At 34.3% G+C, this 72089-nt stretch overlaps 4 protein-coding genes across 13 annotated transcripts; all 4 read right to left on the reverse strand.

Annotated features, from left to right (window-relative positions):
• Positions 1 to 10805: 10805 nt before the first annotated feature.
• On the reverse strand, positions 10806 to 18945 carry LOC147394044 (uncharacterized). Of its 10 annotated transcripts, none has more exons than XM_086453230.1 (9): positions 17937 to 18945; positions 17502 to 17826; positions 16324 to 16414; positions 16159 to 16194; positions 15850 to 16066; positions 13514 to 15351; positions 11660 to 12436; positions 11414 to 11559; positions 10806 to 11254 (listed from the first exon to the last, which is right to left on the reverse strand). In XM_086453230.1, the coding sequence occupies exons 2-6, from the start codon at positions 17548 to 17550 to the stop codon at positions 14890 to 14892; spliced, it is 855 nt and encodes a 284-aa protein (XP_086309356.1). In that variant the 5' UTR covers positions 17551 to 17826; positions 17937 to 18945; the 3' UTR covers positions 10806 to 11254; positions 11414 to 11559; positions 11660 to 12436; positions 13514 to 14889. The 10 variants fall into 10 exon arrangements, with proteins under 10 accessions (XP_086309356.1, XP_086309357.1, XP_086309355.1 ...); XM_086453231.1 differs by having other exon boundaries at positions 16299 to 16414; XM_086453229.1 differs by having other exon boundaries at positions 16324 to 16429.
• Positions 18946 to 19089: 144 nt separating this feature from the next.
• Positions 19090 to 22009, reverse strand: LOC147394045 (vacuolar protein sorting-associated protein 29-like). The gene is made up of 3 exons (XM_086453232.1): positions 21584 to 22009; positions 19728 to 19865; positions 19090 to 19535 (listed from the first exon to the last, which is right to left on the reverse strand). The coding sequence occupies exons 1-3, from the start codon at positions 21713 to 21715 to the stop codon at positions 19233 to 19235; spliced, it is 573 nt and encodes a 190-aa protein (XP_086309358.1). The 5' UTR covers positions 21716 to 22009; the 3' UTR covers positions 19090 to 19232.
• A 28586-nt stretch (positions 22010 to 50595) lies between these two features.
• Positions 50596 to 53552, reverse strand: LOC147394046 (cell number regulator 2-like). Its single transcript, XM_086453889.1, has 4 exons — positions 53352 to 53552; positions 53203 to 53274; positions 51808 to 52017; positions 50596 to 50896 (listed from the first exon to the last, which is right to left on the reverse strand). The coding sequence occupies exons 1-4, from the start codon at positions 53419 to 53421 to the stop codon at positions 50820 to 50822; spliced, it is 429 nt and encodes a 142-aa protein (XP_086310015.1). The 5' UTR covers positions 53422 to 53552; the 3' UTR covers positions 50596 to 50819.
• A 14247-nt stretch (positions 53553 to 67799) lies between these two features.
• LOC147394047 (cell number regulator 2-like) lies at positions 67800 to 70771 on the reverse strand. Its single transcript, XM_086453909.1, has 4 exons — positions 70550 to 70771; positions 70409 to 70480; positions 69013 to 69222; positions 67800 to 68100 (listed from the first exon to the last, which is right to left on the reverse strand). The coding sequence occupies exons 1-4, from the start codon at positions 70617 to 70619 to the stop codon at positions 68024 to 68026; spliced, it is 429 nt and encodes a 142-aa protein (XP_086310035.1). The 5' UTR covers positions 70620 to 70771; the 3' UTR covers positions 67800 to 68023.
• Between the last annotated feature and the right edge of the window lie 1318 nt (positions 70772 to 72089).

Consider the following 72089-nt stretch of genomic DNA (forward strand, 5'->3'; position numbering starts at 1 on the left):
CGAATTCGTACCCAAGGATTGAGGGCGCTTTCACAACATTCCACATCACATGGCGTTATACAAAGATGATTGACATCAAAGTGTGCCACGTATGACAAAATCCATGTGCTAAAGCATTCAAATATTTGACTCAAGAGGACCACGCTTTGGTAAGCGCCAACATGGCTAGTCGAGTAACTTGTACCACACTAAATACTATTAGAACATTTTGTTGAGCCAATAAGATGAGCACAGTGAGAAGATTATGCTAGTACGATTTGGATAAAAATAGTTATCATCGAATCTTTGGGAAAACGACATGTGCTCACAAGAAGCTTTGAGATAATTGAGAGATTTGTGTAATGGACCCAAGGTTGTTAGGCACTAATGGAGGTCAAGGGATGTTTGATGGAGAACGGCCAGCTAGTGTGTGGTGATTGGTGACAATGACTATAAAAGGAGAAGGACTGGGATGTAGTAGGGAACCTTATCCATTCTTTTTTGAGTCGTCTACAATACCTATTGAACATTACCAAATAGACTCAGTAGATGTGATTGGAGGTGTTAGCGTTACACGAGAAAAGTTTTGTTCAATAGACTCCCACCGAATCGATTTCGTAATATTTAGTAGGAAGTTATGTTAGGTAGGATACTTACTGAATTGGGTAAAACAAGGTTAGTTTGAATATATCTAAAAAAATTTATCAAAAAACTCTGTGTTCTTCGATTAGAAATCGTTGTTTTGAAGGTTTTAATAATGATTTTTCCATATTCTCTGATGATTAAATGCAAAAAAGAAAAATTAATAAAAAATAAGATTTTGAAAGAAAAATCTTAAAACCTAAATTTCTCACAAAATTCAAAAGGAGATGAATATGAAGGAGAAGAATAAGAAGATTGAGGAAAAGAGAGAGGTAAATGGTGGAGAAGAATTAGAGAATGGATAGAGAAGATGATTCGGATTTTTTCGATCAATAGATGGAGAAGATGGTGGGTGCATGGAGAAAGGTAAAAATATAATTTCCTTTAAAAATAAAAATTAAAAAAATAAAATGAACGCGGATAACGTAAATGGTGGGTGGAAATAGCACGACTTTTTAAAAATATTTTTGAAAGGGGTTCTACATACAGTTTGGTATTTATTTTTTTCTTTATCAAACTAGATATCCATTATAGGGTCACATTTGCCATTTTATTTTCAAATAAAAGATCATGTTTGTTTTTATAAAATTAGTGAAAAAACTTAAATTATATTTGTTGTTTAGGAGTTATTTAAGATTGGAAATTTATGTGGAATTGAAAAGGAAAATGGTAAGAAGGTAAATTCAATCAAATACCCAGATAAAGGATGTTGTTTTCGTAAAAAATAAATAAATACTAAAATAAGTATATGATCCTTTTGATAAATATTTTTAAAGGATTAGTAGATTTGAGATTACATGACTTTTTTGTGTGTGTAAAACACTCCAAACAAGTAAGGGGAGTTACCATTTTTTTTTTCATGCAATGTGATGTCTATACTTTTGGGATTCTAGGGCGGCTGTGAGGAAAAAAAGAAATAGGTTAACCCATGATGACCAAGCTTCCTTATATAGTATTATAGTTGATGCACCATGTGTGTTGGGAATTAGGGTTTTTAATGGATCGGGTCTGGATCATGGTTGATATGAGACCAAGCAATCAATCCAATAAGAATTTGATAGGACTCTTGTTGGATCAGATCTCAACATTAGGTTTTGAAATTACTATTACGAATACCTAGAGATGGGAGAATAGGTATTATGTCAAATCAAGTCTATTTAAAATTTTAACCAAGCAATACCAAAAGTAGACAATCAGATTTGTAGAAATAACATATAGTAGTAGAGCTCAGAGAAATTCAAAACACATAAAATGCACAGATTTGTAGTAGTTTGGTAACCACGGTCCCTACTCCACCCTCAGAAAGCTTAGAATCTTAAGTTGATGTAGTTTTATTCAATGCTTTCGGATTACAATCGCTTACATAAAAAAACGATCACACCATCACAATACTATGCTAGGGATTTTCACTCGAGCCGTTCTAGGACTTCACAACGAGAAATTTTAGTGGAGTATAACAATAGAACAACTTTCTCTTTTTCTCTAACTCAGAATATTACTAAGAGAAGCATCAGGGAAAAAAAAAACCAGAAGATATGAAAAACTCATAAGTTTTCTATTAGATCTAATAATATTTACCTTTTTTTTTTCTTGATGAAAATCTTTGAAAGGTCTTTCTTATTTATAAAAGAAAAAGAGGGATATAGTTTGAATGAGAAACTCTAACAAACTAGGATAGACTCTGAAGGAGTCAACCAGTTTGAAGGAACCAAAAAACCAAATCTATCTAAAAAAAAATATGGTGATTTGAAATAGAATTAAAAGAGGCCGCAAGATTGCTTCTTAGCGCTCGGTCGACCAAACAGGTATGGGTTGGCTGAGCGTCCAAACTCAAGAGCTTTGAGACTTTCGAGTTTTTTGAGACTTTCGGGTTTGATCGACCGAACAATCTCGATTGTCCGAGTGAACAAATAAAGAGGTTCTTGGGTTTTTTCGCCCGAGAGAGAAAATAATGAGGTTCATGAGTTTCAGGTTTGGTCAACCAAATATGTTCGGTCGTCCGAGGGAGAAGAAAAAGAAGAAACTCATTTTTGGGTTTGGTTGACTGCACATGGGTTAATGTATTGACCAAGTACACTCATACGCTAACCTTGATTTTATTCAGTCCGTTTTTGACCTGTGTTGAACTTGATTTTGTCGTTCATTCTACTTGATCTTGAATTTGTCCTCATTTCTCTTGACACCTCCTTTAAGCTTAATCTTTAATAAAATTTGACTTGGACGATCTATCTTCCAGTTAAGCAAAGCGATCTTTGATGGTGATCGATTACAATGAAGAATAACACAGGAAAATCAATATGATAAAATCTATCTATAGGTTTTGAATCTAATATGATAAAATTTGGATCGGATTGGATCAAGACCAATTTGACATATAAGATCTTCATAAATTAAGAGAGATGTTATAAACACCTCAACTCTTAATTATTACACTCTAATTAAAAATAAAGAAATAAGTAAATGGTTGAGAATAAGTAAAAGTTGGGGTGCCCATAGGAGCACTCTTTTGGTTTTTTTTGTGTGTGCTAGATTTTTATTTTTGGGGTTTAATGTTTTATATAAGCCTAATCATAACTGTAAACAGCTATTAAATTTTTTGAATGAGTGTTATAATGTTTTAAAATGTTGAGATAATAGTTTGAGCTAAACCTTTGTAATGTTTGAAGAGTGTGTTTTAATCTTAAGAGAGTTACTATTGGCCCACCAACTTTTACTAATGCCACACCATTTGTGAGTAATTCTTTAGTGATTTACATAGGAATTGGTGTGGCATTAGTAAAAGTTGGTGCGACAATTACAGCTCACATCTTTAATTGAGGTGTAATAAAAAAAATTAGGGTATAATAAATAAAAGTTGGGTGCCACTAGCAACTCTCTAAAATTTATCAAAGGAATGAGAGATCAGCTGGCTCTTAAGAAACACATGACCCTAAAAGTGTAAACATGAAATCGAAATGGCCATGATTTGTTAGGCTATGAAATTATTGGATCAAACCGGATTGGATTTCAGATCAATCTCCCACTTCTTTTACTGTGCCTCCGGCACGTGGCTATTGTTGCTAGCCCTACTTTATGTACCAAAAACTTGTTGTATTATAATGACACTCTAGTTTTACCCTGTTTGTATAGGTGAACTTTGTAATTTCAAACTTTCAAGCAATACGAATCGAATCAACGACGGACCATTTATTGGCTTTGCTTTCGTTGTTGATTTAATGTTATTTATTTTTATTTTTATTTTTGAGAGATTTATCATGCAAACCTATTTGTTGCAATTTTATTATAAAAACTCCCTTACTCTATCAAGTTTGTCACCCGAGCAAACCTAACTTTATGAATCTGGCTAGCATGACTAACTTAGTAAGATTTCAAATCTTCCTAAAGATTATTGGGCCGACATGGATTATTAAATTAGAAATCTAACACCACATACTTCTAGATTTCATGTAAAAACTTTGATTCAAAAGAATAAAAAGAAAAAAAAAAAAAAAAAAACATTTTTGAACTTGATTGTAGGTGTTGAAACAAATGACTACTGAACTCCCAAATTTAAAACTAAAATACAATAGTAAAATTTAAAGAGTATTTGGAAGAAAAAAAAATCAAAATTTCACCATTAAATCTGCAAGAAAATGCAATGTTGAAAGAGGATAAACCTTATTTCACCATTTTTAAAAGGGGGTGTTATACTGTTTTGTTAATTTTTGTGTTTCTACCTTCCATACATTACACATATTCCTTATTGGACAGCTAATCTAATGCTCTGTTTGGAAAAGTTCTATGTAAAGTTGCTGATGTTAAATTAAGTTGCTGAAATTAAGAGGAAGTTATTGTTGTTGTTGTTGAAGTAACTTGATGAATTGAGTATACTGTTTGGTAACATTCTATCTAATTGTACTGTCAAGATGTTGAATTGTTTGATAACCTGTTGTCTAGAATTTACTGGATAAAATAAAAAATAATATTAAAAAAAGAGATTATTTATCTCATAAGTAATAATATGTTAATTATAAGTATAAACATAAGATTTAATATTAAAAAATAAAATTTTATTTTATTTTTTCTGTATTAAAGTACTTAATATTTATCAAATAAATAATAAATAATTAAATAATATTTTACATCATCATATATATATATATATATGACACTATAAATTTGTTGAACAATCTCATCTTGTACAATATTCATATCAGGAATCAATTCATCATCAATTTCATTTGGTGTCATATTAGACATGCCCCTCTATCAATGTCAATATTTTCATCATCATATTGTGTAAATCAATTATCAGTATCTGATTGTAGTCAGATAGAATTATGCAAGGCCATGTACACACATATAATGTGTTTAAGTTACAAAAGAGTATGAAATCAGCCATTTTAAAATCGAAAATTATTTCTTCAGTATATCGAAATAATGCTCAATAACATTTCTACACAAAGAGTGATAATAGTTCAACCACTGCTCCTTCGTTTTTTATCCTTTATTTTTTTATTTATGAAAATCATGTGTATGATACCTTGTATTATGATATGATGCAAGATATCCCCGTATATTTCGATAACTTGCATCCATTATGTAATATTTTCTTAAAATAATTTAATTCTATCAAAACAATCAAGTTTGAAAATTAAGAACATGTTCAACACGTTGAGGTCTTCGCATGACTTTTCCAACCCGTCCAAAAGTACTACCACTAGTCTTCTTCTAATCTATATGCTTTTGGAAAAATAGATATGGAAGTCTCTTTCAAATAAAAAAGGAATAAGGGTTATTATGAGAGAAAGAATTTGAGATTCCAATGTTTACTTTTTTTTTTTCTATGTTATTTGATTTCTTTATTGCGAAGAAACCTCTTATCTTATATTCCAAATGTCCCTCATACATATAAATATCCATGAAACTATGAAAAAGAGTAATTAATAAGAGAGAGAGAGAGAGAGAGAAAAGATGGGAAGAAAGAAAGAAAGAAAGGGTTCCTCTAATAAAAAGAAGGGAGAAAGTGAAGTTTTTTAGGTCGCTGGTCGTTTGGTTGATTGACTTGTGGAGTTGACTTGTGGGGTAATAGGGAAATGATACTTTTATGGAAAATTATATAGCCGCCAGCAACGTTGGAGGCTTTATGTCCAACGAATACTTATGTTGTCAAGATTTCCATAAAAAAAAAATGTATCATTTAAGAGAAATATGTATTTCTCTTCTCATCTCAGTTACTTTTAGAATAAGCTTTCCTGAAAATTCACGAGGGCTCCACCATCAATTATGATGATTTTATATTATATTATATTATCGCTTATTTTAACAATTATTTATGGTTGGAATACATGGTTCCACTTGTAGGATGGTGGGTTCAATGTATAGTAAAATTGTATTGCTTTTTTTTTTTTTTTCATGAAAATAATTTATTTAATCATTAGGACTTTTAACATAAAAATTTTACATATTTAATATAAGAATTGTGATAAATTGGTGCTTTTTTTTTTAGTATCCTTTCTAACCTAGTAGTTTATAGAATCATAAATATTTGTCCTTCTGTATTTCAATACAAAGGATTTACGATTCTGTGAAAGGAGCATACAAACAGAGTCTAAAAAAGAACGTCAGATCATCACGACTCTTTTTGTAATATTCAAAACAGTTTCATTTGTTACAGTAACTCAGGTTTTTTGACAAAAACACCCAACTTACAATTTACTTAATAAATCCATTGGAAATGTTTTTGTAAATTAAAAGTTCCCCCTCCCTCTCAACCATTTTCATAAATGAATGAGGGAGAAAACTCTCCATTCTCTCTACCAAACAATCATTGGAGTTCACTATTATAAACAGTTCAATTTATATATAAGGAAATTTGTTGGCCAATTTGTAAATAGGCTCGAAAGTGGCCTGTAGTGGATTTTGAGGTTTGATTAGCACTTCATCGTTTATTTTTCAACCCAACAATTGGTAGTTGTATATATAATTCTATCGTATAGTCCACACCTTAAGATATTTTTGAACATGACGCTTCTTACTATCTGCTCTTGATCTCAACCTTATCATATCTGCACTATTGTCACTAAGGTTGGGCACACCTCATGGTGAGCCAAAACAATAATCAGACTAATTTGTGATTACTGATCCCCTCCATTGGAGAATTAGTCAGTCCAACGCCACACAGGTAATCAGCTAGGCATAACTATATTAACTGTCAGTGTAACGGTAAACATTTTCAGTGTAACTATGAAAATGTGGGTGAAATCTATGAGCCCCAAACTTGTCATGTAATTGCCATATCAAATGTAAGACCAGGGCACATCAAATGTATTATTTCATCAGTATCATAATAAATATCTTTTAGGGGTTGAAAGTTGCCAACTAAGAGAAACTGCTACATCCTTTGTAATTTTGCAAATCTTCATAATTATTTTTTGAGTTACAAGTCTCTACCTATAAGTTGAGAAGTATAACTTCGTAAAAAATGAAGAAATAAAGAGAACAAAGATTGCACAGAAAGATTTACGTGATTCAGTAGTGTGCCTATGACCATGGATCAGATCAAGAACAATCACATTTTCTTTCAAATTTTACAGTCCTAGATATCTCTTTTTATAAATCTTGGAGTAGAGAAAAACATACCTGTTTTCCCAAAAATAAAAACCCCCAACCCTTAAGAAAATATTACATAATTGCCTTTTTCATAATCCTAAAAAATTTGGATTAGGAGGAAAGGAGTGCATCCCCTTGCACCTCGTAACTCGGTATATAACCGACAAAATACAAGACATTTACACAACAAACTTCTTATTTAGTAACAGTGGATAACTCACTCTAGAGCTCAATAAAAGAAAACAAATAATCATCATTCGACTATATCTAGATATACTTATAGAATCCCATATCCGACCTTTGCCAAACATATGTTACTCCCCTTATAATAGAGAAATCATACTAGTGGCCCATGGACACACGAAGCCTAATGAATTATCTACACCCATTTAGTCCAAGCACAATCTAAATTGGTAAAGTATTAGAGTTTGAGTTCTCCACAACTGTAGAGCGAATTCTCATAGTCAGCTAAACACTTGGATTGTAATTAACTCTCACATTCAACTTTCAGAAGTCCCACTACTCAGGAGTACAACTCCGTGAACCAAATAGACCCTTTTGTAAGCAATCCTTGTACAACGGATTCACCACTTATCTGTAGAGAAATAGATCCATGAACAATAAAGAAAGAAAATAAAGTAATATGCAAACACACATAAAACACAAAGATTTCTACATAATTCCCACACGTTTGAGGTATGTCCACAGATCACACTGATTCCATTATGAAGAGAAAATTCGCAGTTCCAGATTACACCCTTTCACCGAAAATAGATATACCCCCCACCTCCAAAAATCTAACTAGGATTTTACATAATACGAGTGAAATTATGGAAATACCCTTTCTTTGCAGGGGGCCTTTTCACCCTAGTAAGGTTAGTGTTGAGCTCAACTGGCAACATGTGTAGCTTGATCAACAATACCTCCCTAATAACCAGTACCATCAGACTCAAAAAACCGTAACATTACCTTCTTTAGCTCTTAATATAATCTCTTTAAGCAATATCTTCTATACAACATTTGACTTTGTGGATGATCACAGCAATACATTATCATAAGGTGCAACAAGAGTAAATAACAATGACGTAATTCGAGGAACTCAATCCACATATTGCTCAAATTTGATGGAGGAAAATAATTTACTAGTATAAACTTAGGATAAACTAATTTTAGTTATATTTTTTTTTTTTTTGGCAGGTTTAGGATAATTGTGACCAATGTTCCTCTCAAGAAATTGTTTGTGCCCCAGGAAGAGATCTAAATGCAGATTTACAATCGTCCGATCTGAATAAGTCACAAATTAATGCAGTCTTAAGCTCTATTGCAACAAGTCGATGCAATCATAAGAATTCGGTCAGACTTATTTGGGGTCCTCCTGGGCCGGGAAAAACAACGACAGTACATTGCTTTGGGGACTACTAAAGATGAAATGTAGAACACTTATGTGTGTCCCCCAACTAACATTGCAGTTGTAGAAGTAACTTCATGTCTTGTTAAGTTGGTTAAGGGGTCTCTTCAACACGAATATTACAGATTGGGTGATATTGTGTTATTTGGAAATGGTGAACGAATGAAGATCGATGATCATTATGACCTTCTTGAAGTATTTCTTGATTATCATGTTGATAGAATTGAAGAATGTTTAGGATGGAGGGATAAATTTGATTCGATGATAAAATTGGTTGGAGATCCTAGTCATCTTTATCATAAATATCTACGAAGAACAAGAAAGCAGAATTGTGTCAAAACTTGAACAAAGATAAAAATGGTGAAGCATTGAAGCAATTTGACAACCAAGTTTTAACAATTGTTGAGTTGGTGAGAAATCAATTCCATTATATCGAGACAAATTTGAGGTTTTGTTTAAGAGGTTTGTGCACCCACCTACCTACATCTCATATATCAGTAGAAGTACAAATCATGGAAAGAACCTTCAATTTACTTAATTCTCTAAGAACTTTGTTACATGGTGAGACTTTAACCGAACAAAGAGCTGAGGAAAATCAAGAAAATTGTTGGCTCTTCCAAGTTGGAGTTATGTCGGAGAAGAGATGAATTACTTCAAATACTTAAATATCTTCATGAAAAAATTAATGTGCCCGATTTTTCTGAAACTATGATCCGAGAATTGTGTTTAGAAAAGGCTTCCCTCCTAATTTGTACTGCTTCGAGCTCCGCTAGCTTACATGAATCGAAACCATTGGACTTGTTGGTTATTGATGAAGCTGCCCAGCTTAAGGAATGTGAATCTGCTATTCTCTTACAACTCCGTAGTGTCCGACATGCTATTCTCATAGGCGATGAGTGTCAATTGCCTGCAATGGTTCAAAGCAAGGTTTGTTCTTTTTCTTTGCTTCTATATTCCTTTGTCTTTGCTTATTATATACCGTAAATTATCATTGCATGAGCTGAATATGATGAAATTTCTGATTCTGGCTAATAGTTCATTTTAATTCCCAAAACATGAAGAGCGAGCTCATAGATATTTCTATGTAACAAGCTCACTAATATTAAGGTAGAGAGAAAGCTGATATTTATTTCAAGGGTTTTGTTAACATGTGCCCTATGAGCCCACGTTTAGGTGCATTAAATACACCTTTGAAATTGAATTTCCTAGTAAGGTGGATTTAATGCACCTTAATCTGGTAGTGAACTTGTGAGAAGTCACTTTTCCAATAAATATCAATGATCTCACTATCTTATATCAGCAAGATCATCATTTTGAAATACCTGTAATCTCGCTCATCATGTTTTCAGGAATTAAAATGAAGAAGAGTGAACAAGAACGGGAATTTCATCAAATTCCAAAATCGTTGCTTTTAAAACAATTAGTTTCATAGCGCTTTCTAAACAATGAAATCAACAATTTCAGTGCTTTGTTGTACAATTTTACAGCTTTTAGACTTCTTTAAATGTTGCAATTTCATTACTTTCTCAGAAAAATGCAGGTTTATCCTACTTTGACACATTTTAAATTGGCGATTTTACTGCGAACTTTAAACCTTAGACTAGTATCTATTAAGCAAATTTTCTTATATTTATGGGGGAAAAAAAAAACGACTATTTGAAAAGTTGAAAATTATCTAAATATTAAAAAAAAAAAAGGATCAACCAGGCTTAATTTTAAGAACATCAACCGAGTTGAAGGATGGTTATGGCTTTAGATTTGAAAAGTGCCCAGACATGATCGAATTAAACCAAGGTCTGCCCAAAGCATGGGTATAACCCACATGAAGTTTCCAAACATCACTCCATTAGTTGTCTGAACAAGCACCAAGCCTTGGAAATTGCAATGAAGCTGAAAGCATACCCAATACAAACTAGAATGCTCATAGAAAGTATCGTCAACCAAATTTGTAAGAAAAATTTATCTATTTATCACTTCTGTTTTCCACCAAAGGATTATCTAAAAAAATTGGGATCAACAATGTAGCATAACGTATGAAGTTTTCTTTATAAACCAAATGAAAATAAGATTGAGAAAGCAAGTTGGCCGAGCTAACCTACCAAGCGCAATCAAGTACAAACTGATGCAAACAAACATCTTCCTCTATTGGTCTTGGGATGGACTATATAGATTAACATATTAAAAATATTAATAATAAAAATAAATATTATTATTCACCCGGACTTTCTTTTTTATCCACAACCACCATAGTCATTAGCTTCGTTAACTGTATAAAACTAGAAAAATTAATCACTCTAGATCCAATACTTTCCTTAAACTTTCAATAGTAAATAAGCAATTCATGTAACAATAGAAATCTATATTTACCAATGTCCATTTTCCATATCAATATAAAAAAAATGCATGAAAGCTACCTCTTCTTGTTTTAGTTCTTTTTCTTATTTTTCTTCGACTTGGAATTCTCCTTATTACTGCTGCTTTGGGCTCTTGTTGTAACACTGGCCTGTGAAGGATCGCCAGTAGTATTTGCATCATCTTTCAAGAACATAGAATCTAACAAAGGTTGTATGGTTGGCCTCCTCGCCCGCAACTTTCCAAGAAGCTGTTTAACTCTCGAAATATTTTTTTTTACCACTGAAAGATAAGAAAAACTCACAAATTTCAGCATATACATATTAACACAAAAATGGATCCAAAGAAATATTAATCTGTTGGGTTGTTCAAAAGCAAAATGGATTCTAAAACATAGACATACCGGCTAAAATGTTTGTAACTTTGTGTATCTAAACTGACCTTGCACTCAAAGCAGTTGAGAGCTGTTTTAATTCATCAAGCATGCTTTTGGTTTCTCTAGATAGGCTCCCATCTTCATTGCCAGAAGGGCTCTTTTGATTCAATTTGGTCATTGTAGCATCAAGAATGCAGATGGATTCAGCCACCTTCATCAGCACACATAACAGAACATCTTTAGATATGTTTCTGATCAAGAAAAGAGGAAAAAAAATGGCAATAGATTGGTATTTAGAAAGTATTTTTTACTTTTGTTTGGATAAAATTAAAGTGAGATAGATTGGTATTTAGTCTCCGTGGGAACGATACTTTCTCATCACTTTATGACTTGTTTCGATACATATACTTGCGTGTGTAAATTAGACAACACTGTCTCATGGTAAGATCATGAACCTCATCAATATAGACAAAGTACATTTCCTCACCCATGTAGCTTCCACGTCTCAGTCGACGATGAAGGTCAATAACTAAATCTGCCAAATCAAAATCACCATTCTCCAGCTTCTTGTTCTCATAATAAAAAAAAGTATCATAAATTATCTTTGTTCTCTCCCTATCCAAATTGGATACCCAACCCTCAGATGGTAAAAGATAATCCTCCCGGATCAATTTCCCATCACAAATCTGACAATCTTTTCACCCACCTTTTATATGAGAAATTATCTAAGTAAAAACTGTAAAAGAATCAAGCTTCTTAGTTTTCTGGTTGTTGAAATGAGGCCAATAAGATGAATCAAACAGGTCATAAGTAACCTCCTTTGTTCTTATGAAAGCTTGTAAGGCAATTGAACACCAAATTCCACTTTTTACAAGAGAAAGGTCTCTTACATCATGAAATCGATCAAAGTACGATTTCTCCATACTTCCATCAAGCATTATCAAGAACTTTTGAAAAGTTATAACAAGTGGATAGAACTTTGGTGGAATATCAATGAAACGATCTGGGATATCCTTGAATTCAATCGTGTCATCAATCATATCAGTTGAACTGTGTTACCCCGAAAAATCACCCCCACAGGTAATATGCTGGTACAAAACAATGAATAAAACAAGAAATTAGTGAATATAAACTGAAAAGATTACTTGAACTCTAAATATAAACTTTCTAGATGATCTAAGACAATCATACACAATGCAAAGCAATACTTTCCATGGAATAGTTAGTTCAAATGAGCCGCCTAAATGCTATGCAATTTGAATATTAAAATAATTGTTACCCAAAAATAATAATAAAAGGAAAAAAAAATAGGAAGAAAATATATTTAAATGATTATTTTAACTAGAACACAATTGATCTAGCCTATGGTGAACCATCCCATTTTCTGGATCCCATTTTAGATCTCAAAAAATAATATTAGTTGACGTAATTGATTAATCAACACAATCCAATGATAGGCTGTTTTTCTTCTAAATGATTCACAATGTTACTTCTAATCATCCAAAAGAATGATTTTTTTTTTATTATAGGTAAGGCAGCTTTTAATACTATCAGTAACTTGGTGATAATCTAATAAATAATCTAAGAGGCCTTGCAAGTACACCAATTGTACACCTACAGCACTAATGCAATCCGCACACATTCTACATGATTCAGTGCTTAGATTTGATGAACTTGGGGTTAAAAGCATTTTCAAAGACCAAATATGAAAGAAATAAGTTGGTTTCCCACTTTATTTGCGAAGCATCGTACTTTGAAAAATCATAAGATAAAGAGGACTACATATTTGGAATGGAATTTTTACATTCTATCATTGTACAAGTCTTGGGTCCACATGAGCTTCTGACCCTAAGGAGGTGTAACCCCAAGCTTGGGATAGAAATTCCCTATTTTTGGAAAAATTGCACAGTGGTTTACGCTTAAGGAGTGCATTATGCTTCTAAGAGAAAGCTTTGGGGAAACCTTGATGGGATATAAACATCACACAATGTATGAGTATTTCTAGCCACCCCAATGTTTTTAGTCATATAACTAATAACACAATTACGATAAGAGAAAACTCTGCAGCAAATTAAAACAAAAACAGAAGCCTAAGTTAACAAATTATAATTTACAAAAAAAAAAAAAAAATTACATAACTTGAAATATTTAAGTAATCTACGAACTTTTCAAGTGAGAAACGTGGTTCTTGACAGCTGAACATAGTTTTGGGCTGACAGTGACAAACATTTGCCATACAACGGTCTGCTTAGTCTCTACATTGCTCTCTACAATCTCATTTCTCTTGAGAAAATCCATACTTGTGTCACTCTTAACTTCGTAGAATCCTTCCGAAGAAAAGACAGTGCAGTTGTTCCTTTTGAATCAATTTATTAGTTAAAACAGTTGTTTTCCCGGTCCCAGACCTTCCAAGGATAAAAGTACTTCTTGGAAAAATAATTATCTCCAATTCCTGGTCTGTTACTTCAAATGGAAGATCGATCTCTCTTCCATCACGTCCAGAGAGTAAGTGGCCCACAAGACCGGATGATAAGGAGTAAAATTTCATCAGTAATAGACACTCATTCACCTTTGAGTTCTCAACGTAACTTCTTCCATCAAATGTATTAGTACTTGAACCATTGACAGCTTTAGTTCTACTAGGGTTTTTAAATTGGATAATAAAGGTCGACCAAGTCATTGGTACTTCCAAGTCTCTGCACACTCCAAAAAGAAAGGAATGGTCCACAGAACAACAACAAAGCCTTATACTGAAGACATTGAATCGAAATAAAAATGAGCAAGCCAATAGATTACTTTCAAGGATTCGAATTTTCAGAGTAAAATCTTATGAAAAACTAAATGATATGTTTTTCATTATAGAAAAGTCTAAAATTATAAAACATCTAGAGTTGAACGATAAACAAATGTTTGAAACATAAAAGTGCAAAACACACAATTAAAAGAGGAAATATCACTTGTATAACAAGTAAAAAAAAAAAATTTACTTGTAAGCAATAATGTGAGGTAAGTTGAAAAACATTGACCCTCCACCCCCCACCACTAAATTGGAATGCACGATGGAGACCACCTATCATGTTTTAAGGTCCGTTGCATTTAAAAATGCTCCGGCAAACATTCAGTTTTTTTGACATAGAAGAACAAAACTTTGAAAATTTTCAAATGTCTCGCAATGTTTTGAAATGTTTCACAAAATATATTAGCACTTACACAAAAACAAAATTTAATGAAAGTCAAATGTTTCATAATATTTCCCGAAACATATCAGATGCAATGTTTTGATTAAGCAAAAAAAATATATTTGTTACTTTTGAGATTCTTTGAATCAAATAAAAAGACTTTTGCAACATTTTATATGCATCATATGCAATGGTTTGAGATTCTTATGTTTATTTCAAAATGTTTCAAAGCATTTCTAATATGCATTAATGTGAAAAAATGTGATTTTTTATTTATTTAAAAAACGTAAAAATTAATTTTATATATTATTTATGGACAAAACCTAAAATTTAATGTATAAAATGAGTTTTTCGATTCTGTTTTAAATTTCAGAAAACTCAAAACAACTGAATGATACGAGATTTAAGATCTTGTCATATATTATTATTATTATTTCATCGGATTGATAATAACAAGGATAATGGGGCATACCTTCAATACGTTTCTCCTTGCAGTGGTTGACAAAATCATTAGTGCACATCCCAAAGATGTTATCCAAACGCTTAATTAGTTTTGGTATTTCCTCCAATGGTAAGATATCCCAAACCTTCAACACTTGAGTATACATTGACTGTTTCGTTATGTCAATTGTACAAATCAGATACAATCCTTCAACCTTGAATTGTTTCACAAGCTGTGAGGAGCCTTTGCACACGGTGTCTACATTCCTCTTCCTTGGGTGCCAGCCACTTGAAAGTCTTAGCAATACATCAATAACTTTCTTCTTTGTCTCAATTGACTTCAAACTTCTAAATGTTTTCCTAAAATCATCACTGAAAAGAACCTGTCGATATGGAAAAAAAGGACAAAACCTCAAAATCTATATAAAAGATAGATCTACCAAATTATGGGCAGAAATTTGAACAAATCTCACTATTGAAACAAATGATAAAGGTTTTACTATAAAGAGCTGTCATTGGCATCCCAACTTTTACTCATTACACACCAATTAAAAATATAAAAAAATAAATGAATGGTTCAGAATTAAGTAAAGTTGGGGTGCCATAAGCTCTCTCATTATTACTTTTTTAGATTTCTATTTTTAGATTTTGGATTTTATATGGACATAATCCTAGTTGTGAACAACTTCTGAAATTGTTTGAATGAATGTTATAATGTTTTTGTAATGTTGAGATAATAAGTTAGAGCCAAATCTTTGTAATGCTTGAATAGTGTGTTTTAATCTTTAATGGGGGTGTGATAAATAATTTAAGAAACTGGAGTGTAATAAGTAAAAGTTGGGGTGCCAATAGTAGCTCTCTAACTATAATATGCAATTTACCTTCCACCTTTCACTTTTGAAAAATATTCTATCTCCCTTAAATAAGTCATCCAATTGATCAAGCTCTCTCTTGACATGCAATATTGCTTTAGCCAAGTCCTTATCTTCATTTGTGTCAAAGAAGCACTTACGATCCTTCGCATCTCTGACCAATTCTGCCCAAACAGACTTTCTGTTTACCAAAGTTGTTTCTTTTCCCAAAATCCAAAGGCATCGTCTACAAAGGAAGCAAACATGTATTTAAGTAACACAGAGTCACCATATTCACCATAAATAAAGGGTGGAAAAGAAGAAGCAAACAATCCGTACTTGGCCCTTGTCAAAGCATCGTTAGTGCGCTGTGGACTGCATAGGAAACCAATTGATCCACCACAATTAGATCTAACAGTGGAAATTATAATAATGTCTTCCTCACCACCCTGGAACCCATCAATGGACTTAACCCTTACAGAGAAGTCATCGAGCTTTTCATACTTTTTTCCAAGTTTCTCTTGAATTGCAGCAACTTGAGCAGCATAAGGAGATACCATGCCAATGCTAAGCTTTGATTTTGAGCCATTCCATTCTGTAACAATAAAAGCTAATTACGCAAAACTGTCATGGATTAATTGAAGAAATCGAGAATCATAACAGAAAACAAAGGCAATTGCACGATAAAAGGTTATTTTAGTTATTTAGAGAACAAACTAACTGGATTATAGGTGTGGATTGTAATTTTATGTCTTGATGAAAATAACCTTGATAACATTAATATTAAATGCAACTGTGGAGGCATTTTGGTCTTCCAAATTTGGTGTCAACAAACACTTATTCGTCATTTTCTCAATTTAATAGCAAAGATTTTAGCGAACTAGAGCAAAATATTCATATGTGAATGAAAAATGCTTCGGTGAGAACATGTTATGGATGTGGGTCAACTCAAAGATGGGCCCAATAAATTAAGCAAACCTATGCAGATTATCTCCTTTACATTAGAAGATTTATAACTAAATACAAAATTAAAAGGTGTGCCACATAAGGTAATAAACTAAGATGACCATGCATATGCAAATACTAATGTAGGTCATTCAACCAAAGGTGCCGGCTTAGCTAAGTTGGTAAGCCATGTACTGTGTTGATCTCACGACCTTGGTTTAAAATCCGTCGAACCCACGTTCACTTTTGCTGACCACTAATCCTTTCTTGCCTTGCCAAAAAAGAGATAAGGTTGATCTACCTTTTTTTTTCCTTTAATAAACTTGTCTACTTATCATAAATAATAATATTTTGCAACAAGATCTGTTAATATATTATTTCCAAACTTTCCTAACAAAACAATTAAGAAAATTTCTCAGAGTTAGTTACTAGTCAATAGTACAATGGCAATTAGACAAATTGTAAGTTTGTTAAAAGTCCGTGAATGTTATTTCCACAACCTGGGTTCAAAACCCACCTTCACCTACTAATTACTGAAACACAAAAAAAAAAAAAGGAAAAAAAAAAAAGAAAAAAGAAAATAGTCATCCTATTTTTGAAAGGATAGTAAGGAGGGAGAGAAGAAAAAAGATGGGGAAAATCAGATGACTTTTATGTTTCCTTAAAACATATAGAACTAGAAAGGATATGGTGATGGTCTATGAATAATACAGCCATTTAAATCACAATAAACATACCTTGAAAAAGGTTCCGCACTATTTTCATTACAACAGCTACTTCCACCATATTTTTTCAGCTATGTCCAACACAATCCAATACCTCTCTTCCATCAGCAATATTTATGATGTAGGGACCATACATAGGCCCAGGAAGCTATTTTCTTTCATAACTTCGACTCCGAACATTAGGTGCATCCAAGATCTTGTTGTGATAAAACTTAGCATTTGGGAATGAACTTTTTTTAGGATGCATTCTATACTGCATATCGAGAAGAAGCTTTTGATGTCCCAGTAAACTCAACCTTTCAAATAGACTTCTTCCAAAGCCAGCTTTATCAGAAATCTAATCAAAGAAAGATAAAGAACATCATCTATTAATATTAAAATGGAGAGAATTTTAACGTGCCCATCAGAAAAAGAAAAAAAAAATCTATTTGGATAGATAATTTATACCTTGCTCGAGACCATCATGGGTAGTTGACACTCATCGCCAAATAGAATGGCATGCCGTATACCCGTATGTTGTAAGGGAATCGCTGATTCACATTCTTTTAATTGGGCAGCTTCATCAATAACCAACAAGTCTAATGGCTCAATTTCCACAGAATGCAGCTTATATGAGCTATAGAAGCGGTACAGAAAATGAGAGAAGCAGCTTGAAAACAAAACTCCCTGACTGAATATATGTTTGTATAATTGGGAAGGTTTAGATCATCAAGAGAACAAGAAAGAGATCTTAGAACATAGAGGCATTCCATTCTGGTCTTGTAAAGTAGAGTTGAAGCACAACATTTAACCGATTCACATTCATTCTCTATTACTTCTTTTAGTGCAAACAGTTCCTCTAGTTCTTTGTTAACCACATCATCTCGAAACAATATACTTTCAAAAGATTCACGCTCACTTAGAAGAGAAACCATGTTTTGTACATTGGGTTTCAAAATGAAGCATACGGGGAGATGGGTGCATAGAATCCTGACATAATTTCTGAGTGATGATAAGAAAGAACTAAACCATTTTCTCCTGAACTCAAGAAATGAAATTTCGGCAATCTCGCTAGTTTCATTTTCCTTTCCAATTTCATTTTAATATGTAATTCCCTTACCCCATTTTAAGTAAATGGTTCACATGATTCGACTTGCTAGACTTCACACCATCTACACTAATTAATAACATAATTTTTTTTTAATAATATTGTAAATAAATTAGTTCCAATGTATTAATAGATTAATCTTAAGGTAAAATATAAAAATTATTTAATGTGAATTTTGATCAACAATATTCATCCTTCTCAATGAAGAATTCATGATGCAACCCTTATTTATCTAGGCCAACAATGTAGTGTAAATGGGATACTAGATGACAGAGTCTGAAGAAGATAGCTTGTCTACAAATAGTGTAAATGTGAGATAGCAGGGTTGTCTTGTTTATCCTCATTCCATGAATCTTATGCAAATATATATGAGATGGCAAGATTGTTCTGCTTACTCTCACCCCATGAACCTTATTTTCCTGTTTTGGATCGATTGCAGCTATCATAGACACATTTTTATGAAAATAACATAAAAACCTACTGGAAACATTCAAGATTTATAACAAGCACGCATCAAGACTGGGTTGACCTTCATCCCCTAGCAATTAAAATATTCATGAATTAAATTGTGAGTGACCACCAAGTCCTCTAAACCACCATTCATCTACATAAAGCTTTGATTAGATTCCAAAGAAGCAATTTAGGCTTTGTTCAGTTCAGTGTGCTGACTGTGTTGTGGCCGTCTTCTTGAAATCAATCTTGTCTACTTTCACCTCTCCATCAATGAGTTCGTAAACATAGACCACAACTCGCAGCGCATCGATGTCCATGAGGACAAAGCTTGGGTTAGCATCATAGGTGATGCTGCTGTAGGCACCTGTGGCAGAACCAGGGTTTATAACAACACCGCCCTCGTGTTTGTACGCCTTGAACTGATGAGTGTGGCCCGTCACTAGAATGTCCACATCCAACTGCCTCTGGAGCATGGCTAGAGAGTCCAGGTCCCCCCATGGGATAACCTTCAGTTTACCAAACCAACCAGGAAAAATGATAAAATTAGTATACCAAGGATTTCCCATCTATAGATCAAAAGTTATTAGAGAAACATTTTTGAAATGCCCATCCATTTGTAATCTTAAGATACAAACCACTTCTGTCGAAGGTAGAACAAACGATAATATTTAGGTAGAGGGAGGTGAAAGGAGAAAAACCTGATGACCATGACATAGTCCAAGCTTGAATTGACCAATGGTGAGAGTCTTGGTCTCAGGATACCGTGCATCTTCATCGTATTCACCTCGAGTAATGTGCATGTCAGGGCAAAGACTCCTCAAGTAATCATGAACTTCCTGTTTGTGACCAACATTATAAAAACAGTTACTAAGTAAAAAAAAAAAAAAATACTACATTTTATTTTTATTTTAATGGATAAAGAAGATAAGAAATCAGAAGACGAATTTTTCTGCAATGATGTTAGAACACGCCATCATGGTTTACTTTAGTTACATGCCGGGATTTGGGTTGTTTGATCAGTATGCCTGGATTGGTCTATGGTGACAAATCATGTGAGAACATAAAGAGAAAAGCTAATTACTTACTAAGGAAATCATGGTAACTCTAAAGATAAGGGATTTCCTGATTTCCTAACCCATACACTCTGGACATATGAGGAGGATCAGAATCACCATTATAGTGGTCCTAGGTACAACCATACAAGAACTAATAGGCTGAAAATCAACGGAATCTATCTGATCAATTTGATTCTTTTAGATGAGCCAAAAGAAATTACAAGCACTTTAGAAAAAAAAGTCCAACGGACAGATGGTCACAATCATCTGATCAGGATGATTTCTGACCACGCAGATCTCAAAGATGAGGACTCATCATATGTGAGCAACAATCCACCTCTTGTATATGCGCATGTTGAAAAAGTGAGAAGAGAGTGCATGACCTTCATCTCCAATGATGGTCAGCCATACTTCTCACATAAAATAGTGCGTCAAATTCCAAAGATGGATGCATTTTTTTTCTTTCTAAATCCTATTTGAACCTCAAAGAAAAATGTTCTGATGATTTCCTAGTCTAGTAAAAGTGTCCAAAAATGTTAATGTATGTCCCAAAACTTGAGTCCTAGCAGAAGTTGGACAACTTTAGATTGCAAGGATAAAAGCCTAGGAGAAGTGAAAAAGAAAAAAATATCTACAAGACTAACCAAAGATAGGAACCTCATCACGAATATTGAGGTTTATCATCATGTGGAGAAAGAAAAATCTGTGATCAGAGGACGTCCAATTGACTTTTAGAGATTCTCCAATTGTCTTTATTTTAAAATGTAAATAGATCCCAGACTTCTCTTATTGACTTGAGAACATATTGGCGATGATGATTCCACATCCTCTGCATGCTTGCTTCTTTTATATCATTAAATTTTAATAGATACACCACCACCAGCACCAATAACAATAAAGCTAGATCCCAGAGATTTGAGGTCGACTAAATGAATTATGTTCGTCCATTCCACTCTGTTCAAGCTCAAGTCTTTTGTTATAGAGACTGAGTTGAACATTTGAATCAAAACAATTTAGTCATTTTTTTTAATGACAGGAGTTATCTTCAGTCAATTGCTACTTGCCTGCAACTTTGAGCAATGTTTCAATTATGCAGCAAGTACAGCTAAAAAACTTACGAACACAACGTGTAATGATTGAGTAGAAAGAAACAATTCCGAAAACAACGAAACAAAAATATCGGATTCCAGTATCCATCCAACCATTGATCATTAAACATAGAAATTACACTCATAATCCATAAGAAAGAATCATGAACTAATATATTACTGTGCTCTACAACAATTTAGTATGAAATCATCATTTGTAACCATTGTGAGACAAAGTTCAATTTTTGAAATTAGATGATCAATCAAACCTAATACTACACAGGAAAATAACAAAATTAAGGCAATCGAGTTCAATTTTTCGACAAAGTAATAGAGAATCCACACAATTAAAAAAGAAGAACAAGAACAAGAGAACGAGAGATAGAGATTGCAATCGCAAAAAGGGCTTACTTTAATGCAGAGATTTCCAGTGCAAATGAGGTGCTGGATCTTACCAGGAACAAGCATGGATTTGAATTTCGCAGGTAGATCAGATGCCCTATGAGGGATGTGAAGATCCCCTAAAGCTAACACCAATACCATTCTTCCAAAATCTCTTTTTTACAACACAACAACCACTTCGATGTTTAAACTTACTTGGTCGAGATCTGAACAAACAAATTAAAACCTTGATTGCTAATGTCACAGAAAGAACTCGAACTACAATCCCAATTTTTCAAACAAGAAGATAAAAAAACCATCTGTGGATCCAATTGGAAGAACAAATAGAGAGAACAGCAGATCAGATGGAACAACGCAAGCGAATGGATCGATGGTGCTTATGTAAATTAGGGGAAAACTGGAATTTTTTTCGATGATTTAGGTGTAGGAGGGTACGCATAATCCACTACACATTTCTTTAGGGAGCTGATATTGGCACCCTAAATTTTACTTATCACACGCCAATTAAAAATGTGAAACACTTTCCTTACTAACATAGTAAGATTTTAAGACTTACTAAGGCACGTTTTGCTGAATGGATATCCGCATCAGCAATCTAACACCACAGCCTACTAGATTTCATCGAAAAATTAAAATTCAAAACATGAAATTCGAAAAACTATTTCTTTTGAGCTTGATCCAAGGTTTTGAAAGTGGTCAGCTTGGTTTTGAAAGTAGTCAATTTGAAATAGACTTGTCAAACGTATCAAAAACTTGTCCGAGACAACTTGGTATCTTGCAAGGACAAGACGAGACACGAAACTGAGTTTTAAAACCATGATGTCAATGGGTGTCGTCTATCCAGACACCATTGAATCTAATGTTGATGAAGTGTAATTTGTCATTTAAAACTAAAGAGTTTGACGAAGGTACTTAGCTAAACGGTGAAGGCTTGAGGAGAGTTGATCCCATGATGTAGGCTCAAAATCCATTGAGCCCACCTTTACCTCCATTAACCACTAACCCTAAATGTCCAAAGAATTAGTGTGGTGGAGGAATAATTTTTATAACAAAAAAAAAACTTTAAATAGGGCATCAACATTGAATGATATCCTTTTTCCTTGTATTTTTGGCCCTTCATATTATTTTTAATTTTTTTTTTATACAAAAAGTTTTCCTTAGTTGTTAGAGCTTAAAATAATTTATTGAACTTCTATTATGATACTCAGTCATATTTCTTATAAAATAGCAGATTTTAATAAAATATTGACAATATCTCTAAAATGTTACTTAGTCATATTTCTTATAAAATAACAGATTTTAATAAAATATTGACAGTATCTCTAAAATGTGACTTGAGTGTAATGACCAAACTTTGATATCATTGAAAATAGGGAAAATTACTTAAAAGACCCTTACAAAAGGGTTTCTTTCTAAATAGTCCCTAAGTCTTGCTCAGTAGCTTGACAATATATTTAGTAAACTTTTCTTTCTAAATGATCCCTTGTATTGTCGAGTTCACAAATTTTACCATCGAACTTGACGCTTTTTTATTTAGTATCAAGTTCACAATTTTTACTCTCGAACTCACCACTATTTGCTATCGAGTTCACCACTTTTTATTTATTGTCTAACTCAATGCTTTTTAATTACTATTGAGTTCACCACTTTTTAAATAAAAGGTGGTGAACTCGACACTGGTAAAACCCACTCATTTTCAATTTTTGAGTTTTTTCGACTAAAATACATGGAAAGATTGACTATAAACTTCATATTAGGGGTGCAAGTTAATTCGGTTCAAATCGAGAATCGAACCAAACCGTGAGATTTGGATTGATTTGGTTTGGTTTAAACTGATACCGGTTCGATTTCGGATTGAAAAAATGGAGAACCGATGGATTCGATTTGGTTCTCGATTCAGACTTTATATATAACCGAACCCATATAAGATTTTTAACAAAAACCCTAAACATCACTTTCGTTTTTTCCCTCTACTCTCTCTCTCTCTCTATCATCTCTTGCAGTGAACCTGTGATTGTGAGTTCAAATCTGGTGGTCGGCGATCGACGGTTCTCCCTCCCCCCCCCCCCCTCTCTCTCTCTCTCGTGAAATTTTATGCGATTATGCGGCGTGCTACAACTAACCTGCGACTGCGGGCTCAAATCTGATGGCCGACGGTTGGAGGTCATCCCTCTCTCTCTCTCTCTCCCAAAACTAACAAAACAAAACAAAAAAGTTGGGCAGCCATGAAGGAATTGTGGAAGTATCGGTCGATCCGAGAGGAAGTATCGATGGTGACGAAGGTGGATCTGATTGGAGATGTTTTCTTGTCCGACAACCGTGGAAGACGATTTGACCGAAGATCAAAAGCGATTTCATCAATTTTTTTGAGAAAGAGAAGAAATTATGGTAAAGAGGGCGGTGATAGCGTTTAGGGTTTGCGATTGTGTTTTGTTTGATTTCGTTTTCGGTCATGGTGGCAAATAAAACACAAGGTTGGGCTGGTGATTCCTTCGATTGATACAAGGAGTACATGTTAGTGTTCTTTAGGGTTTGTTTGTTTGTTTTAATTTTTTAAAATCATTAAAAATCGATTAATTGAAAGTCCATGATGATTGGCAGATACTGTGTATCCATAACTGTAGCATGGCCTATAGAATGGCATGTAGGATGGTCTGTAGAAGATTTATTTTAAAATGTTTTTTTTCTTAATTATAGATGAAATGTTTTTGGCAATCCATGAAACCGAACCGAACGAAACTGAATTAAGTTCGGTTCAGTTTTGGTTTCAATTTAATAGAACCGACCTTGGTCGGTTTGGTTCTGATTTTGCTTGAAATCGAACCAACCCGAACTAAGTTGCACCCTTACTTCAGATAACAACTTGCTTAGATGATTTCAACCCAAAAGAACCATTATTGATTGATTTTTCAATTTTCATCTAAAAACTAAGACAAAAAGTGAAAAAAAAAAAAAAACCTAATTTTTTTACATATATATTCAAAATGTTCCAAAAATTTCTTGACAATAGCTTCTTCTTCTTTCTTAAATCCTTTCTGATGGAATGAAGTCTTCAAAACTTGATTGAGATGTCAAAAATCTAATTTTTGGATGAAAACGATGAGTTCGAATGGTTATAGCACTCAATCATGAGAAATGTGAGAGATGAGGTCCATGGACCATTTAGAAATAAAAAGTTTACCAAATGTCCTTCCAAGCAACCTTTGAAAACTTGGTGATTATTTAGAAAGAAGTCCCTCTGCGAGGGTCCTTAAAGTAATTTTCTTTTGAAATTAATGGCATTCTAATAGATTTATTGTAACCAACAAATGGGAGTCTCAATCTGGAGACCTAGAGTCTATTCTTTACAGAAGCCAACTCCAGCTCTAGAAGCCGATTTCTGGAAGATACAGAAGCCCAGAGCTTGAAAAGTCAAATCCAACAAAAGCTTGTTTGATATAGAAGCACGTATGCCAGAAATTGATGTACATTTGACAATTTTTTATTTTTGATTCTGGTAAAATGAACAAAATACCCTTAATGTTGATAATGCACTTAGAATGCACAAAAAATGAGCAGAATATCTTAATAAATATATAATTACACTAAATATATGTATATATATATATATATATATATTAAAAATTATAAAAATAATTATTTTCAATTTATAAATTTTATAATTCTATCAAAATTTCGGTAGCATCTCCTCTTAAAAATGAACATATGATAAAGAAAATACCTGCATAATACATAATCCAATATCTACATAAAAATGAAGAGTGTTTTGATAATAAATTAGTAATGATGAATTACTTTTGATCTTAGTAGTAAAGATGAAGGGTATTTCGATAATTCCTTTTTATTTTTAAGGTTAAGTTTGATTGGAAATTTGATTAAAGATGAAGGGTATTTTAGTAATTTCATTTTATTTTTTAAGATTAAGTTTGGTTGGAAATTTGATTAAAGATGAAGGATATTTTGAAAGATGAATAGTATTTTGGTAATTAAGATGAAGGGTATTTTAGTTATTTTATTTTATTTTTAAGGTTAAGTTTGATTGGAAATTTGATTAAAGATGAAAGGTATTTTAGTAATTGGAAAAGATGAATGGTATTTTGATAATTTCTTTTTATTTTTTAAGATTAAGTTTAATTAAAAATTTGATTAAAGATGAAGGGTATTTTGATAATTGATAAAGATGAAATGTATTTTGAAAAAGATGAAGGGTATTTTGATATCGTTTTGTCTTTTACGGTTAAGTTCGGTTGAAATTTTGATTAAAGATAAATAGTATTTAAGTAAAGATGAAAGGTATTTTGGTAATTCTCTTTTATTTTTTAAGGTTATGTTTGGTTGAAAATCTGATTAAAGATGAAGGGTATTTTGATAAAAATGAAGGGTATTTTGGAAGATGAAGAGTATTTTGATAAAGATGAAAGGTATTTTAATAATCTCATTTCATTTTTTAAGGTTAAGTTTGATTGGAAATTTGATTAAAGATGAAGGGTATTTTGGTAACTACACTTGAACCGTTTTACATTTTTAGCTTCTCACAAAAGTCATTTGAAGAAATCCCTTTTGAGCGACTTCTTTTAAGAGCTACTTTTAGGCTTCAATTGAAATCCACTAGAGCTAAAAAAGTCTAAACGAATATTATTTATCTGACTTTTTTGGCTTAAAAGCAAAAAAAGCTAGCTCCTAAAACTAAAAAGAACAGGGCCTTAATGTCTCCATGCTTTTTTTTTTTCTAGGTCCCGTTCGGCACCCAACCATTTACCCAACAATTTGCCCAACATGTTTTGTCCTACATGAGTTAGAAGTTTTGAAATAGGCTGGTTTTTGGTGAGGATGATCTCTGTGGTAAGGAGATTATCCTCACTAAAAATCAGCCCATTCCAAAACTTCTAACCCCATCACAAATGGTTTACAAAAATGGAGAGTCCACGATTTTTCAACTTGTAAGTATAGGGTTAGAAATTTTGGAATGGGCTGATTTTTGGTGAGGATGATCTCTACGGACAAACATGTTGGACAAATTGTTGGTAAATAGTTGTGTACTGAACATTTCCTTTTTTTCTATAGGCCTCGCTGTAGACACCCGAATTTGAGCGAGCCCTCGACGCAAAATACCCCAAAAATCGAAAAAACTGGGAATGGGCTCCAAAGCCCAAACATACAAAAACCCAATGCATTTTCAATTAATAAATGTTCGAGGCCACGTGCTCATCCCTAAATCCAACCCTATATAAGCCCCAAAACCCATCTTTATTCTACAACCCAACCCAAATCCATCACCTAAGCCCATTGGATCTCTATCCCAATCCACTACTAAAGCCCAAAGCCCAATTCAATACCCAAACCCAATCCAACCTATCAATCTTATCAAACCAATCACCAACTCAATACAAAAAATGACACATGTCATCACACCCTTCCACCTCCCTCATCTAATCAACCAACTCCATCACTTCTCTCCAAAAATCAACTCAACCCATAACCCTACCCTAACCTAACCTATTCCTCCTTTCTCTAACACCATCAACCACCCACATCACTTTCCCTTAAAACACTCCCACAAAAATCACCTCAACCCAAACCTCCCACCATCACCCCCATACCCTTCTCTCTAATCAACCAACCACCATCACCAATCAACCAATCTCATCATTTCCCCATTTGCCACATGTCATCATCCCTTCACCTCTCCCAAAATCCAACCAATCAACCTCTTACACTACCCATCATCTCAAATCTAACACCTTACCTCTTCAACCATCTCTACACTCATTCTCCAAACAACTCTCTTACACCCATCAACCATCACTCATCTCATCCCACCAAACACTTTACCCAAATGGATTTGGGTAAGATCCAAACCATTTGGGTTAAAACACAACCAATTTCCCTCATTACAAAATTACCCTTATTTCCCTCTCAAATTTCATACCCTTCTTCTTTCAAACCCATGCCATTATCCCTTATTCTAATTCCTTACCCTATTATACCCTTAAAATACCTCTCCAACCTCTATAAAAATCCCTCCATTCTCAACTCTCAATCACTAATGAAAAATCCCACATCCAACCCTCCAAAAGATAAAAAAGAAATCACTCTCTCAACCTTTCCCCCTCAACCCTCAACTCACCTTACTACTCTCAACACCCAACTCTCAATCCTCAACTTCCATCTTCTACAACCTCAAGCAAGTCAAAGTCAACTCAAAGGAGTACATCCTTGAAGATCAAGATTGGGACAAGGTGGGTTTGACAAAAGGAACACCCCCCTCAACTCCCCTCTTCTACTCTCCCTTTCTCTACACATTTGCACACACCACTATGGTCTAAATCACCTAAGGGCCCCTTCTTCATAAGGGTGCTCTCAATGATTTAAACCGATATCGAAAGCCCCTCACACTTGAGGGCACACATCAAATGTTTTTTTTTTCTTTTCAATTTCATTTTCTTTATTTCAAAAGGCCGAATCCGAGGTTACTACATCACGTGGATGGAGTAGGGTGCCTAACACCTTCCCTACTCCATAAATGGACCCCCTTACCTTTGAATCAAAGGTTGGACCATGCACCTTATCCTACGAGAGTCAACAAAAAAATGTCAAAATGACATGTTCTTTTAAAGAAATATGACTTCGGGTGACCATTCACACCCATCTCAAAAAATGAATGGTGGCGACTCCAAAACACCCCCAAAGTGGAGGGATGTTTTAAAATATCGAAAATCCCATGTCCACACTCTCTATATTAATTGTGTAGAGACCTTGACTAAACCTCTCTCTTTAAGCCAAAAGAATAATGCTAAAGTAACCTCAAGGTTGGACCTCAAAACGCGCACACCCTGGCGTGAAAGTGTATGGGAACCATAAATGATTTTCCTCTAGATACGAGTGAAAAACATCTGTGGTTCATATCCGCTTTCACGTCAAGATGTGCGATATGAGGTCCAATATTAAGGTCACTCTAGCATGACTCAAGGCAAAAATTGAAAACCATATTCGTGGTTCTTACTATTACTCACTTGATTTTTGTAGATGATATTATTTTTCATTTCCTTCATAAGTCGCAGAGATTAAAAAACAAATGTCATTTTCCTTATTAAAACAGTGAGATCCGCTAGTTGACTTGAATTCATGATCTAACATATGGCATAAGTGCACTATGCTTCAAGGTGTTCAAATGTGTCTGACATGGCATGGCCATACAAATGTTAGCTTGTAGGACCTTCAGTAACTTTGTGACACCACAGAAATGAAACTAGAGTTGGATAGCAATGCAAGTTACTTGAATGAATTATCCACTCTTAAATCTTAATTGATTTGAGAGAAGAAAAAAAGATTTTATCTTGATACTTGAGTTTCAGTGTGCTAAGAATAAGGGTCATTTTAGGACTGTTGCGCTTTGACTTCTGATATGTTAGGATCGGTAGCGTTCATTTGATGCTACTAGATAACGAGGTTAACAAAACTAACCATTTTTTGGTTTGCAATGAATTGATATTTTTTGTTCAAGTATTCTAGCTGCTTTACCAATCCAAGATATGATTCCCCTTAATTAATCTATTGAAACTAAATTGCTTTTAGGCTATAGGTGTAACTAAAAATTATAACCAACAAGTACATATGATTCTTGTCCAAATCTAGGTTCGATTCCATTTATTTTAAAATCAAAATCAAAATCAACAAAAACCAAAAGCAAAATAATATTATGAACCCCGAATCTAGATGCCCAGAACTAAAATTGACCAATTCACATCACCACTACAATGGCACATGCTTAAGCCTGTCATGGCAACACATGAAATCGACCATGGACTATATTGAAAGGTCGTAGAAAAATCAAAACCAAAGGCGGAAAGAAAGTAATTACATGGAAAATACTCGATTGGATGGAAATGCATTCTCCTGATTAGCAAACACGTGGTGACTGTGGAAGATCCAACTCAGATTCCAACTCAAAATCTAGAATATTCACAAGCAAGACGTGTATAGAAGACTCCTTGATTATGTGGAGACAAAACCTTCTCCTCAATCTCCTCCACTCAATATTTAAATAGTTTCCTTTATTATTAATCTGTAAATATTTATTTCCAATCATAGGAAGTTGATATAGCTAAATAGGAAATTACTCCAACAACTCTTTTATTGCATTCCAACGGATCTATTCTACTTTAATACATGTTTTATTATAAATAAAGCAATTGTCTCTTCTTGCTATCATCTTGAGAGAGACCTTTATCCTTCTTACAACTCTCAAAGTCTTTATGGTATTAGAGCATCTCACAAAAACCCTTACCAAGGTCAAAACTATGAGCTAAATCCATCAAAAAAATTCTACAACAATGGCCACTAAAATCTCTTCAAAGTATCATTATCCATCAACATTGAATGTTGGAAACTTTGTGACAGTCAAATTATCCCACTCAAAATTTCTTTTGTGGAAAATACGAATACTAGGACTCATAGAGAGTCAAGATAAGATGGGATTTATTGGTAGAGAGTTCTCCATACCAAATTGTCATATCATTATCCTAGATACTGAAGCTGTGGATGGGAAACATGTGATTGTTAACCTGGATTATACCACATGGAGAAGGTTGGGTCGTCTTCCACGTGGGTGGATCACAGGAACATTATCAGAGGAAGTCCTCTATATGGTCGTCGGACTTAAGACTACTTCTGAGGTATGAAACACACTGTTGAATTCTTTTGCTCAAGATCATTTTCATAACTCTCAAAGTCTTTAGTGACTGTCGATGGGACACCAATGGACAGCCATGAGGTGTTCGGTTCATAGGTGAAGGATGGATTCTCATTGGTGATTTGCGCAAGGAATTGGAAACTGTTTTTATTTCTGATTGGGAATGGTTAGTTGTGTTGTTCGGGGCTTGGAATTGCTCTAGTATTGATAAGACCTTGGACATCTGTGGCCGAGATTTGGCCTCAGTACTGAGGCACTGTAAGGCAAGGGTGGCAGCCATATAGACTCCTTTCTAAGGATATTGGCCCTCCAACTTGGTGTCCATGATCTGAAATAACTTGCATTTGTCTCCCAAATAAAGCTTTGCTCAATCCACTAGTTTGTGCTCTACACCAATATTTGTCCCATCTAATGCACGACACCTAAACAAAAGTTCTAATAACACAACCTTGAAGTTGTAAACATCACTCTTTGCAGATAGCCGACCTGCTCATTATTGGATGCTTTAGTATAGGAAAGGATATATGTATATAAAGAGAGGAAAAGAGAACACTTTTATCTGGAACTTGTTTTGAAAATAGAATAATTTATCAAAACGGAGAATTTTTCAAACTTATTTACCAAAATGGAGTACTATACATCTTATTTTCTAAAATGGTAATTTTTTCATACATTTTAAAGATGTATGTAATAACTAGGGTTTCTTTTTCCATCTTGTTTCTTCGTTCTTGGATGAAAATCGAACAAAAATGGTTCTTTTGGTTTAAAATCATCTAAACAAGTCGTTATCTCAAGTTCTTAGTCGATCTTTCCACATATTTTAATAGGAAAAACTTAAAACTTAAAAATTAAAAATTAGTGGGTTTTATGAGTATCAAGTTCACCACTTTTTATTGTCAAATGCAGCAATAGAAAAAAAGTGATGAGTTCGACAATAAAAGTTGTGAACTTGACAATAAATAAAAAGTGGTGGCCTCTGACAATAAAAAATGGTGATTCGACAATAATAAGGGACTATTAAGAAATAAAAAGTTTATTAAATGGACTATCAAGCTACCACTCAAAACTTAGGGACTATTTTGAAAGAAATCCCTCCTCTAGGGTCCTTTAAGTAATTTTCCCTTAAAAAAGTTATTTTTACTGGTCAATTCCTAATTTAGGGCTATGTAGTAAATTTACTAAAGCACATGATGTTCCAAATATTGACCAAATTTCAGAGGGCAAGTGTAAAATAATAAAATCTATAAAAGAGAATCAATCAAATCCTAAGCTTCAATCCATTATGTATATATGAGGCAAGTGACCAGGGTCTAGAAAGTCGTTTTTAGAACCCTAATTACATAGACTTTATCAGTAAATTATATACTAAATCTTTTAATTGCATATAGTTCATGGTTAGTCCACAATAATTCTTGTTTTTAATTTAATTATCTAATTCAAAACTAATTAATGATATTTACGTGTAATTGGAATTATTTGTGAAGTTTCAAGGCGAATCAAGAAAATTCGAAGTTACCACTATGATCTAGAATCGAAAACAAGACCGTGGACCAAAATTCAAGTAAATTGACCAAAACTTTACCCCGGTGCCATAGTCAATGTCAGCGGCGCGATCAACGAAGAAGGTCAAGCTTCGAATTTCATACTAAAACTTAACGGTTGAACACCATTCGTAATAAACTATTTTTAGAATTTTTTGTAAACACAAAATGTTTCCGAAACCCTAATTTCCATATGAAATCCTAATCTGATCTCTCTATAAATAGAAGACCATACCAAAAGTTAAACTATCTAGATTTTAGAGAATTAGTTTTAGTTTTTATTTTTTTTCTATCTTAATTTTATGAAAGTTGTAAGAAGGTTCTGCCAGTTTCAAATAAAAAACTAATAAAGAAAATTTATTTCTCTCATCTATTTTCCTTGTCATGCTTTCTTTATTTTATTTTTGCTTTATTGTTCTTGCGATAACTATTGGCTAAACCTCTGGTAGATCAGTTTAGAAAGTTTGAGTAAGATTTGTTAGTGTTTTACTATTCTCGTAATGACTTAATAGTTTTATTATGATAGCGTATGTATTTATTATTAAGTTAAATATTAAATGTTTCAAAGTTTTGATGGTATCTTTCTTTGCTAAGTTCAAGAAGAACCATGCTCTACAGAGAGTAGTTAATGTTTACTTAATAATCTTGGCCTAAATTATTGCATACTTTTGAACTCGTTTATATTTTAATTGCTTGATTTTTTTATTACAAACATTAACTTTGTTTAGTGGATCGAAATAAATAAAGAACCAGAATTCACTGATAAAGCTTGTGATGGTGGATCTAATTGATCTACACTTTTATCTCATATTCTTAAATTTTTATTTTAGTAGTTTATTTTGGATAAATCATCTTTTGCAAACTGTTTTTAAATCACTTGTTAAAATTGAATTGGATTGGAAGTAAAAAAATTTCTTTGGATTAACGTTGTCTTTGTGATTCGACCTTTGCTTGCCAAGATTTTCTTTTGTTCTTTATTTTATCATCATCTATAGCTCGAACAAATTGGTGTAGCTACCGGGGTAACGTTGTAATCCATTATTATTTTATTTGAAAATCTGATTCGATTTTTTGTCGATCAAAATTTTTATTTTAGAAAAATTTGAAAAAAATACTACTGAATTTTTGAAGTCAGCACGAACAAAATCCTAAAATTTGAGTCAAATTCATCAAAAAATTTCTGTGCTACTTAAGTCAATTGTGGCACTACGATGAAACCTCGAGATTCACACTTTAAATTTTTGTAAAATATTTTTTCAGACTTTTGGATTTCAATGAACATATAATTTTTCTGAAATTTTAACTTTGATTTGTCTTCTGTTTTTAGTCAAAAGATTCGACAAGGAGCAACGTGGTTGGAAAATTTTATTTTACCACTAGGATTCGATTATTTGACGAAGAACCATAAATTTATTTTTGTTTAAAGTAGAACTACAGTAGGATTTTATTTTAGAAGTTTTTAATTTATTTTCAGAATTTAATTTTAATTATTCTGAGAATGCTCATATTATAATAGAATTAAGGGACGACGACTGTTAGACGTAACTGTCTCAACTCCTTAGGTTTGTACACCGAGTTTGGTATCGGTGGCCCGAGTTGACTCAACTCAATCAACGCCTGTCTAGAATGGGAGGTAAAACTCAAAATCCCACGCATCCCTTGCAAATGGATTTCTGTATTGAATTTGAGTGAATTAACTACACACTTCCGATTGCACATTAGTAAAAAAGGACACCCTTATGAGGATGACACAAATAACATAAGAATCAGATTTTATCATCTCATTCTTGTCCTATTAGGAAATTAATTCACACAAGTCCAAATTTAATTAAAATCTTATTAGACTCGATCATAGGTCTCATCGAGCTCAATAGGCAAAGCTAACCTAAGTTGTACCAATTATACTTTTTAATCGAAGTCAGTGCCTAAGCGTAATCTTGCCCCTATGTACCCTACTGTACTAGGGGGATAGACTACGTCTATTCTAGACAAAGAGGTGATTTAAGATTGTCTTTGCTCAGCATCGTGCACCACTTCTTATCTAGGGATTAAACTGGCTGATTTCGATTTCAAAGAATTGGGTTTGAGGCTCAAGTTATCCCTTTGAAATAGTTATGAGTTGTCTAGTCTAATAGGAACCCATCAAGCACATGTAAAATTCCTCCCTACTATCTGTGTTCATCATTAGTGCATGTTAGGTAGGAGATCTCAAAAAAATCCACTTGAACCATTCGATCCTGATATCACAAGATTTTATCCACTTCAAGGGATTAAAAAAGAATTTGATTCCTCACTTATCTCTCAGCCAACCGAAATGGCTCAACAATTGTCCAACCTCAAATGATCTAAGAAGAATAACGAACTCTTAATGAGTTATTCGCACTAACTACAACCACTCCCCCTTTATGTATTATCTTGCCAGCAATCAATGTGGCACAATTCGAAATTAGGGTAGCTACCATCAATATGCTCCCTAAGCTTCATGGTTTCGAGAGTGAATAACCCTATAACCATTTGAACAAATTTCTGACCATATGTCAAACCTTTCGAAATGGTTACTTCAATATGAAAATGTCAAGTTGAGGTTGTTCCCTCTATCTCTAGAAGATCATGCAACAGCATGGTTGAACTCGATGCCCTCTAATTTGATTACCACTTGGGACGAGTTATCCCGTAAATTCATGGCCAAGTTCTTTCCAATGGAAAAAATTGAACAAATAAAAAATGACATTAGGAATTTTAAAGGCAAACCCAATAAAGAATTTTTCCAAACCTATAAAAGATTTAATGGCTTACTTGTAAAATGCCCACATCATGCGATTGATAAAGCCTAACTGGTCAATTTCTTCTATCGTGGTCCTACGACAGTCCAACGTATCCTTTTGGAGTCTATGCACAAAGGAAAATTCATGAATTATACTTCAAATCAAGCTTATGAGTTTCTCGTAAAACTCGTTGAAAATGCTCGAAACTGGAGTATCAATTTAGGAGACTCTGATAGGAGTGACTTTAGAACCAATAAACTAGGAATATATGAGATCAAAAGTGATCCGAATCTCAAAAACGTAATGACTATTTTGGTTAGCACTATGCAAAATTTGAATAAGAAATTTGATGCTTTCAGCATCAAAACTAACCAACAAGAGGTACATCCTGTACTCCAAGTAAATTCAGAGATACCTTTCGCATGTAACATATGCGAAACTTTTGACCACCTCATAGAAAATTATCCTATGGCCACTACAGAGCAAACCAATGCCATTGAGTCATATAACACTTTTAGGAAACCCACTCCAAACTCGTATAATCAGACTTACCACCCTAACAACAGGTTTCACCCCAACTTCTTCTATCATCAGAACGAACCTATCAAACAGGGTGGTGCTCCTAATTTTCAAAAAGACTATAATAAGCAATCTCAATCCAATGCGAACCTCTATTTGGTTTCGCAAGCATCATACTCTTCACCTTATACGTCTGATCAAATATCGATTATTGTCGATCTTATGACTCAATATTTTCCCTCAGTTGCACAAACAAACTCTGCATTAGAAATAATGATGGAAAATATGTTAAAACAACAACAACAAATGCATCAATTCATGTAGGGCTAAGTACAGTTGACTCAAAATAATACATAATCAATTAACAATCTTGAGGTTCAACTAAGCCAATTAACCCTCTTTTTAGGGGAAAGAAATAAAAGAGAATTCCGAAGCCAAACTGTGCCTAACCCAAAAGGAACTGCCTCAAAAGGACAATATGAAATAGCAAGTCAACCTGGTTCCTCTAATGACTATGTTCAAGCAGTCCACACATTACGTTCTAGTAAGTTAATGAATAACCAAGTGCACATGCCTAATGAGGTCCCAACACAAAAGGATATTCAAAGTACACCATCAACAGAGGAAGATAACCAATAAAAAGAGACTCATCCACAAATGAAAAAAGAAATTACTATTCCCAAGGTCCCATTTTCACATAGATTAACAGACAATGAAAAGGGAAAGCAGTTAGAAGGTATTCTTGAAGTCTTCAAGAATGTTCAGATTAACATCCCCTTTCTAGACGCTATCCGTCAAATCCCTTCATATGCTAAGTTCTTTAAAGATCTCACTATAGTGGAAAGAAAAAACCATTGTACCTAGAGAGGCTACAATGACGGCCCAATCATTTTGTCTGATTCAACAAACAATTGCACTTAAATTCAATGATCTAAGTTGTCCAACAATCTTTGTGCATATAGGAAAAATAATGATTGAGAAATTTTTACTAGATCTAGGGGCCAATATGAATCTTCTGTCCTTTCTTGTCTACAAACAATTAGGTTTGGGGGAACTCAAACCTACAGATATCACTCTCAACTTAGCAGACAGATCATTTAAGATTTTCAAAGGGATAGTGGAGGATGTAATAATCAAGGTTAAAGACTTTTATTTTCCCGTTGATTTTTTGGTACTTGACACTGAACCTGTCTGAACCCAGACAATCATGTTTCGGTTATCTTGGGCCAACCATTCCTAGCCACATCTGATATTGTTATCAGATGTAGAAATAGAATCATGACCTTAGCTTTTGGAGATATGAAAATAAAATTGAATGTCTTCCACAACAAATGTCAATCCACTAACATGGATGATATGAAGGAGGTCAATATGATTGATACATTGGCTAGTAGAACATTCTATGAAACAGAGAACATTGACTTGCTTCAAGAGTACTTAGGTCAATTTGACTTCGAGTTGATGAAGAACAGTCCATCAAGGAAGTAAATGCCCTCATAGAATCTGTCCTTAAGATGGATTTTACAAATTGACAACCTAAAATAGAGTTTTCCCAAATCTTCATCCCTGCATTCTGTGGACATGGGATTTTCATCTCTTTTGAAACATCCCTCTACTTTGGGGTGTTTTGGAGTCGTCACCATTCAAATTTGATAAAAGGGTGTGAATGGTCACCCGATGTCACATTTTTTGAAAATCATATCATTTTTAATGTTTGACGACTCTCGTAGGATAATACAAGTGGTCCAACCTTTGATTCAAGGTAAGGGGATCCATTTATGGAGTAGGGAAGGTGTTAGGCATCCTACTCCATCCACCATAGGTGGTAACCTCGAATTTTGTCTTTTAAAATAAAAAAAGAAGAAATCGAAAAGAGTCAATGTGTGCCCTCAAGTGTGAGGGGCTTTCGATATTGGTTCAAATCATTAAGGGCACCCTTATTGAAGAAGGGGCCCTTTGGTGATTTAAGTCATTGTGGTATGTGCAAATGTGTAGAAAATGGGGTGAGTAGAAAGGGGGTGAGTTGAGGGGTATTCTTTTATCAAACCCGCTTGATCCAATCTTGATCTACTTTTGGCTTTCTTTGATGTACCCCTTTGATGAGTCTTCCTTTTCCTTTCTTGATTTGTTTGAGAGAAAGTTGAGGATTGAAGGTTGAGATGAGTTGAGAGTTGATAGTGGTTAGAGAGTAGAGTAGGAGTAGAGAGTTGAGGTGAGTTTTGATTTTTTTTTAGGTGTGTTTCTTTTTAATTTTTCATTAGATTGTCAAGGGAGAATGATGGAGTTTTTATAAAGATTGGGGGGTTATTTTAAAGGTATAATGGGATGAAGGATTGAAATAATGGATAATGACATGAGTTTTAGAGAAGAAGGGTATGAAATTTGAAATGGGCGTGGAGGTAATTTTGTAATGAGGAAAATGAGTTGTGTTTTAACCCAAATGATTTTGATCTTACCCAAATCCATTTGGGTAGAGTGTTTGGTGGGGTAAGATGAGTGATGGTTGATGAGAGAATGGGGGTGTAAGGTGTTAGGTGTTTGATGGAGTGTTGGGTTGATGGAAGAGATAAGGTGTTAGATTTGGGGGGATGGGTAGTATAAGAGGTTGATTGGTTGGATTTTGAGAGAATTGGATGGATGATGACATGTGGCAAATGGGGAGATGATGAGATTGGTTGATTGGTGATGGTGGTTGGTTGATTAGAGAGAAGGGTATGGATGGTGATGGTGGAAAGTATGGGTTGAGGTGATTTTGTAGGAGTGTTTTAAGGGAAAATGATGGGTTAAGGTGTGGGAGATATCGGTTGTGATGTGGGTGGTTGATGGTGTTAGAGAATGGGGATAGGTTAGGTTAGGGTAGGGTATGGGTTGTTGTATTGGTGGTTGATGGTGTTAGAGAATGAGGATAGGTTAGGTTAGGGTAGGATATGGGTTGAGGTGATTTTTGGAGAGAAGTGATGTAGTTGATTGATTAGATGAGGGAGGTGGAAGGGGGTGATGACATGTGTCATTTTTTGGTGTTGAATTGGTGATTAGTTTGATATAGATGATGGGTTAAATTGGGTTTGGGTAGTGAATTGGGCTTAGGTTGGGTTGGGTTTATGTTGGATTAGGTTTAGGAATATAGAATAAGGTAGTTTTGGGTTTTATGTGATGGGCTTAGCTTAGGTTAGGTTTGGGTGTGGACTTGGACTATTTATGGAGAGGGGAATAGGATTTTTGAAAGTATGGGCTTTGCAGGCCCAATATGATTTATTATTTTTGGGCCTTTTTACGTCGAGGACCCACTCAAATTTCGGTGTTTACATCTTCAGTTGAAGCAATTCTTAAACCTAAACTCAAATAGTTGCCTAACACGTTGAAATATGCATTCTTAGGGAAGGCCAAAACCTTCCTTATAATCATATCACCTGACTTAAAAAAGTCTTAAGAAAAGTAATTATTAGAGGCCATACATGAACATAAGGAAGCTATTAGTTAGACCATAGCTGATATCAAGGGCATCAGTCCTTTTGTAGTCATGCACCGAATACACCTCGAGGACAATTACAAACCATCGAGAGAACCGCAAAAGAGACTGAATTTGGTCTTACAAGTGGTTGTTCGAGGAGAAGTCCTCAAAATGCTAGATGCGGATATTATATACCACATTTTTGATAGTAAATGGGTAAGTCCCGTTCAAGTGGTCCCAAAGAAATTCGGTATCACTGTTGTGACCAACAAAGACAATGAATTAGTACCAACTCGTATCCAAACTAGGTGGCAAGTTTGTATAGACTACATGAAGTTGAACTCTATGACACGAAAATATCACTTCCTTCTTTCATTCATAGATCAAATGCTCGAACGCCTGGCTGGACATGCCTACTACTACTTTTTTGATGGATACTTGGGGTATAATTAGATCTCGATCTCTCCTGAATATCAAGAAAAAATAACTTTCACGTGTTTCTTCGAGACTTTTGCCTATCGACGCATGCTCTTTGGGTTTTGCAATGCTCCAACAACTTTTTAACGATGCATGTTGAGCATTTTCTCTGATATGGTAGAAAATTTTCTTGAAGTCTTCATGGATGATTTTTCAGTCTTCGGATCTAACTTTGACAATTGCTTACATCACTTAAAGTTAGTCTTAGCTAGATGTCGCAAAAAGAATCTGGGGTTAAATTGGGAAAAATGCCATTTCATGGCCACTTCCGGGATTGTGTTGGAACACATCATCTCCCACAAGGGGATTGAGGTAGATAAGGCAAAAACTGACCTTGTCGTTAATCTACCTCCCCCTAAAATTATGAAGGAAGACCGTTCTTTTCCAGGGCATGTAGACTTTTATAGGCATTTCATTAAGGATTTTGGAAAGATTTCCAAATCTCTATGCGACTTATTATCTAAAGACGCAAACTTTAATTTCTCTATTGCTTGTTTAAACACATTTGACAAACTCAAAACTGAGTTGATGACAACACCTATCATCTAACCACAAAATTGGAATTTGTCTTTTGAGGTGATGTGTGATGCTTCAAACTACACAATAGGTGTTGTATTGGGGCAACGAGTTGAAAAACTTTCCCATGTCATCCAATACTCGAGTAAAACGTTAAAGGATGCCTAACTCAACTACTCCACAATTGAAAAATAGCTATTAGCAATGATTTTTTCTTTGAAAAAATTTCGCTCCTACTTAATAAGATCTAAGGTTATAATCTTTATTGACCATGCAGTGCTGAAATACCTTCTCTCAAAGAAGGATGCCAAAGTAAGGTTAATCCGATGGATTCTTTTATTGTAAGAATTTGATCTTGAAATCCAATATAAGAAAGGGTGCAAGAATGTGGTTGTTGACCACTTATCCAAATTGATAGTTGAAACAAGTACTAACTCCTTCTCAATCTTCGAGAATTTTTCAGATGAACAACTAATGTCTATTTCCAATCTGGATACACATTGGTACACTGACATTGTCAATTACCTGGTGACTAGGCAAATACCTACCTTATGGAAGAAACAAGAGCGACTGAGATTTCTCGTCCAAGTTAAGTGATTATTCTAGGATGATCTGTACTTATTTAAGTACTGTCCAAATTAAATAATCTGTTGATGTATTTTTGACCATGATTAGAAATATATACACGATTTCTACCACAACCATGCCTGTAGTGGATACTTTGGAGGTAAGAAAACATCAGCAAAAGTGTTGCAATGCGATTTTTACTGGCCAACATTTTTCGTGATGCCCATATCTTCGCTAAATCTTGTGATCGATGCCAACGTTTAGAAAAGATTAGCTGAAGGAATGAAATGCTTCAACAACCCATTTTGATCATCGAAATTTTTGATTTTTGGGGCATTGATTTCATGGGATCCTTCCCCATTTCACATGGATTCCAATTTATTCTAGTCAAAGTCGACTATGTATCTAAATGGGTAGAAGCAACAATGTGTTAGATCAATGACCACAAAGTCATTGTGAACTTTCTTAAAAATATGGTATTTACTTGCTTCAGTACTCCAAAGACGATCATTAATAACGGAGGTACATACTTCTGCAATCGAATTTTTGAAAGCATCATGTGTAAATACGCTATTACTCATAAGGTCATCACTTCATATCACCCTCAAATGAGTGAACAGATTGAAATATCTAATCGCGAAGTTAAGACCATTTTTGAAAAAATAGTAAATCCTTCACGAAAGGATTGGGCTTTGTGATTGAATGACGCCTTGTGGGCATATCGTACTCCTTTCAAAACTTCGATTGGCATGTCCCCCTATTGTTTCATCTTTGAAAAAGTCTGTCACCTCCCGGTAGAACTTGAACACCACGCGTATTGGGCTATAAAAATCTCAACTTCAATCTTGTCAAAGCAGGAAAGTACAAAAAACTTCAACTCTCTAAGTTGGAAGAATTGCGTAACGATGCATATAATAGTGCTTGACTGTATAAGAATTGTACAAAGGCCTGACATGATAAATACATTCAAAGAAAATCCTTCCATATAGGTTAGCAAGTATTACTTCATAATTCTCACTAGGACCCTTTGTGGTCCATAAAATTAACTCCCATGGTAACATCGAGATACTCAATACAACGAACGATAGTATTTTTCAAGTCAATGGTTAACGACTCAAGCCATTTCTCACACTTTCACCCCAAGAAAAAGATTCTTATTTGAGGAATCCGGTGTATCAGGATTAGCGTCATGTCGTTGTCTAGCTGAAGACAATAACCTTAGTGCTTGTCGAGAGGCAACCCTTGATTAGAAGGTGTGCAACATACTTTTGAGTTTAAATTCTAGAATAGGATATTTTTAATTTCTTAGTTAAGTTGTTTTTTAATTCTTAGGTAAGATTTTATTTTTTTTTCATCCTATTTCGAAAATTATCATTGTTATAACTCCAACTCTTTTCAGATCAGTTGTAACAAAGTTTGCAAATTAATGTCCAATCTGCTTCAGATGTGATCTAACTTTTTTCTCTTTCCTTACTACTTGTATATTGATGACTATATGTCATTTAGGTTTGGTGTATTAGGGTTAGCTCACAATTGCATTGCATTTTATTGCTAGGTTAGTTTCACGTTTTCATAAAAAAAAATTTAACATTTGCAAAATATTTTCTTCAAACTCTTTCTATGTACTGTTTACATATAAATTTCAAATTTCAAATTTCAGGCTTATGACCTAATTTTTTTTATCATTAGTTCTTGTTAGTATTCCTCATCAAAAAAATCAAAAGAATACTTTAAAATTTCACAACACTTCTGATTAAGTAAAAATAAGATTTTATGGAACACTTGTTGACCCTTTTCTCTGTTTAGAGTGTTAGGGGAAACCGAATCTAATGAACTATGACTTCATTGTCCTTTGGTTGACTGGTTAGAAGAAAAACATAACTGGAGTTAATATCACTTGGACATCAACCATTGGATTAGACTGGGTACCTTGAAAAGGGCTACCTATTTTTGTAAAAAGAACAAAAAAATGGTGAAATATGAAAAAGTTGAGAAAATAAAAAATAGAAATATGTGAAAAAGACCAAATCAAAATAAAAATGCTTGAGTTGAGAAAGAACAAAAAAAAAATCCAATGAGACCAAATAGTTCAGTAGGGTGAAAGTCGTCAATAGTAAAAATGTGAGTAAGTTGAAATATCACAGATAAAGCCTCTTAGAGGTATTAAAGTGAACATCCACACCTCTCACAATCCCATACATGATGCTTAGTTTTAAGTTAGAGCTGATCATTTTTAGCAGTTAGGAGGTGGAATCTTGTTCCTAAAAAAATGTTACTTTTAAAAGAAAAATCAAAAAAATTGTACAAGCACTCAAGTTACTCTTGAAAATTTTTAAAGCGATGAATGAAAACTAAAACTTTGTTCAAACGTATGGACCTTTGACTGATTTATGAAATGTCGTTATGTTCGCTTTACATACTTTGACTTTGATATTTTTATATAGTGTTAGAATTTTATGGGTATATTCACTACAAACACTTACAAGTCAAACTCGTCCACTAGGGGTTTAAGGACTTGCTACATCCACTAAATGCAGTCGTGTAACCTACGAAAGTGGTTTGTACATTAGTTTTATTTTATTTTTTACTGTGATCAGGTCTAAAAAGTCATTTTTAAAATCATAATTACATAGACTTTATTAGTAAATCATACACTAAACATTCTAATTACATATAGTTCATAGTTAGTCAAGAATAATTTTTATTTTCAATTTAATTATGTAATTCGAAATTATTATTATTATTTACGTGTAATAGGAATTATTTGTGAAGTTCAAGACGAATCAGGAAAATCTGAAGTTACCACTATGATCCAAGATTCAAAATAAGACCGTTGACCAAAATTCAAGTCAGTTGACTAAAACTTTACGTGACACCATGGTCAACGGTGGCGGTGCGGTCAACGAAGAAGGTCAAGTCTCAAATTTTGTACTGAAATTTAAAGGCTGAACACCATTCGTAATAGACTATTTTTAATATTTTTTCTAAACACAAAATGTGTTCAAAACCCTAATTTTCATAGAAAACCCTAATTTGATTTATTTATAAATAGAAGATCAAACCAAGAGTTAAACTATCTAAATTTTAGAGAATTAGTTTAGTTTTTATTTTTTTTCTTTCTTAGTCTTATCAAAATTGTAAGGAGACTCTACTGGTTTCAAGTCAAAAAGTAATAAAGATAATTTCTTTCTCTCATCTCTTTTCTTTATCATGCTTTATTTATTTTATTTTTTATTTTATTGTTCTTGCAATGACTATTGACTAAACCTCTGGTAGATCGGTTGAAGAAGCTAGAGTAAGATTTGTTAGTGTTTTATTGTTCTCGTAATGACTTAATAGTTTTATTGTGATAACGTAAGTATTTATTATTAGATTAAAAATTAAATATTTTCAAAATTTTGATGGCATCTTTCTTTGATAAGTTCAAGAAGAACCATGCTCTAGAGAGAGTAGTTAATGTTTACCTAATAATCTCGTCATTAACTATTGCATACTTTTGATCTCGTTTATATTTTAACTACTTGATTTTCTGATTTATAAGCATTAATTTTGTTTAGTGGATCGAGATAAATAGATAATCAAAATTTTCTGATAAAGTTTGTTAAGGTGGATCTAATTGATCTAAACTTCTCTTTCATATTCTTAAATTTTTATTTTAGTAGTTTATTTTGGATAAATCCTCTTTTGCAAATTATTTTTAAATTACTTGTTAAAATTGAATTGGATTAGAAATTTAAAAAAAATGTACTTTGGATTAACGTTGTCTCTGTGGTTCAACCCTTGCTTGCCAAGGTTTTCTTTTGTTCTTTATTTTATCATAATCTACACCTCAAACAGTAAGCATCTCTCTCTCTCTCTCTCTCTCTCTCTCTCTCTCTCTCTCTCTCTCAAACACGTACAATGGCAACAACTAGAGTCTAGTAGAAGAAGAAGAACTCAACTCAAAGGTCTATATCTATTTTCCTCTAAAATTATATAAATCCCCCAAAAAAAAGTTTAGATCTGTTAATGGAGGACCTCAAACCTCGTTTTAGATTAGAAAAGTCTATCTGGTCAACAGATTTGGACATAATATTTCAATATTTACTATCATTGTTTTTTCAATTAATATATGTTAAAAGAAATGTAAAACAAGCATGTTGATATATGTTGAAAAACATTATATTTTTTATTTATGTTGTTCATTATGGACAAAAAAATAATATTTATTTTGCATACATATTTAGCTTTTTATTTTTATTTTTATTTTTTTAATATCGATACAGATCATTAATAGGGAGGACAATATGCACGAAACGGGTAGGAATACTGATGGGTAACGAAATGAACATGGGTTTGTCTTGATAATATTGTTTCGATGGAATCCTTGAACCAATGTATTAAATAGATATAATTTGGATTAAAATACTTTATTTCATTTCCATGAACAAATCTTCAATTTCTTTTAGTCCGTCTTCCTTTAAATTTTTTCAATTATTAAATTATATGTATTATAGGTTGTAAATCGCTCATAGAAATGTGACAAAATAATTCATTTGCAATCTTTAGACTTTAGATTCCTAGCTTTGCACGTAATGAATTGTTTTGCCAAAGATTTGAAATCTAAAACATATAATTTAATGATTAAGGGATTTTTTAAATAAAGAATGTTAAACAAAGAAAAAAAAAATTCAATGGAAGGAAGGAGAAGAGGCGCCTCTAAATGATACTATATTTATCCCTTGGTTTAAGGATTTCTTCAAAATATTGTTATTCTTGAGGCTATACGACTTATCAATGGAAAGGGTTTTCTCATCGAATGTAGAAACCTCATCCATGGATCATGTCTTGAACATATTATAATGCTTAATAAGTTTGTCCTTGAGGATGAGGCAAAGGTAACATTCTTAAGGTTTACTTGAATATATTTTTTTTATATGGTTGGTAGGATTTCCCATCCCACACCCTTTTGGGATGGGACTAGTCCTTGAGGTCGCCTGTCCTGACACAAAAGTTTTGTTTACTTGAATAGTTGAATCATGAATTTCTATAATAGAATGAAAAATAATCTTAGGGTGTGTTGGGTAACACTTCTGAAGTTTGAATGAAAGTGTCCACTTTTAAAATTCAAACCTTAGAAGTTTTATTTCCGTTTGTTTTATTTCAGATTTCAGACTTCGAAACCAAAATTCAGAAGTTTTGAACCAGTCATGGGGGGACGTTGAATGAAACTTCTTACGTCTGATTTCTTGTTTCTAGACTTCAAAAGTGTTATCAAACATAGCCTTAGTTAATACTATGTTTTTATTATTCACATCCAATAAATAGTAGGGGTACCATGTATAACCATAATATCAGGGATGTATGTGAGAAATTAAAAGAGCTTTTTTAGAAGTCAATGTAATTGTATTTACATTGTAATTCATTTGTGTTATACATTACTCACTACTTGTATGAGAGAATCTATTTAATTTTTCATTATTTAGAAAGGTTTGACCTTGATTATCGCAAGAAGGGTTGTTCAAACTAATAGTGAACATGATGTAGCAAAGTCAGAGTGTTGTAGCAATTCTCTAAGAAAATAAAAAATATCTACTTAGGGAGCTGAGGCCGAGCACAAGGGCTTTAAGTCAACACTTATATAATAACTAGTCATCAATTGGAAATGGGCAAGATGGTGATGAATTGCGATTGTTAAGACTAATAGTGAACACGATGTGTCGACTTGATTCGAGTGAAAGACTAGACCAACAAGAATACAGGAATGTTACCTTATCATTTAATAAGAAATCCAAGACAACTCAGGAAATAGTCAGTGTTCCAATTAATTAACCTTTTGCCATGTTTCAATTGGTGTTGGAGATGTAAATTGAACATGTGAAAATGTTTAGGTTTAAAAGTTGGTTCAATCCAATAAACATATCCAACATAACCGGTACTATTGATTTCTTCAAAAGGAAATCGAGGTCAAGGGGGGTCTTTTATCAATTTCAAAACATGTGATTTTCTCAAATATTAATAAAAGATCTTGATGGTTTCTTTAAAATTGTCTCTTTTGAAGATATTAAATTAGAGATATGCTATTGGCAACGCAATTTTTTACTTATTACACCTTAATTGCTTAAATTATTTATCACCCCTAATCAAAGATTAATACGCACTCTTCAAACATAATATTATGAAGGTTTCATTCATATTATAATCTTAGCTCAGATAATACTTTGTTTAAATTATGATTAAGCTTATATAAACCTTAAACCCCAAAAAAAATATTCTAAAAAAAATAATAAAAAATAGAGAGATTTATGAAAACATGCACGACTTTTGTTCTAATTACGATTTCGGTACATTGTTCATTTTATCTACGAAAACATACATACATGTCGGTACACTAAAACATACATGCATGGCGGTACACTATTCACTTTTATGCTTTTACGAACTCGTAAGTTTAAAAGTTACAATGTTCCCAAGTTAATTCCCCTTGGTTGACATCTATGTATACTATCGGCGACCTTTACATGACAATCATTCGTGATCAGCCACAATTTGCAGTGATGTTTAGGTAGTTAGTCCTCCTTTTGTTGAGCATCTGCTTCTTTGCCGAGGACCGTGCTATGACAGATACTGCCTTCTTAACCGCCATGTATGACATAGAGTGCATTGGGCAATATGATTGAGGGAGTCTCATATTTGGGATGATATTGAGGGGGGGGGGGTGGATGATCTGTAAAGTTCAGGGCATCATGTACCAATTTGGAGAATGGATGTATGCCTAGTTTTTCTGGCCCTTCTCGAGGGTATATTGTACTTTCGTTATTTTCTGATTGTTGCCTTTTTCTCTTCTCCGCTATATGCTAATTGTATCCTCCTTTCTTTTACAGTTGTTCAGTCACCATTATTTCTCGTTTTACTAGCCACAAATGCCTTCTTGGAGGGCAAATTATGCCATGGCCGTAAGCTAGCCACCCACCCTAAGAGAACATAGAAGAATCAAGGTTTGCTTGCTTAGGCTCACCTTGACTAGTGCATTCAAAGAGACGTGAGTATTTTCTTCTTTGTAGCTCGTTCATTACTTTTCTTTTATGTTCTTAACCTCTACCATCTCACTTCTAGATCCTGAATCCCCATCCCCATGAGCTTTCGTGCACTGTTTCTCAAAATCCTGATTATATCTGAGCTCGACATTTGAATTTTTAGAGGCTGATCCTCTTATATTACATCAGGGGACCATCATACGAGAGCATATCTCTTTTGAGTGTTGAGGGGAGCTATGTGTCCCTCGTAATCCTACTGAGTGGACGTGGTTGAGGATTGATGATGATGAGGTGTGAGTCGTAATTGAGGAGGTACCTTGAAAGCGATTAGTCTTCTCGGGCAATTATGATGAGTGGTTGAGTCAAGCATCAATTGGGTGCATCATTCCTCATTTTGCCATGCATCGAGGGAGTCTAGGAGTTGGGGGGGGGGTATATGTACTACACTATGAGGATCGTTGACCCCTTCCTATCCTTGGTTTCGTTGTTACTTCTGATGGTAATTCTCATTCCGTGTTTGTCAAACATTTTCCAGGATGTTGCGTCATGGGAACGGGAAGAACAGAGAGAGATGAGATTGGACATGTAGGCTTCCCGAATTGTTTTTTTTTTATAGCAAAAGCAAGTATGAATTGTCTCATCATCCAAAGATTTATGTTTTGTGATCTTCGTTGTTGTCTTGACCTATTATTGATGGTTCTTTGGAGATGCCGATTCTTCATCTCAACCACCTTTTACACCACAATGGGTAATTAAAAAATAACACAATTGTTAGTTACACATTTTATTGGGCTAATCATTTGCTACTAGCTACCATTATTCATTATTTTTTTTTCGTTTTCAATGAGCTTTTAGGAGTGATGCTTCCTACTCTCAGAGGGTCCAAACCCCTTACATCCCTAAGCCTCCCGTCGAATCGCTTCGTGTTATCGATTTTTGGCCTAGAAGACATTAGTATTTTGGTGGTGGGACCACTTGGGAGGTGTCTTGATCCACTAACCTTGGGTGTGTTGACAATTGGTTCCCGGGGTTTGACATATCCCAATTTACTTTCGTTCAAGAGGAATGATTGTTTGAGCCTCACCTAGAGCTCGAGCTTAAGCCAAAGCCCGAGCGTAGGGCTAAGCCAACAGCCCTATGGGAAAAGCTGCTTACTTCCTCGGATGATTATTTTCAAACTTCCCTATACCAATGAGACCGTCATCTACCAACGTGGGATCAACAAGGGTCTGTGTTGGGAGAAGGAATGATTTTTCGCCCCTTATATACTGTCAACAATAAATTTTATAAATATACCTCGAGATTTGTGAAATAAGATTGCCAATAATTTTATTGATTTTGATGAAAACGAGAGTACAAATCTCAATATTTTCCTCTGATTAACAGTTAAATATAAAAATAATGACATATGTAGCTTTTTTTCTTTTTAAGCTTCGCGCTTTATCGACTGAGAAAGTTGCTTTCATGGTGGTTTTGTTTGTTTTTGATCTTCTGTAAAGGTTTTTGTAGATTTTTTTTTCTCTGGATTTCGCGCTTTATCGACTGAGAATGTTTTCTTGAATTTCGAAGAAGGACTTTAAGCTTGATCTTCTCTTTAATCGGAGTCCGGATCTCTAGAAGAACTTTGCTTTGTTTCTATAGGAGGGCTTGAGAGCTTCTTCTTCTTTAGAATGGTCTTCTGAGAGAAAGCGATCCAGATCTCCTATACATGAGGGGGGCTTTGATATGTATAGACTTAAAAGATAATTTAACTTTCCAATTATGTCCTGACTTAGAGAACTTTGATTTGTTAATCTAAAGAATAAATTCGTCCAAATCCAATTTAAAAGATTCTATAGATTATTGTTGGGTTAAACTCATTTATTTGGGTGTAAGGCCAAAGATTTAATATGTGGATTACTTGAATTTGTTAGATCATGAATTTTATTTACGAAAATCCAAATCCAAATCATATGAAACTCGTCCCAATCAATGAGCCCCAAATTATACTTGTGATTCCAATTTTAATTTAAGGGACTTTTGTTAATCTAGAAAACAATGTGGACCCATTTAAATTTTGATGCCTACAAATGCCCCCTCATGGATGAATTGATGGTGGCGTAGTTGGTGACGAGGCATCCTTGATCAAGTCATATACGACTATCTTCTTCAAGTTTGGAAGGATTGGTCACGTGTCTTCACTTGCAATCCTGCGACAAGAGTAAACGAATTCATTTTTTTAATTAAAATAGTTTATATATATATATATATATATATATATATATATATATATATATTATTTTCAAAAACTTTATGAAAATATTCTTTTAAATTGAAAACATTAAATATATTCTTCTTTTAAGAAAAAGTTTTTTTTAAACTATATTTTTTTTTCCAAAAAAATATTTTCAAAATTTATATTAGAGAGATTTACCGAAATGGCGAGGCTCAAGTGTCGCACCTGTATACAACAACTCGGAAAATTGTTTGCTCACAAAAATCTGCGATTCACTCATCAAATATACTCAAGTGTATTGAATGGCATTCCTCATTTACAAAAATACCCATTCTTAGATACAAAACTACCCTTCTATGCTTGACGTGGTAAGCACTAAGGCGTCTGTGAGCATTGTGAGGAAAAGAATGACTCGCTACAACTACCTTTAAAAAAATTTGTTACTTAAACAAACTTTCTACTTTATGGACAAAGCTAGCATGACTAACTTAGTAAGATTTCAAATCTTACTAAGGGGCATCGTCATGCTCACATACATTATCAAATTGGAAATCCAACTCACAGTCCTCTACATTTTATGTATAGGAACTCATGTCCAAGACATAGAGTATAACGATTTATTTTAGGTCTGATCCAAGGTTTTGGAGGTGGATGACTACTCACTTCCATTAAACTCAAAATTTAAAATTAAAATTCTATAGTCAATTTTTTTTTTTTTTCAAAGTTTACAAAATTTTGTCCTCTACAACACTGAAGCATCAGATCATCATGTGTTTGGATACCACAAAATTGAAAATCAATGTAACGACGTTGGTCGACATTGAGAAGCAACAAACAAATGGGTTGATAACAACTTGTGAGAGTTCCTCTTCTTTAACATCAAGACCTTTTCCTCTGTTTGATGACCCGAATATGAGTCCGAGTAGTGGTCAAAGCATTCGATCGGGTTATATACATTTATAATCGGATTGGTGCTAATTTAGTACCCCTACATTAACAAGGTTAATTTGTTAATTAAAGTTTTTTCAAGTCTCTTAACACTATACAAAAAAATTCTTTCGTGGATCCCATATATAAACGTTCAACTTGATTGGTAATTTCTAGCATTAGTTGTGATACTTTTTCATGGTTTTCAATCATACTTTCTTATTCAACTCTAATTTATAAATGGATCTGTCCTTTAATTTATATTTAGGTTTAGAAGAGCAAAATGCTTTGCACAAATTTTCTTATGAGACGATCTTGCGTTGAACTCTTATATATTATGCTAACCAAACATAATTTCCAACATATTTATTACTCAATCAGACACACGAGTTCAGAAATAAATACATTTTATGTCACTCATACAGATCAGAGATCCCAACCTAGGAATATATAATGTAACCATCATATACTGTACCTACACAATCAACAACATAAATCGATCCTTTATTCTTGACCGCTCATACCATCATGGACATTAATCGGAGCTATATCGCCACTCCTACCTGTTCATACCTTGGTGGACAGTCGGAGCCATCGTCACTCCACGATTTTGTTTTTCCATATTTGCATGCCATCCTACACATTTAAATCATCAATATAAAAAATCCATTCGACACAAATGCATATCTTGATTGTAGATTGCAATAATAAATTATATGGCTCTAGATCAAAATTTAATGTAGGAAAAAAAAAAAGTTCAGCCAACCTTTATATAAGATTTCAATGATAATTAAATAAATTATTTCAGGATTGACCTAACCTCAAGCTTCCCCAAACATAATACATGCGTATATATAATCACGTTTGATCGGGTTAGATGTTTCAGATTGGGCTGATTTTTTTGAGGATGATTTTCTAATCATAAAGATCATCCTCACAAAAAATCAAGTCAATCCGAAACTTCTAACACATATTTTTAAAAATGATTGTTATTATATTGTTTTTACTTATATCCCATGATCCACCTCCATCTATATATACGATTAGGAGCGTTTAAGGGACATAAGTAAAAACAATTATGTTTTAAAATATGGGTTAGAAGTTTCAGATTGAGCTACTTTTTTGTGAGGATGATGTCTTTGACGAGAAGATCACCCTCACAAAAAATCAGCCTAATTTGAACCTTCTAACCCCATCAAAAGTGATTTAGAATCTGGATTGTCGATTTTTACTAATAATTTGTAAATCATCTTGAATGAGAAAATCATCCTCTCAAAAACTCAGTCTAATCTGAAACTTCTAACTCATAGTTTGAAAAATGGTTGTTTTTTTTACATATGTCCCTTGAAACACCCCCCCCCCCCTCTATATATATTGCTTTGGCGGGCCTCACGTACTATCCTACCCAGCATATGTACAACATTAAATAATCACTTTTTGGTGGAGGGGCATATAGAGATTCAAAGTCATAATTTGTTGAGTAAACCCAGTCACTCTTGCCATCTCAACTAACCCCTAGTGGGTGTAATAAATGCATATATAAATACCTATGGACATGTCGAATCCGTGGCCTTTGAGCTCTCTATACTCTTGACATAAGGCACACTGCTCGCAACAACAATGAATGACGCAATCACCGCACGTGTTCTTCTTCAAGTGATATTGCCCGCTTAGTTTTGATCGATAGAACCACGAGTATATGCAAGAGCAACCCGCAAAGCAGATTATTGCGTAAAGGGCTCCGCTTACACCACAGGCTACACCCATGTATAAAAAAATTAGTCTTGAACTAATAATTATATTATTTTAATTTGCACAAAAGTAGGAAATGTTCTATTACCATGCAAAATTTATTATAACACACTTAAATAAAGATTTGGAAACTTCAATTAATCCAAGGCATGGTTCTTTCAAATAACCCCAAAGCAAATAAAGAAATGGAACAATTGAATGGAAATGGAACTCTTGAAGTAGGGGGAATTTTGACGACCATAGAAAGATTATTGTCAAAAAGCATTGAATATTGGATGATTTACCAAAACAGGCACTGAAAATTGAAATATCCTTTTTGAAATTAGAAATATTTCTTTAAAGTGGGAAACAATTCACTGTTTTATAAAACAGACCTTTTTAAATTGTTTTACTGGAACTAAAATAGGGAAAGTATTTACGGTTCATAAAAGAGAAAAAAGGTTTTACTATTCAATTAAAAAATTTACCCTTTTGATGATAATAAAAATACTTTTCGAAAAAAGTAATTTAACATTTTCGGAATTAAAATGATTAGTGTGCAGTTTTGGTAATTTTTTAATTTTACTTTGATTGCTGATTTTGTAACTCTACCTGACAGGGTGACTTAAAAACTCACCCACCTGACATGGGCAAAGAACCGTAGATTCTTTCCTACGGGATACACAACTGACCTAACCAACCTGCCATATGCAGTTGTGTATCTACAATTCTTTGCGCATGACATGTCTGTGAGATTTTGAGTGACGCTGTCAGGTTGAGTTACAAAATCATTAGTCTTTTACTTTTGATAATTCTCTCTTAAATATTTTCATATTCACAAAGAGTCATGATAATCTGATTACCCCACGTGGCAAACTCAATCGATTACCTGACCCGAGAAGTTTGAGAACCGTAGATTTGCATTCCTCGGGATATGAAGTTCCCTTGAGATACACTTTTTTTAATGGGGAAGTGTAGCCGTGTATCTCAAGGAGGGCAGATCTACGATTCCGAACTTGTCCCGTTAGGGTAGTTGATTGAGTTTAACACGTGGGATAGTCATCAGATTATCACGATTGATTCGCAAAACGTGAAATAGGATGTGGAAATTATAAGATTTGACAGGTTATCTGCCACCCAACATCCATGCTTGGTGTGTAATAAATTTTTTTTGGTGTGGCAATATAAATATTTCTTTGTTCAATGCTTACAAGTTGATCCTTTATCGACAATCTCTGCAATCTGACCAAAAGTAATGCATGGGCAACAGCATGTTACAAGACCTGCAAAGTAGTTGACACATTAGAGAGAGAGAGAGAGAGAGAGAGAGAGAGAGAGAGAGAGAGAGAGGGATAGATACAGTTGGGAACATCGTCGAAACAATCGCAGAGGCCAGTGGACCAAGGTTGAATTTGATCTGTGGAGCTCATTGGGATGCCTGTTGTAGGATATGGTGCTATAGGTGGAGTTGATGTCGAGGGCTTCTGAGTTTTGAGAGAGAGAGAGAGAGAGATGTGACGATGAGTGTTGTGGCACTCTGCAGAGAAGAAATGTGAGTCAAGTTGGAATTAAATAGAAGAAGAATAAAAGGATAATGTTTCAAATCTTTATCAAAAAAAAAAAATAATGTTTCAAATCTTTATCAAAAAAAAAAATAATGTTTCAAATCTCAACAGCCAAACGCGTCTCATCTTTAGTACGCTTGCCTAGTTGCCTCTTACTGATTCCGAGTTGACTCATCCAAGTCATCTCGATCGTCTTGTACAAATCACGAGTTTTAAGTTTTTAAGGGCTTCACAATTGCATGATTTTTATACCTTTGTTCAAGTTGTGTTAGAATTAGTTATTAAGATAACCACAATCAGATCGGATTGGATATTTATCGAATCTCAATAGTAGGATTCAAATTTAATGTGAGGGATAAGATGAAAGCCCATTTGATAAACAAAATCCAAATATAGTCGTTCCCTAATACTTGAAAAAGAAAAACTCAAATTTTACTCGAACTTTACCTAGACCTTGAAACTCTTGTACACCTCTCTCCTTCTCTCTCTAAAAGAAATTATGAAAAAAATATCTCAAAAGACATTTTTCTTTTATATAGATAAATCTATTTTTAATGAGTTCATTTAACTCGTTATTGATAAGATTTGATGCCATGTGTACAATAAAATTCTATGCTAAGCTGATTGGCCAACGGCATGATGCCATGTGTACAAACATCAAGTAAAATCCAGGCCTTAATAATAATGATAACATGTGACATGTGTTACAATCGTCGATCTGCACTTTATATATCTTCATAAAAATACAGTTGTGTATACCAAGGAATGTAAATTTCTAGCACATATCACGCAGAGGAATCGATTGAGTTTGCCACGTGGAAAGTCATTTATTCACGATTCTTCAAAATAAAAAAAATAAAAATTTCTCCAGCAATTTTTCGTTGACTTAGTAATCACTCATTCTATCTTTAATACACTTGGCATCATGCCAGTTTAGAAATTTAAGTGAAAGGTATGAATTTCGACTGGACTAAATCTGGTAGTTGTACGTCTTTATTGGGAGACCGGGAATCCGACTTTGACGTTTACCTACGTTGTGGAGGACATTCTTATTGACTAGAAATTACTGATAAAAAACAATACATATCCTCTGATAAAAAGAATATTTTCTTCCCACAGAAAGGGTAATGTTAAAGAGACTCTCAACTATTATCAAGGACAACCAATCATATTCAAATATATTTTTTTTTGTATTATATAGGTTAAAAGTTTCAGAATGATCTTTATGTCAAAGAGATTACCCTTATCAAAAATCAATCTTTTCTAAAATTTCTAATCCCATGAAAATTAGTTTATAAAAAAAAATGAACAATTTATGATTCTTGAAATTATTTTTGATGGGATTAGAAATTTATAATGGGCTGATATTTTATAACGATGATCTCTTCTCACCATAGATACCATCCTCACCAAAATTAACTCATTCAGAAACTTTTAACTCATATAAGACAAAACTATTTGATCATGGTGGGGTGCCTTTAACATTACTCATCTTTATGACCTCTCACTTTTGGACAAGCTTGTTCCATAGAAAAAATCTAGGTGAAGGGCCCATAGTCTAAAGAATTGTTGAGATGTAATGGGATTCTCAAGAAAAATGTATTAATTTCAAGAAAAAAAACTATATTAATCCCTAAAAACTTGTATGAGGTAAAATATAACTTGGCATCTAGGTCGTACACGTGTCCAAAGGGTATACAAGTGCAAAGCACACCCTTTCGTCCAACCTAGACTATGTAGGACGAAGGAAGTAGTCACAAACACGACACATGATAATCTAATCTCGCTCAAGAGTTTGGTAGAATCCTAAGGGAGCTCTAGCCAATTTTAAGGGAAGTAAGCCGCCTAGTATGTAGTGGAAGATATTTTTCATACAACATCAAATAGACACGTGGCACACAAGGGACATGTTCATCGATCCCTGAAAGGTAAAGAGAATCCAACCTATCAGTATTCACTTCTTGACAAGGTCAAAAGAAGGAAAGTTGGACGCCCAAGCAGTTTGACTTCGAAACTCGGAATAATGTGTCAGAGAACGGAGGAATGATTCAGCCAAATCGAATCCCTGAGAATCAGGAATTCGATCATGTTCGTGAGAATCAGAGGAAATTCCTAATTAAAAGGGATAATTAAATATGAAATAAGGGACAATTACATTCCTAATAAAGAGGAATCACTATAATGGAAAGGAAAAAAATTAGGGAAGATTAGAGGATAGAGATCCCTATAAATACAAAGCGTAGGAGCACGAAAAAGGTACATAATTCTTCCTGCATAACCCCTTGAATAATTTTTTGTACTAAGATTTTGATTTGGGCGCCGGAGATGGTCAATCATCCAGTAGAAATCTTAAGACAGTGCAAGTTTTTACATCTACAATTTGACATTGCCCTTGAAAATCGTTACAAGGAGAAATGACCAACATGGTAAAAACAAGACGTGAAGGAATTGGAAAGACAACAAATCCTGCACCAGCAAACCCTCCACCCGATCGATAAAACCTAATGTAAGAAATGCACCACTTGTTGACTGAGATAAGGATAAAGATGTGACAAGGGCTTGAATGGAAAAACAAGAAAATCTTGGCAATGAGAAGAGAAAATGAAGCGTTGCCACAAATGTTGGGTGAAGGTACCGAGATAGAGGAATAACCCAGGGGTGGGGAAGGCAGGTAGAGACCTCTACCTCCTACAATGGAGCGAACCAAAGTTGAGCGTATTGTTAACTCGTTAGGCATAAGGAAGTTCCGAAGATCGAAATCCCATGATAAGGAAATAGGTAGAGGAGTTGCAAAGAATAGACGAGGAAAGAATTCAGAGTGTCAGACTTGAAGTGTAATTGGGGAGAACTTAAGAGGTCATCATTTTCGCCTATGATAATGGCAACTAACATTCTAAAGGCATTCCATCCTCCAAAGTTCAAAACATTTGATGGAACAAAGCATCCGATATAGCACGTTCTCCACTACATGAATCAAATGTTAGACAAAGAGAAACAAAATCCTAGACAAAGAGAAAGGAAACCTGGTTTTATGACAAAGAGTTATTGAACAACAAAGAATTTGATAATCAAATAAATTTTTTTTTGTTGAGTATTTTCATATCAAGTTGTATATGATTGTCATGTGCTCCCAAACCACAGATGTTATTAAAAGAAGAAGAAGTGGAAGAGAAAAGGAAGAGGGGATAGGGGAGAGGGGATAGGGGAAAGAGAGATTACTCATGCCTAGTAGAAGAGAAGACGAATGTGTGTTGGCTATGCTTACCAATTTTTAAGGAAGGAGGAAATGCAGGCATGTTGGCTTCCACAAATTTTTGGGGAGATTTTTTACCTACAAAACATTTTGGTACTTTCGAGGTTTGTTTATGATTTTTTACGAGTGAGCCCTATATCATATGCAATTTTTTGGGGTTCTATGGAAGAAACAAGCAAGGCCTACATTAAAAATATATACATCCTTTAGTCCGTACACTGTTACAGACCATCACATTTTAAATTTTGTGTGCCAACGTATCACTCTTCTCTTTTGTTTCATTTCCTCTAGTTTTTATTTCCTATTTCCTTCTATTTTTATTGTGATTTTGGGGCTATCGAGTTGATTCTTGATCGAGTGAGGTTTGAGCGTGTAGATTTGTCAGCTATGGTGAGTCTGAACTTTGATTGCTTGAGGAGTGCTTTTTATGCTCTTTGGTTTTTCTTCTCCAATAAAGGTTGTTCATCTTCTCCTTTTTAGATGCATTTTTTTGAAAAACTTCTATCGCAAGCCCACTTGTCTTCTTTCTTTTGAACATGATATTTTGAACAAGAATTTTGCCTTTTCATACGTATTGTTGTTTCATTCTTGCTCTTTGGAAACCTTTATCGCATGTTCATAGGCTATGTCGATCTTTGTTCTTTATTTGACTTAGGACACTTGCTATGTCGATCTTTACTTTTTATTTGAACTTAGAACACATAAGGGCTACTTTGAATAGTGGGACTTGTTCCATGGGTATAGGCGCAATCAGGTTGAAATGGATTTTAGGTGTAATTGAGTAGAAGTAGTTATGTCGACTGTAGAATGTGTTTTAGGTTCTTGGATTGGTTTTTATCATCGAAAAAAAATGGGTTGGGAAATACTTTGGTGGGTTTTTATTGGGTATTCGGATAAGTTGGGTCGAGTTGAGGTAAGCCTTTGTAGACTTTTGGGAGAATGATAGCTAGATGAATTCGTTAATGTATGGTCATTGGAAGAGATGGGTCTTTTGGTTTCAACTGAGTTCTTAGATTGGTTTATCGGGTTTGGAATGCGTCAAGATTGGGTTGATAAGATTTTGAATGGATCTTTTTGGTTTGAGTTGGTTCTGGGGTAAGGTAAGTTGAACTAGGGGTTTGGTTAGGTTGGTTAGGGAAAATATTGAGTTCTTGACATGGTTTTGGGTTGGGTCTTGATTTTTGGTTATTGTAGGGTTGACCCGGGTGTTGGATTTAGTTTAGGCATTCAATTAATATTTATTGAATGGTCGGGTGTCTATGTATATGGTGTGTACTCGAGGGAGTAAAGTGGTTCTTATTTGCAAGGCTGGGAGTAAACCATCTGTGAGAGCACAGTATGAGCGCGAGGTTCGGGCACCACCTATGGAGGAGATGATCCATTTTGATGATTCTTTAGCAAGTAGTTCATCATCCAGGAGTGAAGCTAAGGTTAGTACTTCACAGCATGAACCCACTGCTTGATATGCATCTCAAGGTAGCAGAGGTGGTGGAGTTGAGAGTGTTGTTGGCAGAGGCAGTAAAATTGATAGATGTCAAAGCAAAGGAGTAGAGAGAGTGTTGGATACCACTCTTTTGACCTGGTTGAGTGGTCATATTTCTATGTATGTGCGGGTGGATATGCCTATTGTCACGAGGACAATGTTACAGGTTAAAATTTTTCTTATTTTAATTACTATTCTTACCCGTGATGGCACTAGAACCACTCTAGTCTCAGTATTTTCACAATCACACACACAACAGGTTAAGGCAACAGCCCAATTTCTTTACTGCACAGATTAAGGGAGTATACAAACTCAGCCCATTATCTTCCTCATGACAATGGAGGTTATTTTTACAACAACTCTATCAAAATTGCTCAGTGACATCACATGACACCTGTCCAAATCTAGGAAGTAAGCTTACAACAGCTCACATGTGTCCTCTCAAGGGAGAGGCCACATGGCTAACTAACCAACTCCTCGAGCCACAAGCTTGACACCTGTTTTTCTTAGGCCTGTCAATGGATAGCCGAAATCCGAATTCGAATTCGAAAAATCAGATATTATCCGAAATTTTCGGATATCGAATTCGGATTCGGATAGTTTTCAATATCAGATAGCATTTCGGAGACGAATTCGGATATATGTGAATTCGAATTCGATAATATCCGATTCGAAAATACTAATATTAATAAATAAATTTTATTTTAATTTTTATTTTAGGTTAGAACTTAGAAGAAGAATCGAAGAAGTTCTGTAGAACAGAACTCAGCTCTCAGCCCGACAGCAGCCGACCGCCCTCATCATCGTCTTCGACCCTCAGGCCTCATCGTCGTCTTCGACCTTCATCGTCATCTTCAACCCCTTCAACCCTCATCGTCTTCACAGGTCTCATTGTCTTCAACCCTCATCGTCGTCTTCGACCCTCATAATCATCGTCTTCGACCCGTTTAAGCCTTTAACCCTCATCGTCTTCAACCCCTTCAACCCTCATCGTCTTCACAGCCCTCATTACCTTCAACCTAGGGCTGTTAACGGATACATATCCGATCGTCTTCAACCCCTTCAACCCTCATTCTCTTCAGCCGATAACAGTAGTCACCGTCGAAATCTTTCTCAGCGGCTCACCTTCTTCATCGGCGTCCATTGACAGGCCGAATCAGCGTCAGAGTCTCTTTGCCTCTATTTCTCTCTCACCGATAATGCCTTCTAATGACAGAGTCTGTAGACTAGCCTATTCAAGCATCGGATCCGAAGTTCCTGCTGGAGACCGGTATTCTTCTTATTATGATCAGACTAGATCTAATGTGCATCATCAATAATTCCTAGAGATAGGTGGTCGGTGGGCTATTTGTGTCTGTGGTCTCTCTCTAAGAAGGTTTTGTGAGCTGATTAGGTATGCAAAAAGGTTTCTTCTGGTTATGATTCTTGAGTTGTGTCTGGATACAACCATGTTTACATTGCTCCCTTTTAACTCATTATTCTTATATATGCTCCTCTGGGTTTTCACTGAATATTTCATCTGGAGGCCACTTTCTGTTCTGCAGACACAAGTTGAAAACCTTTCCTTGGAAGAGCACAGATTAGATGATCGAATAAGGTTCTATAATTCATTTCGGATAATTTCGGATATAAATTTCGGACAATTTCGGATAGTAAACAAGTTTCAGATAATTTCGGAGTTTCGGATAATTACGGTTAGTAAATAAGTTTCGGATATAAGTTTCGGATAATTTTCGAATATTAAATTTTGGATTCGAATCGGATAATATCGGATATCCGACAATTTATTCGGATACGAATTCGAATATTCATTAGTCATATCCGATCGGATTCGGATTCGAATTCGGATATACCAGTATCCGATCGGATATGTATCCGTTGACAGCCCTAGTTTTTCTCTAGGGAAACTTCCCTAACCTCCCTGCTAGGTGTCCTCCTCGCATACAACCACCTTTGTTAGGTGTCCTCTTTACATAAGAATGCCTCTGCCAAGTGTCCTTCTTGCATGAGATCACCTCTGCCAGGTGTCTCATAGGTATCTGTCCACATGTTTGCACCACATGTGATATGTGCATGAGACTCCAACAGCCAACCACCCACATAACTACCCAACTGCCACACTACTCAGCTACAGCTACACTTTCCTGCATAGCTTGCTCCGTGGCTACAGCTATGTCTCTCGGGTCATCTCGTGGATATCACCTATCTCCTCGTCGAGTGCCTAAGTTGTACGTCTATGCACGCCCCTCGTTGTCTGTCTCGTCTCTAGGGCACACATGCAATATGCACCCTCTCACAAGCTATGCCTCAGCCGATAGTCCGTGTGCCGATAGTCTGTGGCTACAGCCGATAGTCCATTTTTTGTGTTTCAAGTTGGATTTCGATGTTCCGGGATGTTTTAAAATCAATTTTTCGTAAGGAATTTAATGGGATTATGGATTTGTGTCACTTATGAAATTTTTTGAAGTGAAATGATTGAAAACCCTTATGAGGGGCATTTTCATAAATTTATCGAATTTGATGAAAATTGGTGAAATAGTTTATTTGATTTCATTTTATTATTTTATGTGTTCGAATGAGTTTTCCTAAGCGTAAGGGGGCTCTAAGGATGTTTTGATGTTAGGGGTATTTTGGTAATTTAGTCATTTTTAGTGATTTTTATCGTAAAACTTCTTTTTGTCTGTAAAATGATGATTTCTATGTTTTTGGGATTATATTTTCCTAACGTAGCGTAGTTTCTACAGTTTTATTAGTTTGAGATACCTCATCCAAATTTTTGAAACATATTTAGTAACAAAATAGAGCATTGGAATAATCATCCATCATTGGGAATCATCGCGATCGGGTTGACGAGTTGATTAATCAGGCAAGTGCAAAAATGGTGTGTCTATAGATGCCCCTCTTTGGCAGAGGATTGAAGCAAACTAGATAGCAAATCTATTTTGGTAGATAGTACGATATCTGAATGTCAAAGCTAATGACAATCCATTTTACAGCCTGATTTAGTAATTCGTCGAGGCATTCAGATCCTTGAGGGTAAAAATCTCACCGAACTAAAAGAAGGTCAGGTCCTAGAGATCTCCTCTTACTGACAATGATGATTCAAATTGAAATGCACATACGCACTGAAGACAATCACACAATATTAAATTATGGTAAGTATAGATACGTGATTTCGTGATTACGATGGTCACATCTACTAAGAATTGAAGTCGCCACCATTCATTTTGTAAGTGGGTGTGAATGGTCACCCGATGCACATTTTTTGAAAAATGACATTTTTGGCACGTAGTGACTCACGATGGACAAAAACTAATCAAACCTTGAGATTCAGGGTAAACGGCTCGATTAGAAAAAATGGAAGATGTTAGGCACCCTTTTCTCCCCGTCAAGTGGCGGTACCTCAAAGAACTCGATCATTTTTTAATAAAATTACAAAAAAAATAAAATGCCACATGTCGGTGACTTGTACCTAAGTAGGGATTTAATGTTGGCTTAAATTATAGGGAACATATCATCAAAGGAGGTGGCCCACATAGAAATTTAGCATTCACATGACATACTTTCGAAAAGTGTTGGCTAATGGATAGGGGTCCATTCTCATGGATAGAAAAAAATCTGAATTCCAATTGCCTTAAAACGATTTAGGGATTAAAATCGATTTTATTTTTAAAAATTATTACAACTCTTATACTTTCAATCGGACCAAAGTCCAATCTACCGGAGATAAGGGAGGGTAGCATCACATCTTAGAGGCATTCTAAAACAAAAATAAATAGAGGAAGGGGATAGTAGAAGAGGGGAATGGAGATGGTAGAGAAGAAGAGGGGGGAAAACGATTCTTTTGACCCACCTTGTAGCTTCAACCTTGCTTCTATTTCTTTTCTTCTTCTTCTTCTTCAATATCTTCTAAGGTCCTTAATGATTTATGAGAGTGAAATTATTTTTTAGAAGATAATATGAGAGAGTAGTGGAGATGAGTAGAGAAAATAGATTTTTTTTCTTAGTGAGACTTGGTAAGTTTTTTTTTAATGAAGTTTGAATGAAAGTGTCCACTTTTAAAATTCAAACCTTAGAAGTTTTATTTCCGTTTGTTTTATTTCAGATTTCAGACTTCGGAACCAAAATTCAGAAGTTTTGAACCAGTCATGGGGGGACGTTGAATGAAACTTCTTACGTCTGATTTCTTGTTTCTAGACTTCAAAAGTGTTATCAAACATAGCCTTAGTTAATACTATGTTTTTATTATTCACATCCAATAAATAGTAGGGGTACCATGTATAACCATAATATCAGGGATGTATGTGAGAAATTAGAAGAGCTTTGTTAGAAGTCAATGTAATTGTATTTACATTGTAATTCATTTGTGTTATACATTACTCACTACTTGTATGAGAGAATCTATTTAATTTTTCATTATTTAGAAAGGTTTGACCTTGATTATCGCAAGAAGGTTGTTCAAACTAATAGTGAACATGATGTAGCAAAGTCAGAGTGCTGTAGCAATTCTCTAAGAAAATAAAAAAATATCTACTTAGGGAGCTGAGGCCGAGCACAAGGGCTTTAAGTCAACACTTATATAATAACTAGTCATCAATTGGAAATGGGCAAGATGGTGATGAATTGCGATTGTTAAGACTAATAGTGAACACGATGTGTCAACTTGATTCGAGTGAAAGACTAGACCAACAAGAATACAGGAATGTTACCTTATCATTTAATAAGAAATCCAAGACAACTCAGGAAATAGTCAGTGTTCCAATTAATTAACCTTTTGGCATGTTTCAATTGGTGTTGGAGATGTAAATTGAACATGTGAAAATGTTTAGGTTTAAAAGTTGGTTCAATCCAATAAACATATCCAACATAACCGGTACTATTGATTTCTTCAAAAGGAAATCGAGGTCAAGGGGGGTCTTTTATCAATTTCAAAACATGTGATTTTCTCAAATATTAATAAAAGATCTTGATGGTTTCTTTAAAATTGTCTCTTTTGAAGATATTAAATTAGAGATATGCTATTGGCAACGCAATTTTTTTACTTATTACACCTTAATTGCTTAAATTATTTATCACCCCTAATCAAAGATTAATACGCACTCTTCAAACATAATATTATGAAGGTTTCATTCATATTATAATCTTAGCTCAGATAATACTTTGTTTAAATTATGATTAAGCTTATATAAACCTTAAACCCCAAAAAAAATATTCTAAAAAAAATAATAAAAAATAGAGAGATTTATGAAAACATGCACGAATTTTGTTCTAATTACGATTTCGGTACATTGTTCATTTTATCTACGAAAACATACATACATGTCGGTACACTAAAACATACATGCATGGCGGTACACTATTCACTTTTATGCTTTTACGAACTCGTAAGTTTAAAAGTTACAATGTTCCCAAGTTAATTCCCCTTGGTTGACATCTATGTATACTATCGGCGACCTTTACATGACCATCATCCGTGATCAGCCACAATTTGCAGTGATGTTTAGGCAGTTAGTCCTCCTTTTGTTGAGCATCTGCTTCTTTGCCGAGGACCGTGCTATGACAGATACTGCCTTCTTAACCGCCATGTATGACATAGAGTGCATTGGGCAATATGATTGAGGGAGTCTCATATTTGGGATGATATTGAGGGGGGGGGGGTGGATGATCTGTAAAGTTCAGGGCATCATGTACCAATTTGGAGAATGGATGTATGCCTAGTTTTTCTGGCCCTTCTCGAGGGTATATTGTACTTTCGTTATTTTCTGATTGTTGCCTTTTTCTCTTCTCCGCTATATGCTAATTGTATCCTCCTTTCTTTTACAGTTGTTCAGTCACCATTATTTCTCGTTTTACTAGCCACAAATGCCTTCTTGGAGGGCAAATTATGCCATGGCCGTAAGCTAGCCACCCACCCTAAGAGAACGTAGAAGAATCAAGGTTTGCTTGCCTAGGCTCACCTTGACTAGTGCTTTCAAAGAGACGTGAGTATTTTCTTCTTTGTAGCTCGTTCATTACTTTTCTTTTATGTTCTTAACCTCTACCATCTCACTTCTAGATCCTGAATCCCCATCCCCATGAGCTTTCGTGCACTGTTTCTCAGAATCCTGATTATATCTGAGCTCGACATTTGAATTTTTAGAGGCTGATCCTCTTATATTACATCAGGGGACCATCATACGAGAGCATATCTCTTTTGAGTGTTGAGGGGAGCTATGTGTCCCTCGTAATCCTACTGAGTGGACGTGGTTGAGGATTGATGATGATGAGGTGTGAGTCGTAATTGAGGAGGTACCTTGAAAGCGATTAGTCTTCTCGGGCAATTATGATGAGTGGTTGAGTCAAGCATCAATTGGGTGCATCATTCCTCATTTTGCCATGCATCGAGGGAGTCTAGGAGTTGGGGGGAGGGGTATATGTACTACGCTATGAGGATCGTTGACCCCTTCCTATCCTTGGTTTCGTTGTTATTTCTGATGGTAATTCTCATTCCGTGTTTGTCAAACATTTTCCAGGATGTTGCGTCATGGGAACGGGAAGAACAGAGAGAGATGAGATTGGACATGTAGGCTTCCCGAATTGTTTTTTTTTTAGCAAAAGCAAGTATGAATTGTCTCATCATCCAAAGATTTATGTTTTGCGATCTTCGTTGTTGTCTTGACCTATTATTGATGGTTCTTTGGAGATGCCGATTCTTCATCTCAACCACCTTTTACACCACAATGGGTAATTAAAAAATAACACAATTGTTAGTTACACATTTTATTGGGCTAATCATTAGCTACTAGCTACCATTATTCATTATTTTTTTTTTCGTTTTCAATGAGCTTTTAGGAGTGATGCTTCCTATTCTCAAAGGGTCCAAACCCCTTACATCCCTAAGCCTCCCGTCGAATCGCTTCGTGTTATCGATTTTTGGCCTAGAAGACATTAGTATTTTGGTGGTGGGACCACTTGGGAGGTGTCTTGATCCACTAACCTTGGGTGTGTTGACAATTGGTTCCCGGGGTTTGACATATCCCAATTTACTTTCGTTCAAGAGGAATGAGTGTTTGAGCCTCACCTAGAGCTCGAGCTTGAGCCAAAGCCCGAGCGTAGGGCTAAGCCAACAGCCCTATGGGAAAAGCTGCTTACTTCCTCGGATGATTATTTTCAAACTTCCCTATACCAATGAGACCGTCATCTACCAACGTGGGATCAACAAGGGTCTGTGTTGGGAGAAGGAATGATTTTTCGCCCCTTATATACTGTCAACAATAAATTTTATAAATATACCTCAAGATTTGTAAAATAAGATTGCCAATAATTTTATTGATTTTGATGAAAACGAGAGTACAAATCTCAATATTTTCCTCTGATTAACAGTTAAATATAAAAATAATGACATATGTGGCTTTTTTTCTCTTTAAGCTTCGCGCTTTATCGACTGAGAAAGTTGCTTTCATGGTGGTTTTGTTTGTGTTTGATCTTCTGTAAAGGTTTTTGTAGATTTTCTTTTCTCTGGATTTCGCGCTTTATCGACTGAGAATGTTTTCTTGAATTTCGAAGAAGGACTTTAGGCTTGATCTTCTCTTTAATCGGAGTCCGGATCTCTAGAAGAACTTTGCTTTGTTTCTATAGGAGGGCTTGAGAGCTTCTTCTTCTCTAGAATGGTCTTCTGAGAGAAAGTGATCCAGATCTCCTATACATGAGGGGGGGCTTTGATATGTATAGACTTAAAAGATAATTTAACTTTCCAATTATGTCCTGACTTAGAGAACTTTGATTTGTTAATCTAAAGAATAAATTCGTCCAAATCCAATTTAAAAGATTCTATAGATTATTGTTGGGTTAAACTCATTTATTTGGGTGTAAGGCCAAAGATTTAATATGTGGATTACTTGAATTTGTTAGATCATGAATTTTATTTACGAAAATCCAAATCCAAATCATATGAAACTCGTCCCAATCAATGAGCCCCAAATTATACTTGTGATTCCAATTTTAATTTAAGGGACTTTTGTTAATCTAGAAAACAATGTGGACCCATTTAAATTTTGATGCCTACAAATGCCCCCTCATGGATGAATTGATGGTGGCGTAGTTGGTGACGAGGCATCCTTGATCATGTCGATATACGACTGTCTTCTTCAAGTTTGGAAGGATTGGTCACGTGTCTTCACTTGCAATCCTGCGACAAGAGTAAACAAATTCATTTTTTTAAATAAAAATAGTTTATATATATATATATATATATATATATATATATATATATATATATATATATATATATATATATATATATATATATATATATATATATATATATTATTATTTTCAAAAACTTTATGAAAATATTCTTTTAAATTGAAAACATTAAATATATTCTTCTTTTAAGAAAAAGTTTTTTTTAAACTATATTTTTTTTTCCAAAAAAATATTTTCAAAATTTATTAGAGAGATTTACCGAAATGGCGAGGCTCAAGTGTCGCACCTGTATACAACAACTCGGAAAATTGTTTGCTCACAAAAATCTGCGATTCACTCATCAAATATACTCAAGTGTATTGAATGGCATTCCTCATTTACAAAAATACCCATTCTTAGATACAAAACTACCCTTCTATGCTTGACGTGGTAAGCACTAAGGCGTCTGTGAGCATTGTGAGGAAAAGAATGACTCGCTACAACTACCTTTAAAAAAATTTGTTACTTAAACAAACTTTCTACTTTATGGACAAAGCTAGCATGACTAACTTAGTAAGATTTCAAATCTTACTAAGGGGCATCGTCATGCTCACATACATTATCAAATTGGAAATCCAACTCACAGTCCTCTACATTTTATGTATAGGAACTCATGTCCAAGACATAGAGTATAACGATTTATTTTAGGTCTGATCCAAGGTTTTGGAGGTGGATGACTACTCACTTCCATTAAACTCAAAATTTAAAATTAAAATTCTATAGTCAAATTTTTTTTTTTTTTTCAAAGTTTACAACATTTTGTCCTCTACAACACTGAAACATCAGATCATCATGTGTTTGGATACCACAAAATTGAAAATCAATGTAACGACGTTGGTCGACATTGAGAAGCAACAAACAAATGGGTTGATAACAACTTGTGAGAGTTCCTCTTCTTTAACATCAAGACCTTTTCCTCTGTTTGATGACCCGAATATGAGTCCGAGTAGTGGTCAAAGCATTCGATCGGGTTATATACATTTATAATCGGATTGGTGCTAATTTAGTACCCCTACATTAACAAGGTTAATTTGTTAATTAAAGTTTTTTCAAGTCTCTTAACACTATACAAAAAATTCTTTCGTGGATCCATATATAAACGTTCAACTTGATTGGTAATTTCTAGCATTAGTTGTGATACTTTTTCATGGTTTTCAATCATACTTTCTTATTCAACTCTAATTTATAAATGGATCTGTCCTTTAATTTATATTTAGGTTTAGAAGAGCAAAATGCTTTGCACAAATTTTCTTATGAGACGATCTTGCGTTGAACTCTTATATATTATGCTAACCAAACATAATTTCCAACATATTTATTACTCAATCAGACACACGAGTTCAGAAATAAATACATTTTATGTCACTCATACAGATCAGAGATCCCAACCTAGGAATATATAATGTAACCATCATATACTGTACCTACACAATCAACAACATAAATCGATCCTTTATTCTTGACCGCTCATACCATCATGGACATTAATCGGAGCTATATCGCCACTCCTACCTGTTCATACCTTGGTGGACAGTCGGAGCCATCGTCACTCCACGATTTTGTTTTTCCATATTTGCATGCCATCCTACACATTTAAATCATCAATATAAAAAATCCATTCGACACAAATGCATATCTTGATTGTAGATTGCAATAATAAATTATATGGCTCTAGATCAAAATTTAATGTAGGAAAAAAAAAATAGTTCAGCCAACCTTTATATAAGATTTCAATGATAATTAAATAAATTATTTCAGGATTGACCTAACCTCAAGCTTCCCCAAACATAATACATGCGTATATATAATCACGTTTGATCGGGTTAGATGTTTCAGATTGGGCTGATTTTTTTGAGGATGATTTTCTAATCATAAAGATCATCCTCACAAAAAATCAAGTCAATCCGAAACTTCTAACACATATTTTTAAAAATGATTGTTATTATATTGTTTTTACTTATATCCCATGATCCACCTCCGTCTATATATACGATTAGGAGCGTTTAAGGGACATAAGTAAAAACAATTATGTTTTAAAATATGGGTTAGAAGTTTCAGATTGAGCTACTTTTTTGTGAGGATGATGTCTATGACGAGAAGATCACCCTCACAAAAAATCAGCCTAATTTGAACCTTCTAACCCCATCAAAAGTGATTTAGAATCTGGATTGTCGATTTTTACTAATAATTTGTAAATCATCTTGAATGAGAAAATCATCCTCTCAAAAACTCAGTCTAATCTGAAACTTCTAACTCATAGTTTGAAAAATGGTTGTTTTTTTACATATGTCCCTTGAACCCCCCCCCCCCCCCCTCTATATATATTGCTTTGGCGGGCCTCACGTACTATCCTACCCAGCATATGTACAACATTAAATAATCACTTTTTGGTGGAGGGGCATATAGAGATTCAAAGTCATAATTTGTTGAGTAAACCCAGTCACTCTTGCCATCTCAACTAACCCCTAGTGGGTATAATAAATGCATATATAAATACCTATGGACATGTCGAATCCGTGGCCTTTGAGCTCTCTATACTCTTGACATAAGGCACACTGCTCGCAACAACAATGAATGACGAAATCACCGCACGTGTTCTTCTTCAAGTGATATTGCCCACTTAGTTTTGATCGATAGAACCACGAGTATATGCAAGAGCAACCCGCAAAGCAGATTATTGCGTAAAGGGCTCCGCTTACACCACAGGCTACACCCATGTATAAAAAAATTAGTCTTGAACTAATAATTATATTATTTTAATTTGCACAAAAGTAGGAAATGTTCTATTACCATGCAAAAATTTATTATAACACACTTAAATAAAGATTTGGAAACTTCAATTAATCCAAGGCATGGTTCTTTCAAATAACCCCAAAGCAAATAAAGAAATGGAACAATTGAATGGAAATGGAACTCTTGAAGTAGGGGGAATTTTGACGACCATAGAAAGATTATTGTCAAAAAGCATTGAATATTGGATGATTTACCAAAACAGGCACTGAAAATTGAAATATCCTTTTTGAAATTAAAATATTTTCTTTAAAGTGGGAAACAATTCACTGTTTTATAAAACAGACCTTTTTAAATTGTTTTACTGGAACTAAAATAGGGAAAGTATTTACGGTTCATAAAAGAGAAAAAAGGTTTTACTATTCAATTAAAAAATTTACCCTTTTGATAATAATAAAAATACTTTTCGAAAAAAGTAATTTAACATTTTCGGAATTAAAATGATTAGTGTGCAGTTTTGGTAATTTTTTAATTTTACTTTGACTGCTGATTTTGTAACTCTACCTGACAGGGTGACTTAAAAACTCACCCACCTGACATGGGCAAAGAACCGTAGATTCTTTCCTACGGGATACACAAATGACCTAACCAACCTGCCATATGCAGTTGTGTATCTACAATTCTTTGCCCATGACATGTCTGTGAGATTTTGAGTGACGCTGTCAGGTTGAGTTACAAAATCATTAGTCTTTTACTTTTGATAATTCTCTCTTAAATATTTTCATATTCACAAAGAGTCGTGATAATCTGATTACCCCACGTGGCAAACTCAATCGATTACCTGACCTGAGAAGTTCGAGAACCGTAGATTTTTATTCCTCGGGATATGAAGTTCCCTTGAGATACACTTTTTTTAATGGGGAAGTGTAGCCGTGTATCTCAAGGAGGGCAGATCTACGATTCCGAACTTGTCCCGTCAGGGTAGTTGATTGAGTTTAACACGTGGGATAGTCATCAGATTATCACGATTGATTCGCAAAACGTGAAATAGGATGTGGAAATTATAAGATTTGACAGGTTATCTGCCACCCAACATTCATGCTTGGTGTGTAATAAAATTTTTTTGGTGTGGCAATATAAATATTTGTTTGTTCAATGCTTACAAGTTGATCCTTTATCGAGAATCTCTGCAATCTGACCAAAAGTAATGCATGGGCAACAGCATGTTATAAGACCTGCAAAGTAGTTGACACATTAGAGAGAGAGAGAGAGAGAGAGAGAGAGAGAGAGAGAGGGATAGATACAGTTGGGAACATCGTCGACACAATCGCAGAGGCCAGTGGACCAAGGTTGAATTTGATCTGTGGAGCTCATTGGGATGCCTGTTGTAGGATATGGTGCTGTAGGTGGAGTTGATGTCGAGGGCTTCTGAGTTTTCAGAGAGAGAGAGAGAGAGATGTGACGATGAGTGTTGTGGCACTCTGCAGAGAAGAAATGTGAGTCAAGTTGGAATTAAATAGAAGAAGAATAAAAGGATAATGTTTCAAATCTTTATCAAAAAAAAAAATAATGTTTCAAATCTTTATCAAAAAAAAAAAAATAATGCTTCAAATCTCAACAGCCAAACGCGTCTCATCTTTAATACGCTTGCCTAGTTGCCTCTTACTGATTCCGAGTTGACTCATCCAAGTCATCTCGATCGTCTTGTACAAATCACGAGTTTTAAGTTTTTAAGGGCTTCACAATTGCATGATTTTTATACCTTTGTTCAAGTTGTGTTAGAATTAGTTATTAAGATAACCACAATCAGATTGGATTGGATATTTATCGAATCTCAATATTAGGATTCAAATTTATTGTGAGGGATAAGATGAAAGCTCATTTGATAAACAAAATCCAAATATAGTCGTTCCATAATAATTGAAAAAGAAAAACTCAAATTTTACTCGAACTTGACTAGACCTTGAAACTCTTGTACACCTCTCTCCTTCTCTCTCTAAAAAAAATTATGAAAAAAATATCTCAAAAGACGTTTTTCTTTTATATAGATAAATCTATTTTTAATGAGTTCATTTAACTCGTTATTGATAAGATTTGATGCCATGTGTACAATAAAATTCTATGCTAAGCTGATTGGCCAACGGCATGATGCCATGTGTACAAACATCAAGTAAAATCCAGGCCTTAATAATGATACCAGGACTCTCCCTTGTGGCTACTCAAGCGACTCCTTGATGTGACATGTGTTACAATCGTCGATCTGCACTTTATATATCTTCATAAAAATACAGTTGTGTATACCAAGGAATGTAAATTTCTAGCACATATCACGCAGAGGAATCGATTGAGTTTGCCACGTGGAAAGTCATTTATTCACGATTCTTCAAAATAAAAAATAAAAAAATTTCTCCAGCAATTTTTCGTTGACTTAGTAATCACTCATTCTATCTTTAATACACTTGGCATCATGCCAGTTTAGAAATTTAAGTGAAAGGTATGAATTTCGACTGGACTAAATCTGGTAGTTGTACGTTTTTATTGGGAGACCGGGAATCCTATTATGAGGACTTTGACGTTTACCTACGTTGTGGAGGATATTCTTATTGACTAGAAATTACTGATAAAAAACAATACATATCCTCTGATAAAAAGAATATTTTCTTCCCACAGAAAGGGTAATGTTAAAGACACTCTCAACTATTATCAAGGACAACCAATCATATTCAAATATTTTTTTTTTGTATTATATAGGTTAAAAGTTTCAGAATGATCTTTATGTCAAAGAGATTACCCTTATCAAAAATCAATCTATTCTAAAATTTCTAATCCCATGAAAATTAGTTT

Source organism: Akebia trifoliata, chromosome 9, assembly GCF_017979445.1.
Source record: "Akebia trifoliata isolate Shusen 1 chromosome 9, ASM1797944v1, whole genome shotgun sequence".
NCBI classification, from domain to species: Eukaryota; Viridiplantae; Streptophyta; class Magnoliopsida; order Ranunculales; family Lardizabalaceae; genus Akebia; species Akebia trifoliata.

Bases quoted from the DNA above. Each gene is read 5' to 3' on its own strand.
- LOC147394046 (XM_086453889.1), bottom strand. From the start codon at position 53,421: ATGAGCTCCACAGATCAAATTCAACCTTGGTCCACTGGCCTCTGCGAT. The intron at 53,275-53,351 runs GTATCTATCCCT...ACTACTTTGCAG, and splicing joins TTTCGACGATGTTCCCAACT to GTCTTGTAACATGCTGTTGC. The intron at 52,018-53,202 runs GTAAGCATTGAA...ACATGGGTGTAG, and splicing joins TGTCGATAAAGGATCAACTT to CCTGTGGTGTAAGCGGAGCC.
- LOC147394045 (XM_086453232.1), bottom strand. From the start codon at position 21,715: ATGGTATTGGTGTTAGCTTTAGGGGATCTTCACATCCCTCATAGGGCA. The intron at 19,866-21,583 runs GTAAGCCCTTTT...GGTCACAAACAG, and splicing joins CTGGAAATCTCTGCATTAAA to GAAGTTCATGATTACTTGAG. The intron at 19,536-19,727 runs GTTTTTCTCCTT...GGTAAACTGAAG, and splicing joins GACTATGTCATGGTCATCAG to GTTATCCCATGGGGGGACCT.
- LOC147394044 (XM_086453222.1), bottom strand. From the start codon at position 17,550: ATGGTGGAAGTAGCTGTTGTAATGAAAATAGTGCGGAACCTTTTTCAA. The intron at 16,067-16,158 runs GTACGGATTGTT...CTTCCTTTGTAG, and splicing joins GATGCTTTGACAAGGGCCAA to ACGATGCCTTTGGATTTTGG. The intron at 15,352-15,849 runs GTAAATTGCATA...CCATATCGACAG, and splicing joins TCAAAAGTGAAAGGTGGAAG to GTTCTTTTCAGTGATGATTT.
- LOC147394047 (XM_086453909.1), bottom strand. From the start codon at position 70,619: ATGAGCTCCACAGATCAAATTCAACCTTGGTCCACTGGCCTCTGCGAT. The intron at 70,481-70,549 runs GTATCTATCCCT...ACTACTTTGCAG, and splicing joins TGTCGACGATGTTCCCAACT to GTCTTATAACATGCTGTTGC. The intron at 69,223-70,408 runs GTAAGCATTGAA...ACATGGGTGTAG, and splicing joins TCTCGATAAAGGATCAACTT to CCTGTGGTGTAAGCGGAGCC.